Source organism: Hibiscus syriacus, unplaced genomic scaffold (assembly GCF_006381635.1).
Source record: "Hibiscus syriacus cultivar Baekdansim isolate YM2019G1 unplaced genomic scaffold, ASM638163v2 tig00004072_pilon, whole genome shotgun sequence".
NCBI lineage: Eukaryota > Viridiplantae > Streptophyta > Magnoliopsida > Malvales > Malvaceae > Hibiscus > Hibiscus syriacus.
Window position 1 is genome coordinate 448573 of NW_024061998.1, and position 72089 is coordinate 520661.

General features: G+C 34.6%; 6 protein-coding genes across 6 annotated transcripts; 4 read left to right on the plus strand and 2 right to left on the minus strand.

Annotated features, from left to right (window-relative positions):
• Positions 1-4817: 4817 nt before the first annotated feature.
• Positions 4818-10865, plus strand: LOC120189783 (cysteine-rich receptor-like protein kinase 29). Its single transcript, XM_039192975.1, has 2 exons — positions 4818-5065; positions 10403-10865. The coding sequence occupies exons 1-2, from the start codon at positions 4818-4820 to the stop codon at positions 10863-10865; spliced, it is 711 nt and encodes a 236-aa protein (XP_039048906.1).
• A 2342-nt stretch (positions 10866-13207) lies between these two features.
• Positions 13208-14179, plus strand: LOC120189793 (CTD small phosphatase-like protein 1). Its single transcript, XM_039192983.1, has one exon. The coding sequence runs from the start codon at positions 13208-13210 to the stop codon at positions 14177-14179; it is 972 nt and encodes a 323-aa protein (XP_039048914.1).
• A 4644-nt stretch (positions 14180-18823) lies between these two features.
• LOC120189801 (transcription repressor OFP5-like) lies at positions 18824-20063 on the plus strand. The gene has a single exon (XM_039192986.1). It carries the CDS (start codon positions 18825-18827, stop codon positions 20061-20063), a length of 1239 nt encoding a protein of 412 aa, XP_039048917.1. The 5' UTR covers position 18824.
• A 3191-nt stretch (positions 20064-23254) lies between these two features.
• Positions 23255-25526, minus strand: LOC120189147 (U-box domain-containing protein 17-like). Its single transcript, XM_039192483.1, has one exon. The coding sequence runs from the start codon at positions 25483-25485 to the stop codon at positions 23323-23325; it is 2163 nt and encodes a 720-aa protein (XP_039048414.1). The 5' UTR covers positions 25486-25526; the 3' UTR covers positions 23255-23322.
• Positions 25527-47469: 21943 nt separating this feature from the next.
• Positions 47470-51121, minus strand: LOC120189810. The gene is made up of 5 exons (XM_039192993.1): positions 50729-51121; positions 49980-50465; positions 48801-49805; positions 47803-48645; positions 47470-47565 (listed from the first exon to the last, which is right to left on the minus strand). The coding sequence occupies exons 1-5, from the start codon at positions 51119-51121 to the stop codon at positions 47470-47472; spliced, it is 2823 nt and encodes a 940-aa protein (XP_039048924.1).
• An 18652-nt stretch (positions 51122-69773) lies between these two features.
• LOC120189818 (protein transport protein Sec61 subunit alpha-like) lies at positions 69774-72078 on the plus strand. Its single transcript, XM_039192997.1, has 7 exons — positions 69774-70123; positions 70398-70622; positions 70713-71067; positions 71161-71174; positions 71209-71259; positions 71385-71520; positions 71824-72078. Exons 1-7 carry the CDS (start codon positions 69780-69782, stop codon positions 72076-72078), a joined length of 1380 nt encoding a protein of 459 aa, XP_039048928.1. The 5' UTR covers positions 69774-69779.
• Positions 72079-72089: the final 11 nt, after the last annotated feature.

The following is a 72089-nucleotide window of genomic DNA, read 5'->3' on the forward strand; positions in this document are numbered from 1 at the left end:
CATGTTCTAAAACTCATTCTATCACTTCATATCTCTTAATTTAACCCTTGACAAGTCAAATTAAACTTCAAAATCTATTAACTCCTTCTATTTCAAAAATTCACTTAAAAACTCATTTTTCTTAATTTCTCATAACTTGCTAATCTTTGAGTTTTTTCCTTAATCTTTCTTAACAACCCAAGAATTAAAACAAGCTTTAAAACGAAAGAATTAACCAACTGAAGACCCACTTACCTTATACAAGGCTTCACGATGGAGAAGAGGAAGAAAAAGACTGAAGAAGACTCTGGAGAAATTATCTCATTTCCCACGTTTTTATATCCCTTAAAAATAAAATAAAAATCTTCTCTTAGAAAAAACCATAATACCCTTGTTATTTTCAAACTTTACCATTAAATCCAACATCAACTTTCTTCAATTAAATCCATGAACTTTTAACTTATTTCGAAATCGAGCACATAGTTTTTAAAAGTTACAATTTAGTCACTGACCTTGATTTGGGATGTTACAGAGGGTAAGAGTCAAGTAAACGAGGGGGCGTAGACTTAAGATGTCATAAGTGTTGCAAAATTACCCGAGGGATGGATGAGCCCAAGATCGAGTTGTCCAGAGAAGAGGATGAACCTAGGATCGAAGAGGCGTTGAGAGTTGGCTCAATAAGGTTCATTTCTACCAAGGCGAGTAGAAGCTAAGTGCAAGAAGAGTTGTCCGTGTCCAAGGAGTTTGTCGAGCATGTTCGTGTAGAGAACATGGCTTCAGAGACCATTATAAGAGAAGGGTCAAAGCATAGGCTTGCCGAGGATGTTCAAGTGAGGAACAATCTTTCAAAGACTAGTGGACAAGAGTCGAAGGGAGCCAAGACGTTGAGGGACAAGGCAACCACATAGAAACTGCCCAATAACAAGTGGGTTTACAGGGCGGTGACTACAGACAAACTGAAGTTGTGTTCAACTTCAGTTGACATGCTAGAATAACAAAACTAGAAATACTACTACATTGATCAAGGTGTGAAGACAGATTAAAATCAGTCTTCAAGTGGGAGATTGTTGGAAAAGTCAGCATGGCAGGCTGCTGAATTCCAAATTAGGCGGCTGAAGAGAATTCAAAGTTGGCTGCAAATTGGGGCAGCTGCAAATTGGGGAGGCTGCAAATGTTCAAAGTAGGCAGCCAAAATTATTGATATTTTAGGCATGGTAAAATTATTTTTAGTCACTAGACTTTAGGGTATTTACAAGATTAGTCCTTAAGCTTCAACTATAAATACCCTAACCCATTTAGCTTCTAAATCATCCCCAAATCATTCTATCTCTCTCTCAAGTGTTTTTGTAAACACCTATAAATTTTCTCCCTTTAGTAAAAGATTTGCAGCAGTCCGGAGAAGTAGGCATAATTGGTTGAACTCTGTTATCAATTTCGGGTATTATTTTTCCGCTTTTATTTCGTATTCTCACTAATCTAGTTATAGGGAAATTACTCGTTTATTTCCCAACAAGATGCTATGAGTTCATGCTCCACGTGGTTCCAAAATGGGACGAGGGTAAAATCAGGAGAGTTCTTCCAGCTGAAGACGCCGACAAAGTCTTAAGTATCCTAATTGCCCCGTCCAGCTCTGACAAACTCATTTGGAGTCATCATACATATGGTTGCTTCTCAGCGAAATTGGGGTACAACTGGCTTCTCCTCCGGAAAGAGATCCCTAAGAATATGAAAAACTCTTACAAAGTTGTCGATTATGCCAAAAATCAAGATTTTTGGGTGGAGGGTTTGTCATGATGCCATCCCGATGAGAGAAAAACTTAAAAAAACTCATCTTTCCAAAAGAGCTTGCCCCTTATGTGGGGATGTCTTGGAAACGACGTTACACACACTGAAGGATTGCCCAAAGGCAAAAATAACCTGAGGCTCTCAGGCTTGAGAACCTGCATCATTGAGTGGCAGGGTGAATCCTGCAAAGCGTGGTTGGACTGGGCTACTACTCAGCTCGATCATTTCAAAATTGTAAATTAATTGTCCTCCTGTGGAACTTGTGGAATAGACAAAACAATTTATTTCACAATGGAGACACTCAGAATGACAAAGCAATGGTTATGGCAGCTTGGAATCTTTGCACTGAATATTTTGATATCAATGAGCATTGGACCCACAAACCAACAAGCAAGTTATGCTCCCGTTGTTGCAAGGGATTCTAATGGCTTGGTAGTGGGAGGGATGTGTAAGCAAATTTTATTCCCGTTCACTGTTGAGTCAGTGGAAGTGGAGGCGTTTACACAGGGGATTAAATTCGCCCTTGAGAATGGCTGGTACAACGCTATAATTGAAGGTGACGCGGTGATTGTTGTTAATAGACTCACCAATCATAGCGAAGATGTTTCAACCATCGGATTGCTACTCAACGAAACTATAAGGCTCCTAGCCTCAAACCATGAAATCAAAGTTTTCTATGTGAACCGAGAAGCTAACATGATGGCACATAGCCTTGTCCAATGGGCTTTGTCGAATTCCAATCCGCATTGATTTTATTATGATGAGCCGGATTGTATAAGAACAGATGTAATCTCTGACAATATTGGAATCTAATAAATTTCTTTTTTTTAAATGTTTCCCAAAAAAAAACTTTGAACTAGCTTCATATAAAAATGACTAATTAGCCCTGAAAACCATACGAAAGAGAAAATATGCAAATCCAAAAAGACTTTCGATGTAATTCTGCGATAAATGTACACCTAAAGCAAATAATGAGCTCAAACTACAAACTTAGAGCACCCTAATATATTGATGAAACGACCATCTATTTTAATGGAGCGTTAGGAATCCTACATATAAAACAAGCACAGCGCTAAAGGAAATATCACATGAGATTATTCCGACACGAATACTATACCACATCTGAAAATAAAATTTTCAAAGAACATATTTGTGTTCAAGATTCCTAAAGAATATCTCTGAACGCATAATCTCCAAAGCACTCTTCCTCTTAGGAATTAACAATCTTTCAGCATGAACTTTAAATAGATCTTATATAATTTGGAAAAATCAATCGATGATCAGGTATATCAATCAAATCTACCTCTTCTCAGAGATCGAGAACATCAACACTGGCCAACAATCGATCTATCACCAACTACGGCTCACCGCTCAACCAAAAGGGATGAATCTTCTACCACCGTCATAACCCACTTGGTCTCATCATAAATATTTGAAGTATCAAGTCTAGAGTTAAGCCGCTTTATGAAACTCCCTCAACACTGGGACAAAACTGTTTAACTTCGACAGAGATGGACATAAAATTTTATCTTAGGGTGAGAAACTAAATTATTAATGTAAAATAAAAAAATATTTAAAATATATGATTCTTTGAAATTATCTAGGGGTGCCTATCTCGGTCAATCCCTGTCTCCGGGAATACCACTCTACTAATCTACCAACAATTACCTCCAAAAGAATTTACTGGTGAGAATAAGTCCTCAACGGGACTTTTGATAAACCTAAGAGATTTTTACTGACAAATTATGTTAACTGACAATTAAATTTACACACTCTATCAACTTAAACATAGCAATCATGATGACGTATAACAAGTTATAGGTAACAAGTTACATGGATGATTGTATACGTTCAATATTGTTGATGTAATCAGTCGGTTACCAACTAATCAACGATAGTGATTCTTCGTTTATATCAAAAGGGATGAATCGTCATCGACCGATACATTCTCCGTTTATATCAAAAGGAATGAATCGTCATCAACCGATACAATCATCTATGTTTGATCAAAAATTATATATTACATCATCCAACATGTAATGTGTCCTTACGAATTTTCAAAATTTTATTTTGGAATTTTAGAATATATATAGCTTTGATAATTTGATATTTCAAAAATGTTTATTTTGTAACTTCGAAAATTTTATTTCAACTTTTAGCGTACGCTATATAAATCTGTTTACTTGTTGACCTGACTTGCTTTAGGTCAGCTCGTTTATTGGTTATAAGCGGACTCATACTCCATCCTACAATCCATCATTAATGATTCTTAAAATTAAAAAAAAATGCTATTATTTGACCCCAACTAAGTGACAATAAAATTCATTTACAAATTTCGTAGTAATAAACTATACAAATGATGCCTTGATTATCCAGTGGTATTTTGTTAAGTCATTTTACTATTAAAAGTTATAATATGATTCTTTAATTTCAAAGTATAATTTTGTTGAGTTTCTTGATTATTAAAAGTTATAAAATAGTCATTTACTATTTATATGTTTCAAACTCGTCTTTTCGTTAAAAATTGACTTTTTTTAGCTGAAAGTTAACATGTTGGCTGAGATATGATAGTTGTTTAAAGTTATATGATCATATTTTATCATTTCTCAGTTAGCAGGTTAACGTCCAGTTTAGGTTGTCGTTAAATTTTTAACAAAATGAGTTTGGAACATATGAATAGTCGGATGTCAATTTTGTAACTTTTAATAGTTGAAAGACTTAACAAAACAACATTCTATAATAGGGGTACATTGTGTAATTTTTAATTGTCAAGAGAATCGACAAAACAATACCCTATAACCGGTGACCATTTGCATACTTTAACCTTTAATTAAATTTCATTCAAGCGTACTTTTCATTTTTCCCCCTATAAAAATGTAAATTTAAGGCACGACCCGTATACAACATTATAGTTCCATTGGCCAAAAATAGTGAAGGTGGGCAATGGGGTCTTCAACATTTACTCTGTTTCTTTGTTCACTTCTTTTTTTCCTTTTCTATTGTTGTTCTTTCACAGCCTCCTGCTGTTGATGTTTATCTTGTACGCGAATGTAATGAAACCAGCGGAAATTACATCGCAAACAGCGCTTACGAAGCCAACCTCAATAGCATCATCTCTCGATTCTCAACTCTCACTGAATTCAGTTACGGCTTTTTCAATCTGTCGGCTGGTGAAAGCGGTTCAGACGAATTTCACTCAATCGCACTCTGCAGGGGTGACAAGAACCAAGCCAATTGCAACGCTTGCCTCAACTACACTGCAACCGAGCACAAGCGATCCTGTCCCTGTTGGGGAAATCAGGTTATTTTCCACACGAACGTAGTTTCAAAATTGACCTAAAATGTCAAGATCAAAACCACCAAAGGTTGCACAACGGATGAACCTGTCAAACTATTGAATATTGAACACAATGGAAAAACCGAATAAATAATAATAAAAGAGAGAACACACCAAAGTTACGAGGTTCGACGAGAATACCGTCTACTCCTTAGGCACCACACCGGATGATAACTTCACTATATCACCAATATTACAACAAATGGAATTCTTTAGAATTCCCAAAGTGGAAGAATGAAGAATACAAGAGAAAGAGAGAACTTGTTTTTTTGGGATGATTTCTAATGAAATACTTAGGTCTATTTATAGTTGAGTTTTAAGGACTAAACTTATAAATAACCTAATATTTTAGGGATCAAACATTAAAAATAAGTTGGCCACCTACCAAAGAATTTTCCAATGTGTACAAGTTAGCCACCAAATATGAAATTCTCATATTAAAAGTTTGGCCACCAGCCAAGATGAAATTTCCAATAAGTTAGCCACCAACCAAGATGAAATTTCCAACTTGCCAATTTAATTTCAAGTCAAATCTAACAAATCTCCAACTTGGCTTGAAATTATCAAGCCTACTCAACTTCTTCAACTCCCCAAATTTGTAGTGCCTCTAATTGCGCTCACAAGCGCCACACACCCGAAGGTGTTCATACTTTCATGATGTTAATCAAGTTCAAACAATGATTGAACTTGATTACTGTTACCACCTTGGTCATCATATATGCAGGATTTTCTGATGTCGTAATTTTCTGAAGTAGAATCTTTCCTTCTTCAAAGATCTCCCGCACAAAGTGATACCTCACGTCGATATGCTTAGTCCTTGAATAGTATACTTGATTTTTCGCTAAGTGAATAGCGCTCTGACTGTCACAATAGAGACTAATGTGACTTTGAATAACTCCCAAGTCTTCCATCAACCCATTAAGCCAAATTGCTTCCTTTACAGCCTCTGAAACTGCCATGTATTCTGCCTCTGTAGTAGACAAGGCCATCGTAGATTGCAATATAGACTTCCAACTTATTGGGGCTTTAGCAAGAGTAAAAAAAATACCCAGTAGTTGATCGACGCTTATCCAAATCACCAGTATAATCAGAATCAGCATATCCAACCACACACTTACCAAATGCTTCATCTTGTTCAAAAACTAAACCAACATCCACGGTTTGTTGGAGATACCGTATAATCCATTTCACAGCTTGCCAATGTCCTTCTCTAGGATCATGCATGTACCTGCTAACAACTCCAACTGCTTGTGAAATGTCAGGACGCATACACACCATTTCATACATCAAGCTCCCAACTGCATTAGTATATGGAACTTTTTCCGTATACTCTCGTTCTTCGTTAGTTTTAGGAGATAATTGAGAACTAAGTTTCAAATGAGAAGCCAGTGGGATACTTACATGTTTGATATTTTCATTCATGCCAAAACATTGTAATACCTTTCTCAGATACTGCTTCTGTGTTAAACAAAGCTTCCTTCCTTGTCTATCTCTGCTTATCTCCATAAAAAGAATCTTCTTGGCCTCACCTAGATCTTTTATCTCAAACTCTTGATTCAACTGAGCCTTTAATTTTTCTATCTTTTTTTGACTCTTCGAAGCGATCAACATATCGTCAATGTACAAGAGAATATAAATGAAAGATCCATCTTTGAGCTTTTGCAAATACTCACAATGATCATATTTACTTCTAGTGTACTTTTGCCTCCTCATAAAGCTATCAAATCGCTTACACCACTGCCTCGGAGATTGCTTCAATCTATATAGCGATTTATTCAGCTTACAAACTCATTTCTCACGACCACCATCTTTGTATCCTTCTGGCTGAGTCATATAGATCTCCTCTTCTAAATCACCATGCAAGAAAGCCGCCTTTACATCAAGTTGAGCTAGCTCCAAATTCAAATGTGCTACCAAGGCCAACATTATTCTAATGGAGGAATGCTTCACAACAGGGGAAAATACTTCATTGTAGTTGATTCCCTCCTTTTAAGCGTAGCCTTTAGCTACCAACCGTGCCTTGTAGCAAACATCTTTCTTGCTATGAGATCCACTTTCTTTGCAAATACCCACTTGCATCCAATTGCTCTTTTACCTTTCGGTAATTGTGTCAGTTTCCAAGTGTTGTTCTTTTAGAGAGATTGCATTTCTTCATCCATGTCACTTTTCCACTTATCATTTTCCAAGCTTTGTATTGCTTCTTGGTAAGTGATAGGGATATCATCATCAACAACTGGAAGAGCATAGGCCACCATATCAACAAATCGAGCAGGTCTACGAATTTCTTTCCTTGGCCTTGTAACTGCAAGTGGTTCTGGTGTCTCCAATGGTTCTTGGGTTTGAACATTTTCATCTTTTGATTCTTTTATTGGAGTTGAAGAATCAGCTGCATCAACTTCTGGGATCATCGTCTGCTGAAACTCCACCTGTTTTGGAGTATGCTCCACCTGCTGCGAAGTACTACTTGTCTGGACAGCTTCATTTGTTACCTTCTTTACTAGGGCAGATTCATCAAAGGTAACATCTCTGCTACAAATTATCTTCTTGGTGTCTAAACACCAAAGGCGGAATCCCTTCACTCCATGGGTGATTCCCATAAAGAGAGCCTTCTTTGCTCTCGGATCGATAATAAGCAGTGGATCCAAATACATGTAAGGAATCATAATCAGTAGCAGGTTTTCCAGACCATACCTCCAATGGTGTTTTTCCTCCTATCGCTGATGACGGCAGATGATTGATGAGATGGCCAGCATATGCCACAGCCTCAGCCCAAAATGCCTTGCCTAACCTAGCATTAGACAACATACATTGAACTTTCTCCAATAATGTTCAATTCATATGCTCTGCCACCCCATTCTGGTGTAGTGTATTTCTAACAGTGAAGTGTCAAACAATACCATATTCATGGCAAACGTCAAAGAATGGGTCACTTTTATATTCCCCTCCATTGTCCGTCCTAAGACGTTTGATTTTTCTACCAGTCTGGTTCTCGATCATATTTTTCCATTTTAGGAAAATTTGAAGCACTTCATCTTTAGACTTCATTGGATACACCCAAACTCTTCTGGAAAAGTAATCTACAAAAGTTGCAAAATAATTGTTTCCTCTCAAAGATGATGTCTTTGAAGGACCCCATACATCTGAGTGAATATAATCCACAATACCTTTTGTATTATGTATAGTGGTGTCAAACTTCAATCTCTTATGCTTTCCCAGAACACAATGCTCGCAAAAGTTCAATTTGCAAGCCTTTGCACCTTTCAACAATCCTTTCTTTGCCAGAATTTGCAAGGATTTTTCTCCAGTATGTCCCAACCGCATATGCCACAACTGGGTTGCGTCCAAATCATCATCTCTGGAAGTTGTTGCAACTGCTCCAATAATTGTACTACCTTGATAGTAATACAAATTATTTTCCCTGATGCCCTTCATCATCACAAGTACGCCATATGTGACTTTTAAAACTCCATCTCTCATAGTGACTACTGAGCCCTTGGATTCCAAGGCTCCCAACGAGATGAGATTTTTCTTCAAACTGGGCACGTATCGGACATCCATCAGAACTCTGGTTGATTCATCTTGATTCTTCAATCGAATTGAACATATCCCAACAGTTTTACAGTCATTGTCATTGCCCATATAAACAACTCCTGCATTTAGTTATACTAAATCGGAGAACCACTCCCGATTAGGGGACATATGATAGGTGCAACCCGAATCTAATATCCATTCATCTGAATGGAATGTTGTTGATGAAGCAACCAATGATATGTCAGAGTCATTTGCATCATGCTCTGCAACACATACATCTGGAGCAGCTTTTCCTTTCTTCTTCAGCTTCAGACAATCTTTCTTCCAATGGCCTTTCTCATGACAAAAGGCACATTCATCTTTTCCCAGTCTGGACTTCGACTTTGATCTCCCTCTCCACTTTGGCTTTTGACTTTTCGAGCGACCTCTTGCCAAAATGGCCTCCGCTGCTTCGTACTTGCTCTCCTTCTTGGTTTTCTTCCTGAGCTCATAACTATACAAAGCAGCAGTTACATCTTTAAGGGTAACATTATCCTTACCATGAAGTAACGTTGTCTCAAGGTGCTCAAATTCATCTGGAAGAGATGACAACAACATCAATGCCAAATCTTCATCTTTGAAGGTTTCATCCATGCCCAATAAGTCTGCCACTAGCTCATTGAACGCAGTGATGTGTTCATTCATACTGGTGCCTGGTTGATAATTAAATCTGAACAATCCTTTCTTCATGTGGAGACGATTTTAAGAGCTTTTCTTTAGAAACTTTTCCTCCAATGCTTTCCACATCTTACTTGCAGAAGTATCTTTCTTGTAGCCATACTTCTGCTCCCTAGAAAGACAAGATTGAATCGTGATGCACGCCAAACGATTGATTGTTCCCCATTCTTTCTCCTCCATTTATTCGGCTTTTCTTTCTCAATGGCGATATCTAGACCTTGTTGGAATAAAGCGTCTAACACCTCACCTTGCCACATGCCAAAATGACTGGATCCATCGAACAACTCTACCGAGAAATTTGCATTTGACATCATCCTCCTCACTGGTCCGGATGAAGAGCTTGATGTCTCAACTGATCCGTATTTTGGCATTTTAATTCTAACGAACAATATTCAATATCACGAACTATTTTTTTCAGCAACGGAACCACCAGGATAACCTCAACTGAAGCTCTGATGCCAATTATTGGGGAAATCGGGTTATTTCCCACACGAACGTAGTTTCAAAATTAACCTAAAATGTCAGATCAAAACCACCAAAGGTTGCACAGCGGATAAACCTGTCAAACTATTGAATATTGAAACACAATGGAAAATTCGAATAAAAACAATAAAGGAGAGAACACACCAAAGTTACGAGGTTCGACGAGAATATCGTATACTCCTCAGGCACCACACCGGATGATAACTTCACTATATCGCCAATATTACAACAAATGGAATTCTTTAGAATTCCCAAAGTGGGAGAATGAAGAATACAAGAGGAAGAGTGAACTTGTTTTTTTGGGATGATTTCTAATGAAATACTCAGGTCTATTTATAGTTGAGTTTTAAGGACTAAACTTATAAATAACCTAATATTTTAGGGATCAAACATGAAAAATAAGTTAGCCACCTACCAAAGAATTTTTCAATGTGTACAAGTTAGCCACCAAATATGAAATTCTCATATTCAAAGTTTGGCCACCAACCAAGATGAAATTTTCAATAAGTTGGCCACCAACCAATATGAAATTTCCAACTTGTCAACTTAATTTCAAGCCAAATCTAAAAGTCCCTTCAACAAGACCACCACAGCTTGGTCCGAGTTTTGTTTGGTGTGGTACGTCAACCGAGACCTGTACGGGCTGTTGGAGAACGATCCCCGCGCTTGCGCAAACAACACGAGGAATGCATCGAACCCTGATCAGTTCAATAGCGCTATAAGCGATCTATTGGATAACCTCAGGAACGAGGCTGCGGCTTCCGGTCCTCTTCGCAAGTATGCAGCCGGTAATGCATCGGCTGGTAACCAGGAAAGGGTGTATGCTACGGTGCAGTGCACACCTGAAATGTACCAGCTAAAGTGCGATACTTGCCTAACTTTCGCTCAGTCTGAGCTTCTGAAGTGTTGCAATGGAAGCATTGGATGCAGGGTTCTTAGACCAAACTGTGTGTTGAGGTTCGAGTCTAACCAATTCTATAATGAAACCGCGGTTCCTCCGCCGTCTCCTTTACCGTCTCCAACCCCGAATTGAGGAAAAATATCGATCCTGTCTCTGTTAACATCTTTCTCTAGTTTAAACGTTCTCTTTAATTCACTACTGAATTAGGGATTGTTTGTTTACAATACTGATCACTGCTCAAAATCCTTCGAAAACTTAGAAACAGTCATTTAGCGACAACAATATCCGTTGTTAAACATACCAAAAAATGGGGATTGCCTGTTAAGTTTATCTCATATTTATTATATGTAAGTTCATAAGAATGACACCATTCTAATACTAAACTTGTTTTTTTTTCTTTCAGGAAATTGGAATAAAGCAACTCGCAATGTAATCATTGTTATTGCTCTTCTTCTGTGTTGGATTAAAATCTGAATTTGTTGAATTTCAACACCAACTCATTATCATCTGGTTAAGTTTATTGCAAATGTATTTGAATAAATTGTTTCTTTAGTTACTGGTTGATTTGTAGAAGTAAAAGGTTCCAAATTGCTCGGGAACCATGAATTCTTTAATCAATGTGTTTAAGTCTCATCCCCTTGACATATCAAGAATTATTTTTCTGCATAACATTTCAGTTAGTGGATCAACTAGGTTATTCTCAACCATAAACAAAAGATCACACTATTGAGACAAGTGAACCAAAAGTTATATCTCAACTATAAGTGAAGAAATAAGTGCGTGAAAGAAGACCCTCAAACAGATGCCCCTTAAATTAATATGCGACAGTCATTAATGAGGGAGAGCTTCAAAGCTTTGATGAAGCAGTGAATGACGATCACATAAAAAATGGTTAAAAAATAGGCAATAAGAAATACAATTTTTATATGGGAACCAACCTTATGATCTTGTGGAATTACATGAAGGAAGATGTGCCTTGAGAAATAAACGAGTACTCAGACTCAAATATGATGAGAACCACAAACATGTCAAACCATAAGGCTATAATTGTTGTCAAATAATGCAGTCAGAGAAAGGAATTGATTTTGAAGAGATTTTTCAATTGTAGGTCATTTATCCAAGTTGATACGGCTGTTAATTTAGACTTGCAAGTTAACAACCTGATGTGACAACAATATTTCTCCATGAAAACCTAGAAAATGAAATTTAAATTGAGCAGTCCAAAGGGTTTATAATTTCAAGAGAGAAAAAAAAACTTAGTGTGGCTATTCATAAAAAGTCGTGATGGATTTAAACATACAACACAACAATGATACAAAAATTAAGTTTGATTCTTTTATTATTTACATTTAGATGATTCATATCAATCATTGTATCTTTGTGGAAAGGTACTATAGCGAAGACTTTATCATAATATTATTGTATGTAGATGATATGTTAATTGATGAGATGATAAAAAGAAAATTGATTCTCTAAAGAAAACGTTAAACAATTTTTCTTTCATGAATAAACCATTCGGAATAGAGATAGCTTCAAGAAATTATTATAGTTTTCTTAGAGTAACATATTGAGAAAAATTCTTGGGAGATTCAATGAAGACGACATTCTAAGCTAAGCATGTTGGTGTATTGACTTGTTTCAATTGTTAATGATTATCTTTTTTTTCAACTGAGTATATTATTTGATCCAATCAGATAACCTTAACTAGCAAAACTCATATTGTGTAAGGCCAGCTTGAGTCTTTCATTGTCCAACTTCAACATTCTTGGAATTGTGACCATTGCACAAAATTTGGAAGCGTAAAATTATTACTTAAACAAACTACAAAATTTCTATACTCCAGTCTTGTTAAGGCATAAAAAAGTAACCCTTTGCTGTCATCAGGGGTTGATGCACTAATCCCTTAGGAGTTAAGTGCATCTTCATTATTTAGGAAAAAAAAGTGAAATTTAGTATAATATGTTAAAGAAAAATAAAATAAAAAAATTTACACCCATTATTTTTAAAAAAAAAAATTAAAATTTTGAACCTCTATTTATAAATTTCTAGATCCTCCACCGGCTTTCATGCATTATTGTTGCCAGTACGGTGACAAGGTGACAACCTTACTGTCAATGTCTGAGACTAGTTTAGTATTATAGTTGGAAATTTTTACTTAAAAAAGGGATATTTTTAAAATATGATGTAAAAGATAGATTTAAATATTAAATAAATATTGTTTTGAAGAAAATAATTGACTAATTTGTTGGAAATCCAGCTTTTACTTCCGAGTTCCGACCTAACAGGAATCACTGTTGTACCGAACATTGCTTCAAAAGCTTTGTATCTCGTCCTCTCGAATCCCATCTCGTTGATTTTTAACGTTGCTAATTGTTTTTTGTGGTTTTGTCTGTAATTTTGTATGGTTTTGATTTTCTTCGTAATTCTCAGTAATTATTCTCGATCAGCTTCAGGTTAATATCGGCAGCCAGGAGATGACATTGAAGATGGGGAAAAAGGTGGAACCAAAGTCCATAACTCGCGGCGGCCATTACGGCCAGCATCACCAGCGGCGCCAGTTGCTTCCTCTCCACCTTGTTCATCATTGTAAGAGACCATCTACGTTGAAAACCAAATATTTCTCCGTCATTTCGTCCATAAAGAAGTCCATCCAAAAATGCCACCGTCGCCTGGTTGAGTTTTTCTCCAAACAGGAAGGCGCAAGGCGCCGAGGGCAAGGCTTCGTTATCCTTCAGAGGGAAGAAGCCGGCAGCGGCCGCTTCGAAACCCGACATAGACCTAGACTGCAACTCGAATTCGAGGCTGATTCCGATCTGACTAACGTTCTTGTATCAAGAAAAAGCAATAGGAACCGGTTGCCTCCATTAGTTTCCGACAACATGAAGACCATCGTTCTCGATTTAGACGAGACCCTGGTTCATTCAGTTCCAGGCCCACCACCAAAAATGTATGATTTCATGTTTAAACCAAACATTTTCGGTCTGGAAATGAACTTCTACGTATTGAAAAGGCCCGGGGTGGATGAATTCTTGGAAGCAATCAGTAAAAAATACGAGGTCGTGGTGTTCACCGCCGGCCTCGAGCCATACGCATCGTTGCTGCTAGATGTTTTAGACCCCAAGGGCCTTATATCTCACCGCTTATACAGAGATTCGTGCAAGCAAATAGGTCGGGGAAGATTCATCAAGGACTTGTCAACGATGGGCAGAGATCTTGGTAAAGTAGTGATTGTTGATGATAACCCTAAATCATATTCTTTGCAACCTGCAAATGGGATCCCCATAAAACGATTTGAATATGACATTGAGGACACGGAATTGAAGAAACTGACTCAGTTTTTCCAGAGGTATTGCGACGATTTTAAGGACATGAGAGATGCAGTTAAGCAGTATTATGGTGGTGATAAAACCACGCAGCCTCGAAGTTCATCAAAAACCACGCAATGAAGCATATAAAAAACATATATATAACATATACATCTTTTCTGTTTGGATAAGGGATTTTTTTTCTTTTCCAAACTTTGCTGAAAAATATTACAGATTCTTTTTTCATCTGTAATAATCAAAATGCCATGTACACACTTTGTTCCCCTATTTCTGACGATAAAGTGCCATGAACCATGGGTTCTTTTTCTTTTCTTTCAAACATATGTTCTTCATTTGATATATTTGATAAATACTTTCCCGAGGACCCCGAAATACCCTAAATTACCTGGAGAATTAAACTTTGGGTGAAGTATAAGAATTTTGAAAAATTCTAAGACGCTATTGATGAACATAATTAATTTAATTTATAAAATTTTAAAATTATAAAGTACTCAAAGTGTAATTATAAATTAATTAAAAATCAAAACGTAAATTATTTAAAATAAAATATTAATTACATTATTTTTTAATTTTATTTTAAATAATAGTTAGATCAAATATTAACCTATAAATTAAAAAATCCTAAATTCTTTTTTCTTGTTTTGACGCGACTGTAGCGGCGACAGTGGCAGCCTTGGTGGCAGTAGCAGCAGCAATGATAGTAGCGACGACGACAGCAGCAGCGATGAAGCAAAAAAGAATTTAGGGTTTTTAAATTTAGGAGTTAATATTTGATCTAATTATTATTAAAAATAATATTATAAAAAATAATGTGATTAATATTTTATTTTAAATAATTTACGTTTATATTTTTAATTAATTTATAATTATATATTGAGTACTTTATAATTTTAAAGTTTTATAAATTAAATTAATAGTACTTATAGTTAATGGTTCTCCTCGAATGTGACAGAATCATCCTAAGAATTTTATTTCAGTTTTTATCATTGACTTTTAAAAAGTTATGTTTAACCATTTACGTTATCAATTTATATTATAATTTTATCAATGAGACATTAATTTGATAATGTGGTATATTAATATAAATTTATTTTTAAACTGATCTATCTCCTCTAACACTTTTTCTTTGTATTTCTTTTATTGAAAGTCTGCTTTTTGTCTTTTTAAAATTTTATAAATTTTCCCCTAACATAAAATCTTACGGGATCACTTACCCTTGTTGAGGCTTGTGCTGAACTGCTGCTGATAACCTCATCTCTTCCTCCAAATTACGATGAAGACCCAACTTTGCTTTCAGATAACACTCGATAAGTATGGAATCCCAAAAAAGTGAAATGAAAGCTGCAAAGACAATCATCCAAACAAGAGAATTGGTTCCAGTTGAATAATCGGTAAAGAATCCTTCAACTTCTAAAACATTTATGGGGAAACAATGATAATCAAACTTCATAAACAAATATCAACAATTATTTTGCTATCTGCAATCACTTATCACAAGTTCAAACTCCTTGGGATGAGTAAATGCATATTGGATTTGAAAGCATTCAAATTTTTTCTCCTAAGATTTGCCAAATAATTACTTGATTTTGGCTCAACCACATGGTCTAAATCAAGTTATTCTTAGACCCAAACAAGCCCCGTTATAAACTCTTTTTTACCAATGTATCACCTCATCAGACCAAATGTTCATATATTACTTGTAAATCTTAATTTATATATTTTATTTTTATAAAATTATTTTTTATATTACTTTTAATTTAAAAATATTAGATCCTCTCATAATGTTTGTTTAGTTTTGAATTAAAATAATGTATATATTCAATTTTAAAACAAAAGGAAATACATAAACTCAATTCTATCTAAAAAATAAAAACATAAAGTTTAAGTTTTGAAATAGTACATGTACTTCTAACGTATTTAAACCAAATATAAATAGTAGTAATAAAATAAAACCTCAGCTGTTGAAAATCCCACCTTGCCTCCGGAATTATCTTTATGACCGTTACTCTAAACAAGTATTAAAAAACAGAGTAAATAACATGTTTACTCACTAAACTTTATTATTTCTCCTATTTTACTCAACGTACTTTTAGTTTTTTCAATTTGGTCACTGAACTTTAGACATTAATTTTTTTTTCACCATTAATCTTATAACGGCGTTATGATGTGGCGTTAAACCTCTATTCTTTACAGTCATTTTGACCAGTCAATGATCATTTTGACCTTCTATGTGGCAAGCAAATGAAGTGTTCTTGGGACAGCAAACCTACACCGCCTTGGACGAGTTCAAATCCACTCCCCCCACCTGCAAATGCACCTTTACTTTGTCTTTCAATATTTGTTCTCTTAGCTTGTTTGTGAAGTGCCAAAGCGAGACGAAAGTAGCATTTGGCCATTTGGGTTCCTAAATAAATACACAAGCTTGCAAGAAGAGTTCTTTACGGATTCCAACAATAAAAAGTGGGTAAGTCTTGAAGATGTAGAATCGGTGAAATTATAAACTTGACCATCGACGTGAAGCTCGGCCAGGAAGAATTAAACAAGAAGTAAGGATTCTTCGAGAGCAAAGGGTGATTGTCATCGGTGAATGGATATTGGAACCAATTTATCAAGGCAAAAATAATAACCTTTTGAACCATGTGGTTTCTGATTTGGGATTGGTAACAAGGAAGATATCGGTTTCCCGAGCTTGAAAGTGGTGTTGGTAAGTTAGCACGTCTTGGGTGATGAGCTTGAAGACGAAGAGGGTGTGAAAGAAGATAAGGAAGAAGATGCTCCTCATTTGGATTTTCAGGTAAGAAGTCATCTAAGAAGAAAAACATAGTTGCAATTGCAACCTCGGATGACGAGCTTGAAAATGAAGAGGGTGTAAAAGAAGAGTAGGTAGAAGATGTGCCTTCATTGTCTTTATCAGATGAGAAAAGAAAAAAATCAAAGTCTTCTAAGAAGATAGAAAATACCTTCAGTGCAGCATTGCTTGAGGAAGAGGATGAAGGAGACCTCCTTGTACCTGAATCCATCACTGCTGCTGTTGATGATAACGATGATGATTCCTCCAGCAACACCTACTCCCATTACTACCTCCTCTTGAGCAGTCCTTCCACTCGTATTCTTCTTATTCTTCTTCTTGAGTTCATGTTCTTTGAAGTTTCAACTTCCTATTCACTCTTGTTTTTAGTTTTATAATCACTAGTTTCAACATTACTGGTTCCAAAACTCGAGTTTTTAGTTTCCACCATGTCTGAAACTAACAGCCATGTCTGTTCAAAGCTAACAGCCATGTTAACGGGTATCAAGTCTTCCAACCTCTTGTTAAAGGCGAAACGAATAGGAAGAAACTCACAGCTTTGACCATGTTGCTTTTCCGAGTCTGTTCAAAGCTCCAATCATAGTATTAAATTGCAGTTGCGCTGTTCGTCACAGATGCGGTTGCAGTGCTGCGATTGTAGACACTGTAAACGTTACGTAACGCGTAACGACTGCTGCGAGTGTGATTTATTTATATATTTTACATTCATGTTTTAATATTTTAATATTAATTATTGTTTAACGATATATTCTTATAATCAATCTCTAATTATTATATAGAGATGCATCATAAGTTAAATGTTTGTTAATATTTAATATCTTTTTTTTTTAAGTTAAAATATTCAAATATTTTATCTATGTAATTTTATATTTCTGATAATTTGGATGTTCGTTGAGGCGTTGTTGCGGTTCTGCGACGTAATTTTCTGTCTATTGCGGTGTTATATAACGGTTTTAGACCGCAAAAGTCATGATGTATTTTCCTTATTGCATTGCGCTAATATTATGTTGCGGTGATCTCTAAAACCGGTACGCTGCATTGAGACCCAATGTAGTAGTATGATTCCAAAACTAGGTAAAATACCCATAGCTTTCTTCTGTCGGTAGAACCCCCATTATATATACTCTGCCTTTTGGAACCCCATCCTTGGGGTCCATTGCTGCTTCTTCGACCCCTAAGAATGGAAACAATAAACCACTTCCTTCCCAACCTAAAACATCAACCTTGCCTCAACATGCTCCTTGTAAAGAAATCACATGGTGGTCGGTGTTGGATGAACGAGAGCCATTAAAACACTTTGACTTGATCGATTAAGATGGTTGGTTTTGTATAATCCAAGTAACCCTGTGAATAAATTGGGGAAAAGCAAGGAACAATTTTGAATGCATTCCTCCTTGTAATAACTGATTGTTGTTATAAGAAAACAGCTGCCACTTGCTGTCTTATTTATGGTAAACTCAAAGACTTCTTAGCTGAGGATTGATTCAGGATATTAAATGAGAAAAGAGGTTGCAGTTGATGAAGTAAATTCATGCATCTATTTATATTCAATTTCTTGTTTACCGTAGTTGGTCTTATAACTTTGGCTTGCTTTAAGGTTGTTTTCTCATAAATGAAGATTTGTTCCCTCAGGTAGGGGACCCCTCCAAGAGGGAATAAATTTGTCATCAAGTATAAACATCATCAAGTGGATAAAAAAGGGTTTGCAAAGTGGTCACATGATTTAGGGCCATGGCGGGCCTTTCTTTTGATAAAGAAAACAGGCACTAAAACCAGTATGAAACCCACGTTCCTATTTAACAGTCTATCTGTCCCCTAACTGCTTGAACCTTCCATTATCAAGGGAAGTTCAGTCTTCTCATCACTTTCACCTTCTTTCTTCCTGCTAGTCCTTCACAAAATCAATTGCTTGTTCAAAGCAACAGGTTCCAGGGATTTTCTTCAGGGTGTTTTAACATGAAGTGGAGAAAAAACAAATCTTCATCTTCTTCCTCCTCCTCAACCCGGTCTCGCTTTCATTCGCTTTCTCGAATGCTCCCCACTGCATGGCTTTCATCGTTCAAGCGAATGAGTGTCGATTCGGAAGCCAAACCTGCAAAAGAGAAGAAAAAAGAGATTAATAATTCTCTGTCACTGAGCTCATCGAAGTTTGCCGCTGGTTGTGGTGGTGATGAGGCATTTTGGAGGTTGTCATTTGAAGAACATAGTACTGGTGGCAAGACTAGTAAAACGGTGTCGCGATCAGCTTTGTATGATTCGGATGATGAGCTCGATTTCATGCCCTCGAATTGTCGAGCCTGCGGATCAAATGCAATGAGGATGAAGGAGAAAGAGGAAGCTAAGACACTCAACAACATGGCTTACAATGTAATGAAGACGAGAGAGTTTCGTAGGGATATGCAGATTTTACCAGTACCAATAGATACAAAAGGAGAGAATGCGACATTACTCAAGACACGGAGGAGCAGGACGATAATGGTGAAAGACTCGAAATGGAATATGACAAATGGAAGAGATATGGCTATGGAGAAGAAAAGGTTGAATAGACAACATAAATCAGTGGAAAAGAACACCTTGGAAAAGGTGGATTATCAGAGAAAGCACCCATATCCCTCTACAATGAATCTAAGAGCCTCTAATCTAACAACAATCAATGAAGACTATGGATTTAAAGCTCATAAATTGGTGGATAATGCTGTGTTTTCTCCAGAAGAAGTTAGTTCAGAGGGGGGAAATTGGAAAGAAAAGAGAATCGGAAAGCTGAAACATAGAAAATCTGTTTACATGAGCAGAGAATTACCAAGGAGGAGAATTAAGCATAACAACAAGGTCCGGGTTTTTTCTCCGATAACAGCTTCGAAAATAAAAGCTCTTGAAGACATAAAGAAGGCCAAACTGAATATGAAGGCTGAAAAACAGAACACAAACACTAGGCAAAGAAGAGAGTTGGAGAGCTTTGCCATGGTGAAATGTTCCTTCGACCCAGAGAAGGATTTTAGGGACTCGATGATGGAGATGATCAGGGAGAATAGGATCAGTCAAGCAGAAGAACTAGAAGAGCTTTTGGCTTGTTACCTAACACTGAATTATGATGTGTACCATGATCTCATCATCAAAGTATTTCAGCAGGTATGGCTTGACATGGATCAAGCTAGTTCTGTAATGGACTTACGGAATGAGAAATGTTCCATTTGATTAGTAACTTTCTCAAATGAATATAACAAAAATTGTATAATTTGCATCAATTCACAATTTTAGTTTTGAATTCATAGTTTAAGACCTTTACATGCATACTTGTATCCATATCTCCATTAGAAGCAAAGTTCATAGATACACTAAAACCGGGGTTTCTCAAGAATATGTGAAGCAATAAAAAGATTGCCATGCCAATTAGTATAGCTACATAACACCTAAAATGACTAAAAGAATGGACTCATTTTCATTCTCAAGTCCTTCAATCTTGTCCCTGAAATTCTGCCTTTCTGATTCTGTTAATGGAGAAGCTCCTTGCCCTAGGAGATTCTGCATGGAATGACTATAAACCGGTTTGAGTCTGTGTATGTTTTTCAACATGTATGCCTATGACTTGCCCAATGGTTGATAGTTTCAAACTAACAAACGGAATAATCATAGCTTCTTTTTCTTTTCTTAATTTAGGCTTTGATTCGAATACCTGAGCTTTGTAACATCGTTGCCAGGTTCAAAAACTTCGAGTCACATGTCCTCACACTTTCTAACATAATAGATTTGTTGAGAGGAAGCACATACATGTTGAAAGTACTTCAGCTTTGTTATCTCAAGTGTTTATGCCGTTAAAGTACTGGACAAATGCAATGTTAAGCACATATATCTTCAGTCCAATAATTAAATTCTTTAAAGTTAATATGTTGCTTTCGTGAGTTGTTATTGGTAGATTTACGTGGTCGATGCATTTCTTTACAGTTGATGAGAAAACCCTCTTGGAGGGGTCCCCTACCTGATGGAACAAATCAACCTCAGCAAAACTAGAGTGGTCCATCAACTAACTAAATACCGAGCATGACACCATTACAAGAGATTGAATATATATAGATACACGTATTTACTTCATCAACTGCAGCCTCTTTTGTTACTGAATTTCCTCAGCTACAAAGTCGTTGAGTTTACCATGAGTAAGACAGCAAGTGGCAGCCTTTTCATATAACATCAATCAGTTATTACAAGGAGAAATGCATTCAAAATTGTTCCTTGCTTTTCCCCAATTTGTTCACGGGGTTGCTTGGATTTTACAAAACCAACCATCTTAATCGATTAAGTCAAAGTGTTTTTAATGGCTGTCGTTTATCCAACACCGAACGCCATGTGATTTCTTTACAAGGGGCATGTTGAGGCAAGGTTGATGTTTTAGGTTGGGAAGAGAGTGGTTTATTGTTTCCATTCTTAGGGGTCGAAGAAACAGCAATGGCCCCCACGAATGGGGTTCGAAAAGGCGGAGCATATATAACGGGGTTCCACCGACAGAAGAAAGCTATGGGTATTTTACCTAATTTTGGTTTTGGAATAACAAAACAAAAGTTGCACAACCTTGGTATTTATGAAGATGGTTTTAACTGCCACGTATATGTCATAATTGGAGCTTCGAACAGACTTGGAAAAGCAACATGGTAAAAGCTCTGAGCTTCTCCCCATTCCTTTCGCCGCTGGTCAAGCGGTAACACGTGTGGAGGTTTTTTCCTGATGCTTTCCTCGTGTTCTTAAAAAAAGAAACATCAATGTCCCATCAGTGCTGTCTCACCGGAGGAGTTGAATGTGCGTTTGAGCGCGTGCTATGAGGTCCTCGCCTCCATCACTTCCAAACCCCTTTTTCCATTGTTTTTTATTTTATTTTTTAATTATTAAATTGAATTAAATTTATTAAAACATTTAAAAAATATATAATAATGAGAGACTGTATCTGAGATTACAACTATATTTTAAAATCGAAAAATTAGAGAATACCGAATGGTGTTTTGATGTTAGTTATTTGTATTGTTGTGTAAATATTCAAACTATTTTAAAATAATATTTGAAAATAATAAAAATATTTAAAATTTGTAAAGAAATAAAAATTTAAAAATATATAGATAAATATATTCAAATATGTAAAAAAATTTAAAAAATCAATAAAAAAATAAAAAAAATGATGTCAACTTAATATCTATAATATTTATTAGCTTAATATAATTAAAAATTATAAGAGTAGAAAAATTTAAAAGCTTGAATAGTTTGAGTGCAAAAAAAATGTTAGAAAAGTTGCTTGAATAATAAGGTGAAAAAATTTACTTAGTAAAAGTTGTCAAGATTCGATAATTTTTAGAAAGTATATGACCTGTTTGATGTATTGACGATGTAGAGAGAAACATGATTTTCAACAAAATTCATTGTTAATCCTAATAACTCTCATCGAATACAAATTAAAAAATTAATTTCTATTACATTTTATGTAAGTATTTTTTCTCACTCTATTTTTAAGTAAAATTATCCATTGAATCAAAATGTATAATTAAACAACAAAAACATGAATTTCACTGTTTGAAAAAAGATAATGATACCGTGAAGAATGGCGTGACCATAATTCATTGGCCGCCCCTACTTAAACAACATCCAAAGTCAGCAATCAATAAGTTTGACCACTGAAATTATCAACGCAATTAGGTAGGTAAATTTTCACTCAACTTAAAGAAATTAATTTGATTCCAAAAATTCAAATTGAATTATAATATATAATTTGAATAAATTAATTTTTTTTAATAATCGATGAATTAATTTTCAAGTTTAAGTTTAATCTCTTTATTTTATATGGTATATGCATATCACGAGGGAAAATATGAAGAAATATATATATATATATATATATATATATATATCGTTATAAAAAATCGTTTAAATTTAAATCAAATAGTTTCATAATATTATAAATATTAACAATTAAATTTAAACAGAAACTCGAACAACTTGACTCGAATTTTATAAACTCAATTTGACACAAAAAATTCAAATAAAATTTAAGTTGTAAAATAGAATTCGTATTATTTTTAATTTGACTCGGCTGGTGTAGATCTACCGCTCGCCCCTAAACACGATTTGTGGGCTGGTCACTTGTGAGTATTATGAAAAAACATCGCACCGAATCAAATAGCTGAAAATTGAAACGACTTCAATTTTGGTATTAAATGAACAATGGGGCTCTGTTTTCTATTTTCTTCGTTTCATTTGTGATTAACAGACAACGATCCAAAGCAATTGGGTAAGGAAACAACCGCCGATTTTGCATTTCATATATTCTCAGTTCCATTCTCCCAACACAGGATCAGATATTCTCAGTTCTGTAATGGTTTTTTTTTTCCATATCGTCTGAATTTCAATGAAAGAATTTGTAAATATATTACCAACTAAATTGACAACATATTTATAAACCACATTGTGATGTATGCCTTTACAAAACCTGCACAGAGATGGACATAGGCACCGAGACATCGTCTGCGAATCGTGAATCCCTGTTCGAAGCTGCCGAGTTGCCTGCAAATGCATATCCAACACCCAGTCCACCGAAATGCAAGGATGCATTCTCGCACCTCTGAAATACTCTAGCAAGCGATGCAGCCTTTCTTCTTGCCCGCTTCGTGCCCGTGAACAACAGTGTCTGAAGCAAGCCGGCCAATGCTGGAGCCTTTAGCACTCTTTCGGTCGCAGCAGACCCGCCGCCGCGGCACAACTCGAGCAATGCTGCCACTGCATTCTCTTTACCTCTTGCGGTTCCGCACCTCATCATCGTTATTAACCCCGCCACTGCCATTTCTTCCTTCCCCACAGCTTCAGCCCCGATTGGTTGCCTGACGATCAAGGCCAATGCACCTGCAGCTTCCTCCGCAACCCCTTCATTCCCCAAAGCTCCTACTAGTGCTGTAACAGCTCCGGCTTCGATCATTCTTGCACAATTCTCCAAATGAGTTGACAGATTAAATAAAGCAGTTACAGCATCCTTCTTCCCTCTGGGAGTCCCCACTCTCAACAATCCTGATAAGGCTTCGATTGCCCCTCCCTGATCGGCTATTCTCTTCTTATAGTCATGCACTGCTGAGAGGCTGAACAGTGTTGCTGCCGCATTTTCCCTAGCCTCCGATGTGAGCCCCAGCTTCAAGACTTCGACAATCAAACCTAGACAACCATCCTCGCCCAAAATCCGGCTTTTGTTTTTATCATAAATGGATAAGTTCAGCATTGCAGTAACAGAATTCTCTTGAGCAACAGGGTTTGAAGACAACAGCAATTTACATAAGTGTGGTATTGCCCCGGCCTCTGCAATAAAAGCGCGGTTTTTCTTTCCTGTTTTAGCCAACAAGCGTATCTCACGAGCAGCAATAGCCTGAGCTCCCTGAGATCCATTGGCTAGATGTTGAACAAGAAGCGTTGTTGTTGCTCTATTGGCTTCGGTTGCAGCTCTGATTGGCAAAGCTTCAGCAAATGACTCCGTGGATCCATCTGCAGTCTCCACGGGATCATATGGGACATTATGAGCAGTACACCACTGCATGATCAAGCTCTTCAAAGATCGGTTAGGAACAAGGTGCGTATGGATGAGCATTTGCCCCGTCTTCGGACAAGTACAATGGCCTTCCTCCATCCACCTAACAATCGAGCTCCGATCATAAGTCTGCCCAGTTGAAATTATCACCGGATCGGTCAGCAAGTTCAAAGATATCGGACAACAGAAGTCCTTAGGGATAGTTATAAACGTATCGGCAATCTCCCGGGTAATCAACCCTTTTCTAGGTTTCTTCTGGTTGCCAAAAGGCAGCTTCACCTCATCTTCCTGAAAACCAAATAGCAAAAACCTACAATATCTGGTAATTGCAACAAATCCATTAAGCACACAAGCTGTAGGCTCAACATCTCCCTCATGATTCACAATCTGCTCTTCCAAAAACTCGATTTCGAACCTACAATTTTCCGCATCCCCAATTCCCAATCTTTCAACAAAAAACAATCTTAAATCCACATGATTAGGTATCCTCCCTTTCTCAAACTCATCAAGAAACGAAAAGAACCTAAGCCTTAAATTCTCATCACTTTTATCAACATACAATTTAGCCTTCCTAGCATGTTTCTGCAACATCTCAACGTGTTCCCTAACATCATCACTCAATCCAACATCATGTATTGGGAAAACATCCAAAAGGGTAGAAATTTCTTGATTAAGATCATGGAAATGGCCTGAAATCGAATGGTTTTGAAGCAAAAGCCACAACTTACTGGATTGAGCACAATAATCAAGCAGTATCTTTGACCTGTAGAGCAACAAATAGAGCTCCTTGAAGCACAAAATGGCTGTTGAAGGCAAGTTTGACGTGGACCCTGAACCTGAATCCCTCAGATACTCCAACAAAATAAGGAAAACTTCCATCTTTCGAATCAAAGATCGAGAATTCATCCGCTGAAAGAAGGAGACTTTGTTGGCAAAGCAAGAGATAAGCTCGGATGAAACGGCTGCTAGGGTTTGAACAAGAGCCACCTCGGTTAAGTCAACCGGAGCCAAGAAAGCCTCGAGAGACGGCGATCTTCTCCTCCTTAGAGAAGAGAATATAGCAGCTGAGGCCATGGTTGATAATTCCAAAGCTCTGCAAAAATGAAGAAGAATAAGAAGAAGACCAAAGGATGATTTTTCAGCCCTATTCAAGCTCTGGGTTGTTGGTAGAATCTTCAAAGGACGTTGTCAACAAAAGCTAGCCAAGATTTTATCATTAATTAAAAAAAAAGTCTTCTTTAAGAAATGTGATTCTTTGATTTGTGTGAAAAAAAAACTAAAAATCCAAATCCGCGTTTGGGAAGAGGAAGGGAAAAGGAGGTGAATTTTCTTTCAAGGACTTCACTTTTATATAATTTGTATAAAATATATCTAAAAAGAAAAAACCTTTCCCTTTTGCTTTTGGTTTTCTTTGTTTGTCAGAGAATTTCAATGCAGTTCCAGTGAAAATGACTTGAATGGCTTTGATTGTCCATCGTTTCTTCTACTGTACTGAGATGGTAGTGGTGGTTTAAATGCGTACAGCTATGGTTAAACCATCAAAGACGCCATCATTTTTCCATTTCGAGGAAAGTTTAATTTTTTCCTGGATTTGGAGATTTTTTTCTTTTACCATTTTGAGAAAATATATCCTAATGTTTTAATTTTATTTAATTTAGTTTTAATTAAGTTTATATATAATTTAAATTTTGATTTAGTCTAATTTTTAATTTATAAATTAAAATGTAATTACTCGAATTTAATTATTTTTATTTCTTTATAATTATTTTTAAATTTTTGTAATATTAAAAAGTATATTTAAATGGGTAAAATAATTTTAAAAGTTACTATTTGAATTTCTTTTACAAAATCAACTAATAGAATTTACAGAAATAGATTAAATTCGTTTCAAAATAATTCATTTTTCTATTTTAAATCACATCAACTTCATATTTTAATTTTATAACTACAATTAAAATCAATACATTTATATAATAATTGTAATTAAAACTAATATATTATGTGGAGTTAAGAACAACAATGAGTCTATTCAGATTTGGTCCATATGAATCAGACTCAAAAATTAAAGTTTCTACTCGACCCAACTCAAAGATTGAAACCTCTATCTGACTCGACTAGAGCTAATGTTTAGAATGATCCACTTGACCTGAAATTCGATAACTTTATAGGCTAAAACTTGCATTTGACCTAAATTGATCCGACCTAAATAAATAAACATAATAAATTATTTTTAGTAGATAAAAAAAACTATTGAAAGAATTAAGATAGAAATAGTTATTGTGGTAATTATCTTTAAATATATACAACATTATAATATATTGAATCAATTTTTTCGCTCTAAATTTAATTTGATTCAACTAAATATTATCCTAAAGAAACTAGACCCATCCGAAATTTAAAATTTTAAAATAAAAAATCAATCTAATCAAATTAAATCATATTAAAACTTATTAGATTCGAATAAAATTACATTCCTACGTGCAGTGTTGTCATATTTGAAATAAGTAATTTCTCACGGATTTTATATATATATATATATATATGTAGAATTTTAAAAATAGCTTCATCTTTATTTTTAGGTTTAAATCTAAAATAAAAGGGAATAAGTGGACAATTGGATTTACCTCCATTCAAGGGTTGACTTGAAACGAGCAGAGGGCCCACTCGACATGTGGGCGCGTGGACTTGTGGAAGTTTTATTAGAATAGAAAAAGTAAAGCTTTTTTTCTGTTTAATCTTTGTTTTGTAGCAGCCATGAGCCAAGTGCCAAGCTGGCAAAAGTTTAAAAGGCTTTCACTTTGACTAAATAAACGTTTCTCCCAAAAACTCAATTATAACAAGTTGACCATCGTCCGACACTGAAAAATAAAAGGGAGAAACGCATTTTTACTTCCTCAACTTTGTGATTTTTCTCATTTGAATACTAATCTTTTTGGTCTACATTCATATTTGAATTTGAAAACTCTCCTTATTTTCAATCATTTTAATAATATGAAATTATTTCATGTGAAGGATTCTTAAGGTGTCACATCATTAAAATAATAAACACTTTAAAATTTAGGGAAAATATAAACAAAAAATTAGTTTAAAAACTAAATTAAAATAAATTATATAATTAAAGGACTAAAAGTTACTTTATCCCGAAATAAAATGGGACATTAACAATAAGTTCAAAGTAAAGAACATATCTTTATTCGACAAAACTTTTTTTTTATAGAGTTCAAGGAAATCGTTTACTGAGGTTTTTTTACTATATATTCAATTAGATCCTTTAAACTTTTGATTTGACCTTATACCTAATCTTCAAATCATTTGAAACATGATTGTGCCAAAACTAAACCACTCCATTAATATATCAATGGATAAGTTTTGCGGTACAATCTAAAATCATATGTTAACAAGTACACTAATGGGCGCCGTAGAAAATATTATAAAAAATCAAACGTAAGGAATTAAAATTATAACGTATTAAAATATAAAGAAAAATTTAAAGATAATAGTTACTAAAATACTCATATAAAAGAAAAATAATTAAAACTAAAGATACGAAGAAAATTAAAACCTTCAAATGAGAATGACGACCGACATCAAAACCTAATAACCTTCATAAAAACTCATTGCTTCTGTCGAATGAGATGCTTGAACGGAAAGATAAAGGAGTACAGAGCGAACCAAATAATCTAACAGGTTGATTTGTTGCATAATCTTATTACATCGGCAAACAACCTTTTACTAAAAAAGGAGATCTGACTATACGTGACCACCGACTAATCAATCGAAATATAAATGTCGGGACGTGTTTTGTGCAATAACCAAAATGACTGCAGAGGTGTGCAAAAAATGTACCAACAATCATGAGGACCATGTCACAAGAGCAAATAAAAATTATGTCACAAGGAAAAATAATCTTATTCAAAATTAAAAATACTCCAGCAAAAAAGATAAAAGACATAATATAAAAAAAACAAGAGAACTAATAATCACCATCGGTCAACAACCAACAATAATATTATTGTCGCTTCCAGCTAAACAAAAATCAAAGAAAAAAAAAGAATTTACAAAAATATTAAAAGAAAACTAGATCTAGAAACACTTTTATTAGATGCTATTGGTTGTTATTTATTTCCACTAAAGTTGATGTTAGACGTAACTTAAAATATCATATTTTCATAATTTTTTATTATAATTAAAATGTTATCTTTTTATAGCATTTTCAATTGACAATCAAAATATTATTTTATTCATAATATTTATATTACAATAAAAATATTATAAAAAGTATAATATTTTAGGCATTCACTCTTTTAACTATTGATATCATATTTTACTATTAAGATCGTCACAAATTTAAGAATTTTACATTAAAAATTTATGAGGTGCAAGTTGGGGTAAAACTGGAAGGAAAAAGACAGATCCGGTCCACTAGGCTCTAACAGACGGTTGGTATTGGAATCCACGAAAAGCAAGTTGAGTCGTTGTTTTAGGCGGAACGTAGCGTCTATTTCAGTTTCTGGTTTGGTTTTGTTTGATTCAGGGCTCCATAGGTTCTTAGGACATTGCAATTTGCCCCCACAACTACTTTTACCAATAAGACACACACCTCGGTACGCCTCAACCCGTCATTTAGGATAGTAAATGATATCACGAGTTTGATGCTATCAAATTTTAGCTAATATTTAAATTGAATAAACTTGATTCAAGTTTAAACTCAGTTCAGGTTTTTTAACAAGTCGAGTCGAGTATTTGATACACAACTTAAAAAGTTTGTGAGCAACTAGAATCGAGTTCGAATTTGAGCTTCGATTAGATTAAGCCTATGGGTGTTTATGAGACTTTTAATGTTACTTTAGATTAGCGATTATACTACTAGGCTTTGTAAGCTCAGTGTTCAGATGTTTCTATTAGTAGGTTGTTATCGCGAGTCGTTTGAGGAGCATCGTCGTAACAGGATTTCCAACATTTCCTCGCAGAGCACTGATTGGTTACTTGTAGTGGCCATGTGTATTTATAAAACCCTTACTTGTTTATTGAATTTGTAAACTTTGAGTTGTATTATTTGAATTAAATTATATGTCACAGAGCTATGATTTTATAAAAGAATTTTTATGCTTTTATATATTTATTTTGATACCACATAGTACGTTTTTAAATGAGAATAACATGTTTTGAAAATTATGAGTTGCCACAATATTCTAATGTGACACTTTAAGCCCAATTAAATTTAGGATATTATATTTACCTAGTACTTTAGCAAACACCCTAATTGAAGAAATAATTTCTGAAACACCTTACGTGGGTAATTTTTTCATCACAATAACTAAACAATTTTTTCAAATATAATTATAATTATTATATTTTTAAGATTATAATCAAAATGAATTAGTATAATATATAAATTCATATATTATAATTATAATTAATTATTATGCTTTATAAATAAATATCTTAAATAAAATATACTTAAATTTAAACTAATATAGTTTAAGTGACTAACTAAAAATCCATACTTCCAACGATAGTAGTGGCAGAATTCAACGATATTTGTGTTGGTGGGGGGAGACATTTTAAAATTTTGAGCAATATAATAATATTGATAATACATATGACATTTTTTTTTTGAGAAAATAGATAATTATAGAGATGAATTTGATATAAACTTGCATTTAAGTATGTTCATTAAATTTCATCTCTTTGATTAATTGAATATTCTTATATTAACTTACGAATATGAGATCACATTCTATAAATAAAAGATTAATGTTTTCAGCCTCAATAACCAAAGAAATAGAAGGAGATTGACTACAACTATAATGCTCAAGTCTTGAAGTTTTCGACCACATACTAGTGTCTATATTATCAATATTTTTTTTAAATAAGAATCTAATTTTTTTGTTTCTTCATGATTTCACACAATCTATGACGTATTGCCATGAAAATATATTAATTTAATTGAATAATAAATTCACATAATATACAAATTTAATCAATAAATTTTTAAAAGTTATATTTATTGGATTAAAATTCATAATTATGAGCATATACTTATAATGTATATTGTTATCATAAAATATGGATAAATTAAGTAGAAGTATCATGGAAATAAAAATGTAGATACTATTAAAATTGTATTTATAATTTGATGAGGGACAGAGTTAGTACATATAATGACTAATTCAATCAACTATATAAAGGGTTATGATCCCAAAAAAATAGATATCTCGTATTTTTCTCTTTTCCCGTCAGAAGAGTTAATACCAAAAGGAATTATATATTATTGGAAGATCACAACCAAAGAAATATTCGAAGATCTCTACCTTCTAGATAATCTCCAACAATTGATTTAGATATACTTCCACAAATCTAGTATTTATGTTTATTCTTAATGGTTTCGTATGATTAGATATTGATTGTTTGATTTCATATTAATTTATAATTTAATTCTTACAAGTGGTATCATCGTCTGTCATGTTAAATCATTAAGATATATCATATCTAGAAATTATTGCGACCTTACTGTTGCCATAAGGCTACCGTTTTTTTTTAATTTCTGAATTCAATATATATATATATATATATATATATATATATGAATCAGAAAAATGGGTTAAGACTTTTCGTGTTGCAAACGATCGCCTAGGGTTTTAATTTGTTCATTATTATATCGAAACATGGTTTTCAATTTATCACTCTTAATTTGTCGTTTTTTTAATTATATGGGTTTAGGGTTTATACAGGATTTTACCAGAATAGGTTTTAAAGGTTTATGAATTATATTTTTGAAATCTATTTGGTTTCATTGTTATTTGTTGAATTGAAGTTGTAATCATGAAATTTACAGCATGCTGAATTGTGGGCGAATTAATCATTGATTTTCTTCTTTCGAAATCGCACACATGTTTTTTAAAATAACATGTGGAACGTATATTAATATTCGGTTTGATTAAAATTTTACTTTTAATCAATGGTTGGTAAAGAAATTATTCAGGAATAAATAAATTTATTTGAAATATCAAGATTCTTATGTAAATATCAAGAAATCAATGATTAAAATAACATGTGGAACGTATATTAATATTCGGTTTGATTAAACTTTTACTTTTAATCAATGGTTAGTAAAGAAATTATTCCGGTATTTTAATGAATTCGTTGAAATAAAATGTTGTCAAAGTGACATTTTTTGTGTAGATTAATTTATTTGAAATATCAAGATTCTTATGTGTTATTATAATTAATGCGTTTATTAATTCACCCAAAGGAAAGTTAATATTTGGCCAGATTTCAAGCAACACCTGTGGTAATAAACATGTGACAATTATAATGTATTTTTATGTGAGCATTACAATAGTCCAAAGATTAATCTTTTGTTCGACATAGTTTACTGTCAATGGTTGATTCTACAACAAGAGTATCGTTTGCTGTTAGAATTACTGTCTAAAGACTTGATATTAATGTAGTGTTTGGTATCTTGTGATGAGAATTAGTCATTATTTTGAATTTATTGTTTGCTTATGTGAGCTTGTTGCTTATTTTGTTCAGCTAGTTCTTCTGTTGTCAAAGTTTCTGCTAATATCAATTATATTCTTATGCTTAATGGGACAAATTTCAAGGAATGAAAAAGGCACTTACTTATAGTGCTTGGTTGTATGGACATAGACCTTGCATTAAGGTAAGAACAACCTACACCTCTCACTGTGGAAAGCAACCCTGATGCTAAAAGGGATTTTGAGAGGTGGGATCGTTCAAATTGCATGAGCCTGATGATCATGAAACACAACACTCCGGAAGCCTTTAGGGGCACAGAATCTAAAGAGATTAATAAGGCTAAGGTTTTCATTGACGAAATTGAAAAACGTTTTGCTAAAACGATATGGTTAAGACAACATCACTTTTGACTTCTTTGATGTCTATAGAATATAAGGGTCAAGGAAATGTGAGGGAGTACATTATGGCAATGTTTCATATTGTTTCAAAACTTAAGGCACTTAAGATCGAGCTTTCTAAAGATCTACTCGTTCTTATTATTTTGGTATCGCTTCTTGCGCGATTTAACCAATTTAAAATCAGTTACAACTGTCAGAAGGAGAAAGACTCTAAATGTGCTCATGTCTCATTGTGTGCAAGAGGAAGAAAGGTTGAAGAAAGATAAAATTAAAAGTGCTCATTTGGCATGTGCCTCTAAATATAAGGGCAAGAAAAAGAAATATCAGAATGAAGCTATTAAGTGTCCAACTAAAAAAAACAAAAACAAGATAAAGAAAATTGTTTCTTTTGTAATAAGTCTGGACACGTGAAGAAATATTGTACCAAATATCACACTTGGCGTGCAACGAAAGGTATGATTCTTACTTTGGTCTATTCTGAGGTCAGTTTAACTTTAGTACCTAGAAACACTTGGTGGATAGATTTTGGTGCTACTACTCACATAAGTGTTTCTATGCAGGTTTGTCTAAACTACCAAAAGTCAAATGATGGTGAAAGATACATTTTCATGGGCGATGGAAAATCGGTAGAGGTGGAAGCAATTGGAAATTTTATATTGTTATTAGGAACTGATTATTAATTGGATTCAAAAGACACTTTCGTTGTACCGTCTTTTAGGCGAAATTTGGTTTATGTTTCTTTATTGGGCAAATCTGGATATTCATTTGGAAACAATCAGTTTACTTTGTCTTTAAATACAAATATTGTTGGAACTGATTATTTAAATACGTATGAAAACATTTATTTACTGGATACAATTGCATCGTATAATGAAACCTAGCACGTGGAATCATGTAGTACTAAACGAAAATTAAATAAGGAAAATTCAGTATCATTATGGCATAAGGGTCTCAGTCACATCTCAAAAGATATAACTGAGTGCTTGGTGTCTAATGGTATTTTGGGGTCTCTTGATTTTACAGACTTTAATGTGTGTGTTGACTGTATCAAGGGAAAACAAACCAAAACTAAGAGATTATGTGCCAACAGATCTACAGATGTATTAGAATTAATTCATATGGATATTTATGGGCCATTCCCTAATGTAATACCCTGAATATCAAGTCAGTGATTAAATTGAAAGAATTTGAAATTTGAGGAATTAAATTAAAGAAATGGTAAAGTATAAGAAATGGTTTAGAAATTGTGTTTAAGACCAATTAGTGAAAATGGAAGAATAAAAGGGCATTTTGGTCCTTTAGAGGGAAATTGATTTAAAATTCATATTTAATCAGGGTATTAAAGAAAGGGGAAAGTTGAAAATAAACTAAGTCATCTTCTCTTATTCTTCTTCCCCGTTGTTCGTGCTCTCATCCATAGCCAAAATTAAGACTTCCTTTAGCTAGTTTTTCCTTTAGTTTTTGGTTTGGTCTTGACACCTTAAGTGATGTGAAAGCTTAAGGAATGTTTAAAGATGATTAAAACTAAGAGATTGATGATTTATTTGAGATTAAAAAAAATGGGTTTTTGAATGATATGTTGAAATATGAGTTTTTATTGGAGTTTGCTAGTATATTTGACTTCTCAAATATATAAATAAGAGATTAGAAGCATTGGATGTGATTAAAAACATGTATGAAAAAGTAGTATGATTCTTCGTTTAAGATGTTCTTTAGAGAATTTAGATGTTATAGGAAGCTAAATGGAGGAAAGTTAGTTGGGTTAAGTGATGTTAAGCTTAAGGGTATTGTTTGTGGTAAAAGTAAGAGATTTAATCGAAAATTTGGTAAAAATTAGGCTGAAAAATAGAAAATATGGGTAAGGGTATCGGTATTGGAAGAACAATACTAATACTATAGGTTTAAATTTGAAGAATTATGATGAACAATATCGATACTTGTGCAATTAGTATCTATACTATTGTGGGTATTGATACTAAGAGGAAGGTATCGATACCATGGATTTCAGAATATAGAAATGGTATCGATACTGAAAGGCAGTATCGATACTATAGTATAGAAGTATCGATACCATGGTAGGGGTACCTAAACTACTGAGCTTGGAAAATTTAAGATATCAGGAATTTTAATAGAAATTGAATATAATAGTACTCTTGAGTATTATTAAAAGTATAAATGTTAGAGAGTTTACTAACATTGGTATAATATGTGTACTTAATGGATGCTTGTGTAGATCATAACCAAGCTCCCGAGTCAAGCAATAAAAAGAGAGAGGATAAGGTTGTCGAGTAGTTGGACGTCATTACAGCATACTAGAGAGGTATATCAGGTGAGTGCATTTATTGTAATTATATGGGATGAGGAAAACTCACAATGAGTCAACCTCTAATGTTTTGATTTAATGTATGTTTTACAATATTTGATATATTTTATAATGTGTATGGAAATGATATTATGAATAAGTTTATAGCATGAATTGCTCTATAATGAAAGTTAAATGCATAATGGTGCATTTTTGGCAGAAAGGTGCCACTAATGCAAGTTAAATGCATAATAGTGCATTTTGGCAGAAATGTGCCACTAATGAAAGTTAAATGTATAACGGTGTATTTCGGCATAAAAGGTACCACTCATGGTTTAACTAAAAAGGTTTTAAATGATTCTCATGAAGTATACGAATTATCTCAGATTTTGATAGTCATGACATGCTAATGTATGAATTGTAATTCATTTACAGTATTATGCCTCACTAAGTAAATACTTAACGTGTGTTGATTTCACGCGTAGGTAAAAACAAAGACTAGTCGAGTAAGGGGTGCAACAACAGCTATCATAAATCTAAGGTTGACCCTTCAGTAACAGTAGGACAATCATTTTTATTTTGAAAATTAGCTGGCATGTTATCGAATTTAATAAAAAAATGCTCTGTAATGTATTTAAAGTGATAAATTTTAGCAATATGTTTCAACGAATGTTTTATTATTGTACTAAAATGTTTTGTTTTATTTTTGAAACAAAATTTTATGGGTGTTACAAATGAGTGAATGTTTTTAAAAGTCATGTGACACCTATGACTTGTGCATGAAAACATATACGGGAAATGGGTGCTACACCTATGGCATCCTGGAATGGTCAAACATACTTCATAACATTTATAGAATACTACTCACATTATGAGTACCTATATCTCATTCATGAGAAATCTTAGTCTTTGGACATGTTCAAAGCTTATAAAGTTGAAGTTGAGAATAAACACAGAAAAATAATTAAGAAAATAAAATTTGATTGTAGTGGTGAGTACTACGGTAGATATGATAGCTCAGGTGAACAACGTCCAAGACCATTTACTAAATTCCTAAAGGAATGTGGTATTATCCCACAATACACCATACCAATATTACCTAATATGAATGGTGTAGCTGAGAGATGTAATAGAACTCTTAAGGATATGGTAAGGAGTATGATTGCTCATTCTACATTATCAGAGTCTCTCTGGGGAGACGTATTAAAGATAACAATTTATATTCTGAATAGAGTACCCACTAAAGAAGTTGTAAAAATTCCTTATGAGCTTTGGATAGCTCAAAAGCCTAGTTTAAAGCACTTTCACATTTGGGGATGTCCAGCTAAGGCAAGGCCTTATAGTCCACATGAGAATAAATTGGACTCCAAAATAGTGAGCAACTACTTTATTGGCTATTCTGAGCGATCTAGGGGCTATAAGTTTTATGATCCCACAATTAAGAAAATTTTTGAGACTAGAAATGCTATATTTTTTTAAGATGTTGAGTTTGATGGGAGAAATAAGGTTAAAGACATTGCTTTTGAGGAAGAATTGAATTCTAATTCAGTTCTTACTATCACTTTTGATGGCGTTCATGTTTCTATACCTATTAATCAAGAAGTGAATCCATAATATCAACAAGATACTGTTGAACAAATCCCTATTCAAGATGAGGTAATTATTCCATAAGAATAAACTCAACAACCCCAAGAGCAAGTGTTATTAAGGAGATCCACGTTAAAAAGAAGTCATGTTATTCCAGATGACTATATTGTATTTCTTCAAGAAAATAAGAATGATAACAATATGATGAAAGATGATCCAATCAACTTTCATCAAGCCATGAACAATATTAACTCTCAAAAGTGGATTGATGTCATGCAAGAAGTGTATAAATCAATGCAAGACAATAAAGTTTGGGAACTTGTCTCATTACCTGAAGGTGCAAAACCAATTGATTGCAAATGGATATTTAAAACTAAGAGGGATACAAATGGTAATGTGGAGAGGTATAAGACACCTCTTGTAGCTAAATGATATACTCAAAAGGAAGACATTGACTTTACAGAGACTTTCTCTCCAGTTTCATTGAAATACTCTTTTAGGATAATCATGACACTTATTGCTCACTTTGATCTTGGGTTACACCAGAAGGATGTTAAGACTGCATTTCTAAGTGGCAACATTGAAGAAACAATTTATATGGTGCAACCGAAAAACTTTGAGTTAGGAGATCCAAAGGATATAGTTTGTAAATTAACTAAATCCATATATGGACTCAAACAAGCTTCTCGTCAATGGTACCACAAGTTTCAGCAAGCAGTTATCTCATTCGATTTTGGGATGAATATGGTTGATAATTGTGTATATCATAAGTTCGGTGAGAGCAAACATATATTTTTGGTTTTTTATGTCAATGACATTTTTCTTGCCATAAATGATGTAGGTTTGCTACATGAAACGAAGAGATTTTTTATCTAAGCATTTTGAAATAAAAGATTTTGGTCATGCTTCTTTTGTCTTAGGATTCCAGATACATCGAGATCGATCTGAGGGTATTCTTGGATTGTCATAAAAGAATTATATCGATAAAGTATTTAAAATGTTTGGCATGCAAAATAGTAAACCGACTGACACCCTTGTTGCTAAAGGAGACAAATTTAGTCTTTCTCAATATTCTAAAATTAACCTTGAAATTCAAGAAATGCAAAAGATTCTCTACGCATCAGTTATTGGGAATCTAATGTATGCTCAAGTATGCACGTATCCGGATATTGCGTACATTGTTGGGATATTAGGCAGATACTCAAACAACCCTAGTGTGAACCATTGGATAGCAACCAAGAGGGTTATGAAGTATCTTCAGAGAACAAAAGATTACATGCTTACTTATAGGAGATTAGATCATTTTGAGGTCATCGAATATTCTAATTCTGATTTCTTTGAATGCCTAGATGGTAAAAAATTCACTTCATGATATATTTACATATTAGTTGGATGAGCTATATCCTAGAAAACTGTCAAACAAACACTTGTAGTTTTTTCCATTATGGCAGCAGAGTTTATAGCATGCTATGAGGCATCAAACCATGGAATATGACTACAGAAATTTATCACTAGGTTATATATTTTGGATTGTGACAATAAGTCAATAGTCTTATATTTCAACAACAATATGAGCTTATCTAAGTAAAAGCATATTGACATAAAGTTCCTAGTTGTGAAAGAGAGAGTGCATAATAGACAAATATACAATGAACACATTGAAACAAACTTCATGATAGCGGATCCACTCACAAAAGGTTTAGCACCTAAGGTCTTTCATGAGCACATTGCTATATGGGTGTTTTATCAGTTGATGATATCATTGTTTGAGTGGGAGTTTTGTTTGCTTATGTTTGTTTTTCGTGCATTTATGTATTTGGTTATTTTCTTATTAGAAATAAAGGATTCAATTTATTCACTCTTTTTTTTTTGTTTAGAGACTGACCCCACTTATGTTTAAAGAGGACTAGTTGGAAATAGACATGTGCGGTTCACATTGCATGTAATTTCCATGCTACATTCTATGGTTGATCTATTTTATTTGACTGTATTTATATACGTGTCCATTGATGGGTCTAGTCATGATAAATATGGCAAAGGTCGCTTTAATCATATATGGATATAGTTGATGGACGAGATTGTTATAGAATACTTATTGTATGATAACAAGTTTTGAGTTCATAAGGTTATACATTTATCAGGAAACATATGTTGCCCAAGTGGGAGATTATTGGATTAAAATCCATAATTATGGGCATATATTTATAATTTATATTGTTATCATACAATATGAAAAAAAATTAAGTGACCAATTATGTTATAAAGTCATAAGGTATTATAAGTATCATGGAAATAAAAGTCTAGATACTAGTAAAGTTGTATTTATAATTAGATGAGGGCAGAGTTATAAGTACAAACAAAAACTGATTCAATCAACTATATAAAGGGTTATGGTCCCCCAAGAAATAGATATCTCGTATTTTTCTCTTATCCTCGTTAGAGAGTTAACACTAAAGGGAATTATATCTTCTTGGAAGATCACAACCAAAGAAATATTTGAAGATATCAACCTTCTAGGTAATCTCCAACAATGGATTCAGGTACGCTTTCACAAATCTAGTATTTATTTTTGTTCTTAATGGTTTAGCATGATTAGATCCTGGTTGCTTGATTTCATATTAATTTATGGTTTGGTTCTTACAATATTTATACTTATATAATCAAGATATTTACAAGCATTTTAATTGATATATATATATATATATATATATATATATATATATATATATATATATATAAAATAAATTCATAAACTCACACAATAAAAATATATAGTAAAAGTGTAGTACTAAATTGTGGTCGCGGTATCGTGGTTGATGGTGTTGCGTATATTACGATGCGATTTATTTTCTAAAACTAACTATGATTTTATGTTGCATATGCAATTTATGATGTCACAGTTTGTAACAATCCATAAAATTTAAAGAAAAAAAATTAATTAATTAATTAGTAATTGGGCGAAATTTGGTGACTAAATTAAAAGTTTTAAAAGTTTGAAGGCCATATTAGAAGTGAAGGAAATTTAGGGATCAAGCCCTTAATTACTCCTTTTAGTGTCGGCAGGAAATTTGATATATACGTATGAATGGTTTTCTGTTTTCAAAACAGAAAACAATTGTGAAATTCCTCCTCCCACACTCTACTTCAAAGCCCGATTCTGACGTCGTCCGACCTCCGATCGTCAAATTGAAACCACCATCATGTTCATCTTCGACCCGTGATCAAAACCCAGTAAACCAATTATAGCGAAACGCTTCCAAACGACGTGAATTTTGAGTCAAAGTCTTGATGTTTTTTAGCACCACCGCCGGGAAAATCTTAAATTCATCTCCGATCGTTGATCGGTTTTCGTCACCTCCCGCACCATCGTGTTCCTTTTGTCGTTTCGAGTCTAACGGTGTCCTCTTTGTCTCTGTAGGCGGCGACGCTTGAGGGAGGTGAAGCGGTCAAAGTTCCGATCGAGTTGAAATCGAGCTCTCTACCGTTCAAAAATTTGAACCGAGGTTGATAAGTAACTCAAAATCGCTTAAAAGAATTTTTGGAATTTTTTTTTTTCAGGAATTTTTGGATACCGGAGGACGGCTCACGCGCCCCCACACGCCGCCCTTGCGCGTGGGGAAGATTCGAAATAGGGGTTGATATAGTTGACCGGCTTGACCGGTCCAAACCGGTTTGACCGTTCCGAACCGGTCTGACCCGACCCGGCCCGCTGACTGACCCGACCCGTTGACCTGACCTGACCCAGTGACTTTTTGGGAATTATTTTGAAAAATGTGACATTTTGGGAATTATTTGTAACACGGTGATATTTTGGTAATTATTTAAAAAAAAGGTTATATTTTTGTAATTTTTGAATGTACACTATTGAACCCCTTTGACCATAACTTTGACCGGCTTTAAACGGCCATTAAACGACCTTTGATTTTGTTCGAGTATACCTATTCTGACAGTTTTCGATGTGCCAAATCCGTTTCCGAAGTATGTTTTGCCAAATTCGAACCCGAAGGACTCCAAATCATCAGTCAAACCCGTTGACTTTGAATTTGACCAAGAATTTTAATTTTTGAAAAGTCATACTTTATGTTGTTCGACGCCCTGATTCCGATTCCGCACTCTGTTTGGTCAAATTCATACTCAAAAGCCTTCAAATAGATAGTCAAACCCGAAAAATACTTATGTACAAAAGAGTTTAAGCTTTGAATGGTTGAGTAAGACTTGAGACTGATAAATTATTAATGTTTGAAGGTACAAGAGACTCTCATGTCCGTTCGACAGCTCGACCCAGCTCCTCTAGATCAGTTAAGCCGCGTGTGCCAGTATTCACCCGTAAGACCCGTAAATTTTATGATTTCAGAAATTAATTTTGTTACCCATTAGTAATATAGTGTTATTATGGATTAAGTTCGAAAACAGTAGCAGAGCATGGCGAAGCCAACAATCACTAGATCTACTATTTGAACCTATTGTCGAGGTGTGTTCCCTATGTACTACTTGATTGTTTTATATGTTTTGAAATATGGTATATTGAAATCTATGGTATAATGTTTTATTAATCCACCTATTTACTGGTGATGGTTTATGGAATATGACTAATATATGATTATTGGTTTTCATTGGTATATGATAATATTGATTATGGAATTATGGAAATTATGCTTACTGCATAAATAGTATTTTTGAAATACTGATTTTGGGTTGGATTGCATTACGGAGGTACAACTTTGATCAAGCTGGTAAACCTTATGGACCTAATGTGACTCTTTGGTAGGCCCACGGGCCTCAAGATGTTTCATTAGGTTGGCTCCCTTTACTGTGTGCTTAGGGTAAGCCCTACGGACTTATGGACTTAAGGATACAGGCCTCAAAGCCTATCTTTAGGTTGGCTTCCTTTCTGTTGTGTGCTTAAGGTAAGCCCTATGGACACGTTATGGGGAATTGCGGATGGTGTACAGGAGAAGGGTTTTAAATTACGAGTTTCAAAAGTTAAACTTCATTATGGTTTGATGATGAATTTCTGAACTATTACTCATTTACTGTACCTACTATGATTTTATTGTACTATTGTGACACACTGAGCCTAGCTCAATTTTCGAAAATATTTTCCCCTTTCAGATAATGTTGGTTAGATACTCGGATCAAGCACTTGGAGGATCAACATATCTCTTGAAGTATATCGTATTGTAATGTTTTATCTTTTAAGTTGACTCTATTATGGTAACATGGGTCTTATTTTAAAAGTATTGGATTTTATAATGAGTACTCATTTTGCTAATTTATATTGGTTTATTGAAATTTGGATTTTTAAGACATGTTTTAATTAACTTGTTAATTTTTCTCATAATTATGAGTTGTTTTTTTATAGTATAATTTTTTATAATTTCATAAATGTCATTTATAAATATGATTTTACGTTGATAACATAACGGTTTCGGAAAAATGTCTTTAAGAATCATGTATGTGATCCACTAGACTTAGTCGAAACGCATAGGCCGGGTCTAGGGGGTTACACAGTTATATACATTTTAAAAATATATATCGTAATGTTATGATGCGACCATAACATCACGATATGTGGAGTAATGGTCGCATAGTAAGGAGTAACGGTCGCATCGTAACGTTACGATGCGACCGTTACACTGCATTGTAGCCTAAACCACAATATAAATTGAATTAAAAAATATTTTTTAAAAATTATCATCAATTTAAATGAAATAATTTATAATTTAATTGAAATCATCAACTCAAAGAAAATGAATAAAAAATGGAAAGACACATAGACTTTTATATTTTAAAATAAAAAAGACGAAGGAAAATGAATGTTAATTATTTATAAATTCTAAAGCAATATACATATTTTTAGGAATATAGGAAAATATATGAAGATTCTTGACCACTAGACCAATTAATATATCTACGAAGCAATCAATAATTTATTACACATGCTTCTTTAGGGTGGCAAAATAAATATTTTAATATATATTATATGTATATAGATATACATTTTATTTTGGCAAAATGGCATTAAGGCCCTCATACTTAAAAAATAATGTGGCCATCGTATTTTTTTCTTTCATTATGGTCCTCCAATTCAGAAAATAAACTCAATGTGACCCTTTGACCAACGTTTTCTATCGTTGACCATTACGGTGATGACGTGACAGTTCACAGTATTGACATGACAGTTTACAATATTGATGTGACAGTCTACTATAGCGATAACATGACAAAGAGGCTAAATTAATTTTTGATTTTGTTCAAGGGTCAAAATGATTTTTTTAAAAGTTCAAGAGATTGTTGAATTTTTTAAAAAAGTAAAAATTATTTTAAATTTTAAGTATAAAATTTTTCAAATATTTGAAAATTTAAATATAAAAAATACTAAAAATAAAATTATATATATATATATATATATAAAAATAATAAAACTATTATAAAAATTTAAACTTTTTGGAATATATATCATAGATCATAAAATGATAACTTATAAATTATTAAAAAATTTAAAAAAATATTTTTAGAAAGATATATTATACATAATATATATGTAATATTTATGCATATCTAGGCATGCAAATGAATTAAACGTTCAACGAACCGTTCGGTGGGGAAGTGTGTTTATGTTCATTTATTTATTAAATGAATGAACATGAACAATATTTTATGTTCGTTTAATTAAATGAACGAACATGAACAAATGGCTCGTTTGTTAATTTATGTTCGCAAACGTTCGATAATCTGTTCGTTTATATTCGTTCGTTTATGTTCGTTCATTTATGTTCATTTATGTTTGTTCGTTTATGTTTGTTTGTTTATATTCAACTCAATCTCTAGACCCGTTTGAAATATTAGGACCTAATACATTTTAACCTTAAATCGATTAATATTTTAAAACCTAAATAATTTTAAACCCAAATAGATATACTCAAACCAATTAAAGAAAATATAAATCCTAAAAGTATTTGGAAAAAAAAATCTTATCAAATATCAACCCAATTAATTTTATGTTTGTTCGTTTATGTTCGTTTATGTTCGTTCATTTGTGTTCATTTACGTTCATTTATTTATGTTCGTTTATCATTTTACCAAACGAACGAACGAACAAGCTAAATTTATTAATGTACGAACACGAAAAAGAAATTTCGTTCATTTAGTTGTTCACGTTCGTTCGTTTGTTCGGTTAAAATTAAACAAACGAACATGAATATACCCATGTTCGTGTTCGTTCGGTTCGTTTGTAGCCTATGCATATCATCAACACTTAGACAAAATATTCTTATTGAGTTAATAAAGGCTTACAAAATTTAAATTATTCAATACTTATAAATTTTGGATTAGTCGAAACTTACTTTGTTTTCTAGTTATCTTTATGTCGAAACTTATCATATAATTATCTTTTAAATTAATTAAGACTTAAAAAAGATAATTAGAAAACATAATAAATTTCAATTAATTCAAAAATTAAATAAAATATTTAAAAATATAACTATGTAAAATATATTGAATTATTCAATACAAAATAGAATAATGTGTCAAAAATCGGTGTGAATACGCGTTCTAAACTCAACAAAGTCAATTCGGGAATACCAATTCACATTGATATTAATCATTTTTGTTGATAAATAATAATCATTTAAAGAAAATAAAAAATCAGACAAATTGCATTTTAAAAAATAAAGTTTAACAAGTTCTATATATTTTTTTGAAAAGAATAACAAAATCGTTCCATCTAATTAATCTCTTAAAATTTACATTCGATCATTTTTGTCTGGAAATGCTTCTCCAAATGAACTTTTCCAACGCAAAAGCACCACATTCACAGCTTATTAATTTGAGTCAATAATTACTTTTCAATCGTAAATTTTTAGCTCAAAATGGGACGCTTGAGATTTCTTTTACGTTTTAAACGAATTTTTGAGTTAAAAACATTTCTATAAACATTACCAAACAGTAAGTGATTTGAAAAACTTTAATAATTAAGCCTTGATGATTTTTATTTATTATTGTCTATCGTCACATTATAATTTTACCAAATAGCATTTATAAATATTTAGAAAATTTTATTTTTTAATAATAAAAAAAAATCTAAAAATGACTACATCATCGGAAAATCAGATTTTATAAAAAAAAACCATTTGAATACATTCAAACATTAAACATTAAACATTAAACATTTTTTGGGATTCAACATTAAACACTATTTAATATCAAATAAAATAAAAATTAATCGAGAAAATCAGTTTCATTGGTCGGATACAAATTTTAAAATTTGGGGTATTGTAATTTTTTTTTATTAAACTAAGGTGATTATAAAATAATATATGTTTTAAATACTCTCAATTATTTGACAATAAATGCTCAATCACCCTGCTGCAGTTGTTGATGCTCGAACCTATGACCTCTAAAAACAACATTGATTTATTTAACCACTAAAGTAAGTTAGTTCATGCAAGATATTACAATCTTAAAAGTTTAAGTACCATATATGTAGTTATCCTATTTTTATATAATTTTATTTAAGTTTTGTTAACAAATATAGATTATTACACATGAAAGATATGCTTCAACTACCTATATGAACACAGGCATACCAAAATATAAACATTAGAGATATAAATATTAAATGCCCCAAAATTTAAACCTCAAATAAATAAATATGTTAAAATTGTATGTTGAGTAATCTAATTTATACACATGTAAACAAATATATTTAGCTTAGAAATTGGCACGTATGATGGGTTCGTATATGGGTATAATAGTGACTAACCCTAATGGTAAAACATGTTTATTAAATTGACTTCTTGATTCTTATATATGGCTGCTGGCTGCTGGCTGTTGGCTGTTGGCTGCAATTGTTACCTTTGTGGCTTTGACCTTTGCCCTTGGTTTCACCTAATACTCAGCCTTATTTATTAAAACATGTGCTTTGCATGAGCCACCTATTAACCTTGCCTCTATTCCACCTCATGCATTTATCACCTCTTGATTTTTTAAAAAAATTAATTTTGGTGTTTTTTGAACTACAATTTAATCGTTTAGTATAAAAGTAATTTGAATTTATTTATTTATATGCTAATTTAGTTTAAATTTCTTTGAATATTTTTAATCAAGTCCTTTTTTAAAATCTTTAAAAATTATCCTCAAGTGTCAAATCTTTTTTTTAATAATTTAAACTTGTAAAAGTTTCAAAATTTTAAATAAATCACTTATTTCAAAAATTTTAAAAAAATTAATTTCTTTGAATATTTTGTTGTTAATTACATGGCTAGACGTGTTGGAGAAGTACAAAGTTCAATTTGTCAAGGAGAACGATGATTTTGATTAAAGTTAGAGGAGAAATATTTCCAAAAACCAAGATTTGGGTGTTTTCGTTTTCAAACATGCATGTGAACCCCTTTGGTGCTTTTTATTTGGTCGGTTGGGCAAGAGACGGACGTTATATTTTATAGGGAGGATTAATTTATAAACTTTTAAGAAGTTAAAAATTAAAAATATATTTAAATTATATGAAAAAATTAAAAATCTTAAAGATATGATTGTCATGTCTAGAGACGGATGCAAAAATTTATGTTAAAGAGTGTAAACTTACAAAGTTACATTAATAAAATTTGAAGGGATGTAGAATTAAAAAATCAATAAAAAATACATAAAAAAGAATTGGATATTTGGCACCATCCCCTTAAACCATCACTGATGTTTTTTTTATTGGTACAAAAAAGTTCAAGATCAAGGGTGACTCTTTCAATCCAAGGTCAGGGCATTCCGAAGACCTAATTGAGATTTACATATAAATTTATAGATTGTCCACCAATAGTGACGATGGTAGGATTCGAATTTAAACTTATAAACTCAAATTTTGAATCTCAACCATTTGTTTCAACACTGATGTTGCCAACCCCTCAAGCCATCCTAGGTTGAAATATGTAATTAAATCAAACAAAAAGGTTGAGTTTTAGGTTCACTTATTGTACCCATAATTGGGTTTTCTTTGTGAGTCATATGGGTAAGCCCAACATCTGGTCCACCACTACTACTCCTGACATGACATTGTTTAGCAGTTGCATGTTAGAATTTAGGCCCATGTTTTGAATTGATGACCTGCATGGTGGTTTGTGTGGGAATTGCCTTTGTATTGTATGTGTGATAATGGGACGTGTAATTGGTAGTTTTTGGTTGGTAATTATCCCTATAAATATAAACTAATATAAGGTTTCTGAGTAAAAATATTAATTTTATTTCAGAGATCATAAATATATATCATCCAGTAAGATTTTCCAATGTTTATAACACTTTTCATATCAACTAACATAAGGTTTCTAAGTATACAAAATTATTCTATTTCGAAGATAATGAATTACATATATATTATCCAGTGAATTTTCGAATGTTTAAAAGATTTTGACACCTTTTTGTGTCTCATCGACTTAAATTTGATGTGCTGACAATGTCGTAATAACATTTAGTTTTTGGTATTTTGATTCAAATGATGATTCGGGACATTTATTTTTGATATATTTATGTTTTTAAGAGCATGATTTATGTATAATTTTTTTTCCAAATTAATTATGTCATATTTCTTGAAATCACTTTTAAACATTTCTAAGAATATTTTTATTACAATGTTATGTGCATAATCGTTAGATTTTATCAAAACGAAACTTTTAAAATTGATTACATTGTAAATAATTTAGTATTTTTTAATTATTGTTGCTTCAATATTTTGTATGTGTCTGAAGTAAATGACTGTATGTGGACTATTTAGTAATTAGTTATATATATATATATATATATATATATATATATATATATATTTGAAAGATGTTACTTTGTATTAATAGGAGAGTACAAAGTATACCACCTCAAGGACCTCATTAAAAAACCTCCCTAATCCTAAATGGAGGAAAAAGAGTGTACCTTGGGATGGAGAGTAAAAATACACGAAAACGCTTGCAACATCTCAACCAAACCCCTTCTTAACAACCTCCAAACCAGTTCCTCCGCCAGTATCACAGCAAAACCAGCAGACAGAAACAAACACAGACCAACGAAGAGAATTGGATAATCTGGCTTAGCAACACAAATCGAGATAAAAGGAAAACAATAGACTGGAGCACTACGCAGAATAGATAGCTAAAAAAACTATTAAATGCTAGCAGATCAATAATCAATGGCAACTCCCACAAAGAACTAACTAACGAACAAAAACAGGAAAAGGCAGACTCCATTATCAGAGGTGGAGAGAGCTCCACTCTGCGCAGCTAACCCACTTCAGCAATCAAAAACTATTTTCTCTCAACAACTTCCAATCAACATTGAATCGGGACAACGAACGAAATCTTGAATGCTCGGTATCAACCATGGCCAAAGCGCATTGGCCCAAACACCTATCTGCACCATAACAGAATGGAACAACGTTTCAGCCGAAAAAGACTAACCATGAAATCTGTTATTATTCCGACACAACCATATTTTCCATATAATGCCAAAGAAACCAATATTCCATAGAGCCCGAAATTTCTTTTTAATTTTCTGAGAAATCCAGACTTGCAGCAAGTCTTTGGCATTCGAAGGAAAAACCAAACAAATGTGCCACATGGAACACCAACGTTGCCAAATCTGCCATACCACCTCGCATTGTATCATGATATGATTAATAGTTTCTGGACAACGGTGACAGAAAGAACAAAAAGAATTATCAGAAAGAGGAACACCTCGCTTTATCAATTCGGAAATAACTGGTAGCCTTTGATGCACTGCTTTCCAAACGAAACCTGACACTTTTGGAGGCACGAATTTACACCAGACAGCTCTCCAGATTGGGTCTTCCAATTTGCCAGCTGATGCCTCCTTAAGACAAAATAATTTCGGAGAGTAACGACCATCGGCAGAGCCTGCCCAAATCAAATTGTCTAAAGCAGGAGCTGAACTAATTGCTTTATTTAGTACCTCCATGAAGTTCAACCAAAGAGCATTTTCCCATTCGAAGAGGCCTCTCCTAAGCTCAATCTTCCATTCCCATACTTCGTTCACCCAACTCCCAAACTCGGATATGTTTCCGGACTTTTTTAGAGCCAAACCAAAGATTCTAGGGAAGGAAGCTTTAAGCGAATTCATTTCAGACCAGCGATCATTCCAAAAATCGATTTTCTCTCCATTACCCATTTTGCAAGAAAAATCAGCACTCATATTCCCCTCGTGCGAGGCCACCGGGTTCACGATATTCCTCCAAACCCAAGAAGAATTTCGGACATTAACCTCTTTAGGAATGATCGAATCAAGGCTGTAATTGTACTTAGCAACTATGATTTTTTTCCAAAGACAATCGCCATCCTTGCTAAACCGCCAAAACCACTTATTTAGCAAGGCTCGGTTTCTAGTTTGAACATCAAAGATTCCCACTCCCCCATGAGATTTCGGCCCACAAACTGATTTCCATTTTAACCAATGGATTGCTCTCTCAGAATTACCCTTCCAGACAAAAGAGGCAATGAGTTTATCTATAGAGACATAGGGAATACCGACATAAAATATACAGGTAAATTAGATAATACAGATCTGATCAGCGTAAGCCTGCCCGTAAAGGATAAAAATTTAGATTTCCAGCTCTGTAATCGAGCCTGTACCTTGTCCAAAACTGGTTGCCACAGAGACTTCAAATTCTTTTTGTGACCTAAAGGAAGACCCAAGTAAGTCGTAGGAAGAGAATCCCAACCGCAATTAATTGAATTCGCCCAATAACTTATCCTGCTATCATCTACATTGATACCAAAAATCTTTGATTTCGACATATTTAATTTCAAGCCAGCCGCTAACTCAAAAATTTTTAGAACACGTTTGAAATTCTTTAAACTCTGCTCGTTAGCAGCCGAAAAAATCAGCAGATCGTATGCGATTTGGATATGAGTAATTTCTGTGTTTCCAAACCCTACTCCAACATTACCGCACAACCCAATATCAGTCACTTTCTTAAGCATGCCACTAAGGGCCTCTCCAACAACATTGAAAAGAAATGGCGATAACGAACAACCCTGCCTGAGTCCTCGCTTAATAGAAAACCTGACCGAGGGATAACCATTAACAAGAACAACAATAGATGAAGTCGAAATACAGAATTGGACCCACTTTCTCCATCTTTTTCCAAACCCCATCTTTTTAAGAATAAGGTTTAGAAAGTTCCAGTCAACAGAGTCGTACGCCTTTCTAAAATCAGCCTTAAAAAGTAACGCTTTTTTCTTCTTTTTAGATAGGTCATCAATGACTTCGTTTGCTATCAAGACGCAATCGGCAATCTGTTTACCCGAAGTAAAAGCGAACTGGTTTTCCCCTACCACCTCTTTGATACAAATACCCATTCTCTTTGCCATAACCCGAGATACTATTTTATACAAACTCCCTACCAGCGAGATTGGTCTAAAGTCCTCCGGAGAAACGGCCTCACCTGTCTTCGGGATAAGGGCTATGAAGGAGTTATTGAAGGATGGATCCTCGATTCTACCCCAGTAAAAATCAGACATAAACATCATGACATCTTCCTTAATGACCAGCCAGAATTTCTTAAAAAAATTCAAGTTGAAACCGTCTGGTCCCGGCGCTCGCGAACCATCAGAAGAATTAATGACGAACCATACCTCTTATTCAGAAAATGGACTTTCAAGAAGCCTTCTAGAAACAACACTCAATTTCTTTATCGGAATCTCCCATTTTTTGACTGAAATTGTCTTCACATCATTGTAAAAACCCCGAAAGTAGGAAATAAAGGCTTGTTGAATCTTAACTTGATGTTTTAAAACACAATTATTAACCTTCAGTTTGGAAATCTGGTTTCGTCTCGCTCTCGAAGAAGCAGTTAAATGGAAAAACTTCGTGTTTCTGTCACATTCTTTGAACCATTTGAGTCTAGATTTTTGAAGCCACTCTCGTTCTTCTTTCCTCAACAGTGCCCACAACCGAGCCTTCATAGCCACTAGATCGTTCTGAGCAGAAGATGAGCTGGGGTTCAAAATACATATCTTTTCTAGATCATCAATATAATTCCCAATCTTCTCCACCGAATCAGTATTGCTATCACGGATTGATCTTTCCCTTTCTTTTGTCACGGCCTTTGTAAGCGACAGAGAATGCAGAATGCCTTTACCTCTATTAGTCATCCACACGCCCTTAATTCTTTCGACAAGAACAGGATCCTCAGCCCAATGGTTGAACCATTTAAAAGGCCTAACAACCTTTTTTCCCTTCCTTATTTTTAAAACTACCGGATTATGATCTGAAACACTTCTTGGAAGAGTGAACTACACCAACCCCGGGAAAACGCAGGCAATATCAGTAGATATCAGAAACCTATCCAATCTACTTGCTGCCGTACTCGATCCACTCCTAAACCATGTGAATAAACTGCCGATGACTGGGACATCTATCAGATCCCACCGTGAAATAAAATCCTCAAAAAATCGCCTCGCACTAGGAAGGTCAGAGGACCCGATTCTTTCAGAGACAACCCTTACAACATTAAAATCCCCCCTACAACAACTAGGCAATTGAGGTTAGAGATAACCCAACTAAGTTGCTCAAAAAAATCTGATCTGTCATAATGAATATTTGGACCATAAACGTTCACAAAACCAAACTCTAAATTATTAAACACCAATCTGCCTTTCACAGCCACAACTCTCCTTAGAATAACCTTACTGGTCATCTGAAATACATTACGATCCCATAGAGTAATGAGACCTCCTGAAGCTCCCACAGCAGGCGAAAAAATCAAATCCCTTCTAATAAAACCCCTTAACAACCGGTCAACAATTACAGAAATCTCACTCACTTTGGATTCCTGGAAGAATGCTACACCAGGCTTATTTGACTCTAAAACCCGACTGATGGCTCTTAATTTAACATTTTTCCCCAATCCTCTAATATTCCAGCTAAAAACTGAGAAACTCAAATCCATATAGTAACTGACACACAGAAGACTGAACGAAACTCAGACCCTATTCAGAGCTTACCCGATTATTCGATCTGCTCTAATCTTTGAATTACCTCCTCCTTCGACGCTGTGAAAACAACACCCAAAGCCTCCCCAACACAATAAGTAGCCATCGCTTCATTGATGGAACCCCCCGGATCGGCTTGAGCTTCCCTCGCAGAACAATCACGATCCACCGAACCCCTTCTAACTGCATGAATTGGTTTTCGCCTTTTCGAACTCTTCTTCTTTCTTTTTGATACATTACTTTTATCAGGACTACTAGGAGAAGTCCTATTCATCCCATCCTCTGCTCTGGATGAGAAAACAAATCCGTGTGAATTAGGAATAACCTTCAGAGGCTTCGAAGATTGATTCATTGCCACCCCATGGAGAATTACTGGAAGACCCTCACCCTCTAATCTGATTGAGGACACCTCCTCGATGGGAATATCCAAAAACCTTTAGCAATGAGATAAAGACTGGGTCTGCCAGTCTTGCCCCACTTCTCTATTCAGAGCCACAAGCCCAACGCTTTCGTCTGCACTCAATATCATTGGCCCAATATTTTCCAAGACCGGGACCTCTGCAGATTCTCAACCCCCACACCACTCCTGTCCACCTCGACTTCCACTAGCCTTCCACTACCTGCTCCCATACCGTTGGAATTAACGCTTCTCTGGCAGTGTGAAGCATGGGAGGCAGCAATACTAACATCAGCCTCGGGCCCAATGCTGTCGGCATGTGCATCTTCTACCAAAGTTTCGTTACCCACCTCCACAGCATCTGAAACCCACGCGCCAGCCTCCGGCATCGATCCATCTATGAACACTCGAGGCACATCCTGAACTTCAGTAGAAATTTTGATGGAATAAAAGCTCCCATTGGAAACAATGGAGACTTTGTCAGGAATGTCCGAAGCATAATGAACTTCCAGCAAGATCTTAGCTACGTCAAACCTTGCCCGCTTACTGGTGTTTTCTTCAATCAATAACACTTTACCCCACATACTTCCCAACTCACTGAAAAATTTATCACTCCACATTGTTAATGGAACATCCGTCAAATGGATCCAGACTTTACTTTTAACTTTGTGCTCATAACCCTCCAACAGTTCGAGCTCGTCAAACCACCGAGAGACCCATTCCTCTCTATTAGACCAACACGCCTTTAGATCAGATTCATATTTGAATTGAATGACAACCAGTAAATCATGCCAAAAGCTTACTTTAACATCTAACCCTTCTGCATTGAAAGCTGTCTGAATGATATCTTCATTGAACATATTTTTAATTTTCCCCACTAGACAAAAGTTCCTCCACAAAACTTCATTCTTTGCAATGCAGATTAACCTTTTGTAGTCACCATACTTGTGAACGGACCTCGGCGTTTTTCCATCATCGATCTTAACGTGAACCACTTTTTCCAGACCTGAATGTTTTGAAAGCTGAATAGAAGCACCGTTGTTCTCTGACCTTCCTTCAACATAATGAGACCCTCCGACTAAATCCTTATAAGATCTGGAGTCCCTTAACGAAGGCATCCAAGATTTGTTAAAGTTTCTAACAGCCTCTGACCTCTGAATCTTAGGTGTTCTCTTGTTATCGGGAAAAACTCTAATCTTAAACCCGTCCATGATCCTACCATCTGCTCTACGAACCGCTGTGTCAGCTTCATATTTTCTTCCGAACCTAACGAACGCAAAAGTTGAGTCAGCTTCTAGTCTTCTTCTGTTTCGATACGCTATAAAAACGTCAATCACGTCTCCATAGGACTGAAATGCCTCCTTAAGAGTTCTTGAACTAATCCTTTTGCTCACATTGTTTACGAACACAGAATGCCATTTTCGACTTCCCTTCTTCGCTTCCATTTCACCCCTGTTCTAGATTTTCTCAGACCCAGTTTCTTTGCTTTGAATCGATCTACATATGAAATCTAAATTATATATATTTTTATTCGTATAGAAATTATATACTTATTGCACAATATATATAGTAATAATTTTCTAACAGATTTAGCAATAAAACTTAGAATATATGTATATGGATTCAAATATTAACCATATTTTCCGAAAAAAAATTGATTTGATTAAAGATTAAAGAAAAAATTTCAATTAATTAGGTTAAAAATAATTTAGTTCGTTCAATTACTGAATTAACTGTTTCAACCTTCTTAGTTATCAGATGGTGTCGTGGCAAAATAAAAATCAAGCAAATATATCCATTTTTCTAAAAATTAATTTTGAATTCCAATTTATATTTTGGTTATAAAATACACCATTTTCTCATTCGGCTGCAACTCAGCACATGATTTTATTTTGTATCTTACGGAAATTAAATCTAGGGTAAACTACATAGTTAATCACTTTTGTTTCATTTTTTTAACGTATGGTCACTCAATTGAAAAAGTTTATTCACAATCACTTTCATTGTATTTTAATTAAAACATGGTCCCTAAAACGTTTACTTCCGTTAGTTTGATGATGTGACACTTTAGTAAAAGGGTTTAACTTTATATAAAATGCTAATTAGGGACCATTTTATAAATTTAAAGTAATTTAAGGACAAAATTCTAATTTACCCTTTTTCTAGAATGTTATCTTCCCCAACCCCATCTTCTTATGGCATACACTTCCATGGCTTCCCAACCACATGGCTTTCCACCAAGCTCCTGTCGCCACTAGCAACGCTCCTAACTTTCCACCCATCATATGAAAGCTGGGAGAACATGACATCTCGAATCCTGACCTCAAATTCTTCTTTCACTTCCTCATACTTAACATCCAATATACTCCCAGCAAGCTCCCTGCTTGAAACTGGCGGCAACCCGACCTGATTAAGAAAAGCTCTAAACTTTGGATTTTCAAGACTCGAAAATGAAACCGACTCACAACACTCATAAATCTAATCAGCTAACAAATCAACTGCACACTCAATCTGGCATTTGCTTAATGTTAGCCCAGGTGATGTTTTGGGAGTTTTTAGCTTCTTTACACTATCTTCCAACATAGCCAAAGCACCTAAATCCTCTCTAGTCTCTACCTCCAGATAATGTTGCGGAAGACGGCTATCGGATAGAGCAAAATCGCAACTGATAATTTGAGAAAATAAAAATGAAAATAAAAGAGACACAAAATTTACGTGGAAAACCCCTAAATAATATAGGGTAAAAACCACGGGTAACGGTAGAAGAATTTCACTATGAGAAAATAGGAATTACAACCTCTCTTGATCTACCAAGGAGAAAACAATGATAATTCTCTCTTGATAAAAAAGAGAAAAACAACTCTCAAGAAACTCTCTAAATTCTTTAGTATTAGAAGAAAGCTAGAATGCTTTGGGATGGTTTTGAAGCTAAATGGGATAGAGTATTTATAGTTGAAGTTTGAGGACTAATCTTATAAATAACCTAAAGTTTAGTGACTAAATGTAATTATCCCCTTTAGCAAATATTCAACAAAATTGGCTAATAATAATTTTTTTTCAAAGCCACCGGTTGCTAACTAGCAGCCCATGTGGTTTTTGATTTTTTTCAACAATCTCCCACTTGAAGATTTGATTGAAACAATTATATCTTCACACCATTCTTTCTACCTTGTACCATCATGTTGCTTACGTTTCTGACAGGCCACAAGAGGATCGACACCAAGTAAATTTATCAGTATTGATCGCATTCGTCATGAAATCTGTTATGTTGTCTTTGGTATGGATCTTCTGCATATCTACCGTCCCTTCTTCCACCTTTTCACGAATGAAATGATATTGAACTCGTATGTGTTTTATCCTTGAATGAAATGCTGGATTATTTGCTAGATGCAAGGCGCTTTGACAATCACAAAACAGAGATACATACTTTTGATTGTGCCCAAGCTCCTCCAATAGCATCTTCAACCAAATTGCTTCTTTACTAGCTTGTGTAGCTGCTACATATTCTGCCTCTGTTGTGGATGTAGCCACAACTGACTACAATTTTGAAACCCAGCTTACAGCTCCACCAGCAATTTTGAACACATATCCTGTAGTAGATTTGCTTTTATCCAAATCCACTGCATAGTCAGAATCTACATACCCATTGATTAGTAAGTTTGATCCTCCGTAATATAATGCAATATTTGAGGTCCCTTTGATGTATCTAGGATCCTTTTTACAGTATTCCAATGCTCTTTGCCTGGATTCACCATGTACCGACTAACCACTCCCACTGCTTGTGCAATGTTTGGTCTTGTGCATATCATAGCGAACATTAAACTTCCCACTGCCGATGCATACGGTACTTGAGACATATCCATCCTCTCTTCTTCACTGTTAGGACTCATACTGGAGGATAATTTAAAGTTAATAGGAAGAGGGGTAGAAATTGACTTACAATCTTGCATGTTGAATCTTGACAATATCTTCTTCAAGTAATTCTTTTGTGAAAGCCAAATCTTCCTATTACTTCTGTCTCAGTGAATTTGCATCCCTAGAATCTTGTTTGTTGATCCCCAAGTCCTTCATTTCAAATTCCCTAGTCAGTTGTTCCTTCAATTCTTCAATATGATCTTTGTTGGGTCCTGCAACCAACATGTCATCCACATACAACAGCAATATAACAAAATCGTTATCACCAGAACTCTTGAAATAAGCACAAGGGTCTGCATTAAGTCTGTTGTATCCAAGGAACATAATGAAAGAATCAAATCTCTTATACCAACACCTCGACGCCTGCTTTAGACCGTATAGAGATTTGTTCAACCTGCAAACCAAGTTCTTCTTTTCGTCTTCTTCAAAACCTTCAGGCTGGAGCATGTAAATCTCTTCTTCAATATTTCCATGAAGAAAAGTTGTTTTAACATCTAGCTGCTCTAGATGTAAGTTTAATATAGCACACATTGCCAAAATTACTTGAACTGTTGTTAGTCGAACCATAAGAGAAAATATTTCATTGAAATCAATACCTTCTTTTTGAGCATATCCTTTTACCACCAGTCTTGCACGATACCTCTCCACTTGATCGTCACCATTTCGCTTGATTTTGAAGACCCGTTTGTTACCAATTGGCTTCCTTCCTTGTGGTAGTGGTACAAAGTCCCATGTATTATTTTTATGAAGGGCTTCTATTTCTTCTTGCATCGCTATCATCCATAATGAAGCATCTGAGCTGTTTATTGCCTCCTGGTATGTTGATGGCTCACCGTCCTCTGTTAAAAGGCAGTATGCAATATTTCCTTCTATAACATAATCTGAGTGCCAATTGAGACGTCTTCTCACACGATTTGATTGACGAGTTGTTGGAGCTTCAGAACTCTCTGATTCTTGTTCATCATGTGCTGGTTCTGCTTCTGAAGAATCTCCTTGTTCAACCTCCTTTTTCACATGTATTTGTGTAGTCTCTGACTTTTCAGCGCTATCATCATCTTCTTTTCTTTGTAGTTTATCTTCTACAAATATAACATCTCTGCTGATGATCACTTTGCGGGCAGTGGGATCCCACAAGTGATACCCCTTGACTCCATCAGAATACCCCAAGAATTTGCATTTCCTGGATTTTGAATCCAGCTTTGAGATTTCTTGGGAGTTGTTGTAACACCTCTAACTCATATTCGACCCGAATACAAGTCTGAGATGTCACATTGACTTTTCAAACTTTGATTCTTAAAGAAAAATAGAGAAATTTAAAATTTCATTAAAACAAAATACTTAAATTGACATAAAAGAGACCACTTAATACAAAATCGATCAGAGCATTCGTAATTAACCACTTATTACATACTAACACTCTATACACAATAAAATACCTACTTTGTCAATTACTTCTGATCTGATTTCTTAGTAATATTGTTGTATGTGCCACTTCTATTCTGAATCTTCTTATTTCTTAGTACCTACGTATAAATCACTTACACGCTAAGTCATAGACTTAGTGAGGCAATAAATGAATATGCAACAATATCTTCATGAATATGCATTCTTACCATTTCCTTCATGACATTTCAATATGCATGTATCTATTACACAATAACATATATAATCATATCATGCATGTACAAAACTTACCTTCTTGTACCACTTTTCACTTTACTTGTATTTTAATTACCCATGTATATTATTGAGAATAGTGGTATGTGAGTACATTGAGGTTGTGCACTAATGATGTCACCACAGCTCATATCAATTCCCCCATGGGGCACCGAACCTTGGTTCAGTATTCGTCCCGAAGGACTGTTATATATGTCCCGTAGGACCACTACATCCCGAAGGACTATTATACCCTCGACTCTTGGTATGCTAATTACGCCTGTAGCTCTCATATCGTATACTATGGGCATTATTCTTATATTTCATATGTTCATGTACTCGTGTCATTTCTCTTGTGATCATGTAGCTCATGTCACTTACTTCATGTCATGTTCTCATATCACATATCATATCACATGTGTATTTGAATCTATTCATATATATACATCATTTATCCAATCACATGAACATATATATGCCTTATGCATGTATTACAATAATTATCATGTATGCATGTTCACAACTATTGTACTATGAAAATCAATATAGGGATTAAACTTATCACAAGTCTTATTCTATTATACTATACATATAGTATGCACTCACCTTAGCTTTGCTTTGATTCGATTCTAATCATTTGATCATTCAGGAATAAGCTTACTTTTAGTATCTACATAATCACACATGGATCTATATCAGTATTATAGCTAATATACTCTAACGGTTCACTCTTTAGATTAAGATAAATGTCAATTTCCTCTTTTAATGAAGGTATGCATCGATGCACTACTTGTGCATCGGTGCATAAAATGCATTCGATGTTTTATTATTAATGGAATGCATCGATGCACTAATTGCATTCAATGTTTTTATTTTAAAAGAGTGCATCGATACACCTTCAAACAATTTCTGGGTTTTAACCTTGATGAATCGATGCACTATGAATATTCATCGATGCACTCTGCCCAGAATCCACTTTTTGAACCCGAAAATTCATTCATTTTGGATTAAATCCTTCATGTTTAATCCCCTTTTTCATTCTTAACTCTAGTACACATCCTTAAACCAATTTATACTCATTTATTTCATCTTAAACCTCCAAATCCTATCATTCATATGTAATTCAAGAATTACATCAATAATTCAACATGTTTGAATTCCACTTTTAACACTTCGTATATCTTAACTAGATTGATGACAAGTCAAATTTAACTTTCAATTCTAGTTATGAACTCTATTCCAAGATTTCATTTAAGAACTTCAAATCTTAAATCTCTCATAATTCTATCATCCTTTGATGTTAAGATAACTTAAGCTTTCCTTAAGCTTAGTTATCATCTAATAATAAAAAATCAATCTTAAATTTAATAAGAAACTCAATAATCAGAAATCTTACCTTTGCTTTGGTTCACACGCACAAGGAAGAAAGAAGAAGAAGAGAACTCTGGAAGCCTTGGGTGTTTTCTCCCCTTCCACCCACGTGTATCCTTATATATATATGCTTATCCTTTCTTTAATTATTTTTCCTTGCAATTACTCTATTATCCTTCCATTCCTTATTCCTTTCAATTCCATCCTACACAATAATTTACATGTAAATCTTTATACTATTAATTTATTTTATTTTAACCACCAAATTCTGAGACTTTACAATTTAGTCACTAACCCGGTATTGAGGATGTTACAACTCTCCACCCCATAAGAAAATTCGTCCTCGAATTTTCATTATGCAAAGAGATAGGGGTACTTAATCCTCATGTCCTCTTCACGTTCCCATGTTGCTTCCTCTACTTTGTGATTCCTCCACAAGACTTTAACCAATGGAATAGTCTTGTTCCTTAGTTGCTTGACTTCATAAGCTAATATTTGAACAGGTTCTTCCTCATAAGTTAAATCTGGTCGAACTTCAATTTCTTCATGAGTCACAATGAGGGATAGATCAGATCGATATTTCCTAAACATTGAGACATGAAAGACATTGTGTATCTTTTTCATTTTAGGTTGCAAAATTAGCTGATATGCTACTGGTTCTACTCTCTTAGTAATCTCGTAAGGTCAAATGAATCGAGGACTCAACTTTCCTTTCCATATAAACCTCAATACTTTCTTCCACGGAGACACTTTTAAGAACATTTTATTTCCGACTTGAAATTCAATCTCTTTCCTTTTTAAATCAGCATACGATTTTTTCTATCAGCTGCAGCTTTCAGATTATTCTGAATTACTTGAACTTTTTCTTCTGTATTCTAAATCAACTCAGGACTAATAACTTCACGATCCTTAAGTTCATACCAGTTCAAGGGCGTACAACATCTTCTTCCGTATAGAGCTTCATAGGGAGCCATTTTGATGCTTGACTGATAACTATTGTTGTACGCAAATTCAGCAAGTGGTAAATACCTTTCCCACGATCCTTTGAATTCAATGACACAAACTCTTAGCATATCCTCCAGAATTTGAATAGTTCGCTCGGATTGATCATCGGTTTGAGGATGAAATACTGTACTGAAGTTCAACCGAGTTCCCAATGCTCCATGTAATGACTTCCAAAATCGTGATGTGAATCTAGGATCTCGATCAGAAACTATAGAAATAGGTATACCATGCAAACGTATAATCTCTCTAATATACAATTCCACATACTTATCCATGGAGAAATCAGTTTGTACCGGAATAAAATGGGCTGACTTAGTCAATCTATCTACGATCATCCAGATTGAATCCTTATTGTTCGGAGTTAAAGGCAACCCTGTCACAAAATCCATCGTTATGTTTTCTTATTTCCATTGAGGAATTGAAATTGGTTGTAACAATCCTGACGGAACCTGATGCTCAGCTTTGACTTGTTGACAAGTCAAACACTTTGATACAAATTTTGTAATGTCTTTCTTCATTCCCGACCACCAATATCGACTCTTGAGATCCATATACATTTTGTTCCCTCTCGGATGCATTGTCAATGGACTACAATGAGCTTCCATTAACAAATCATTCTTTAATTCATCATCATCTAGAATTACCAATCTTTCTCGATAATACAAGTTCTCATCAGACTTAATCTCATAATCCGTACCCTCTCCATTCCTTATCTGTTGTATCTTCTTTAAACACTTTCATCTTTAGCTTGCAATTCTTTAATTCGATCTAGCCATGCTGGCTTGATAGTCAGTTCTGCACAGATTGCACCATCTTCTCTTAACGATAATCTAGCATCAAGAGCTCGCAAAGCTACAAACGTCTTTCTACTCAAGGCATCAGCTACCACATTTGCTTTCCGGGATAGAAATCAATCACAACATCATAATCCTTGAGAAATTCCACCCATCTTCTTTGTCTTAAATTCAACTCTTTCTAAGTCATCAAGTATTTTAAGCTCTTGTGATCCGTATACAAGTAGCACTTTTCACCATACAAGTAGTGACGCCAGATCTTTAAAGCAAACACTACTGCCGCCATCTCTAGGTCGTGTGTTGGATAATTCTTCTCGTGCGATTTTGGTTGTCTCGAAGCATAGGCCACCACCTTGCCTTCTTGCATTAATACGCATCCCAAACCACTATTAGACGCATCACTATACACTATAAAGTTCTTACCAGACTCAGGTTAAACTAAAATTGGAGCTTCTGTAAGAATTTTCTTTAACTTTTCAAAACTCTCTTGACATTCATGAGTCCAAACAAATTTTACTTCCTTTTTCAACAGTTTAGTTAGGGGTAATGCTATGATCGCAAAGTTTTTAACGAACCTTCGATAATAACCAGCTAACCCCAGAAAACTTCTAACTTCTGATACATTCTTTGGAACTTCCCACTCCAGAATAGCTTTAATCTTTTGGGGATCCACTCAAACTCCTTCTGTAGAAATTACATGTCCAAGGAATGTCACTTCATTTAACCAATATTCACATTTAGAAAATTTAGCATAAAACTTCTTGTCTCGTAAAATCTGTAAAACAATCTGTAAGTGTGAATTATGCTCTTCTTCTGACTTTGAATATATTAAAATATCATCAATAAACACCATAACAAACTGATCCAAATAAGGTTGGAATATCATGTTCATTAGATCCATAAAAGCAGCTGGTGCATTCATAACTCCAAACTACATCACGATAAACTCATAGTGACCATATCTTGTTCTAAACGCCGTTTTGAAATATCTTTCTCTTGAATTTTTAATTGATGATAACCCGAACATAGATTAACTTTTGAGAACACTGAAGCTTCCTTTAATTGATCAAATAAATCGTCAATTCGGGGAAGTGGATACTTATTCTTGATGGTCACTTTATTGACATGTCTGTAATCGATACAAAGACGCATTGATCCATATTTCTTTTTAACAAATAAAATTGGAGCTCCCCAAGGTGATACACTTGGTCTAATAAACCCTTTGTCTAGTAACTCCTGTAATTGAATCTTTAATTCTTGCAAATCTTTTGGAGCCATCCTGTATGGTGTCATTGCAATGGGCGTTGTTCCTGGTATTATCTCAATCTGAAATTCTACCTCTCTGTCCGGAGGTAAACCTGACAACTCTGCAGGAAATACATCGAGAAATTTTCTGACTATAGGAATTCCTTCAATCCCTTTCTCATTGGTTTTAACATCCAACTCATTAGCAATAAACCATTGACATCCTTGTAACAATAACTTCTTCGCCGACATTACTGAAATTACATTTGCCAACGGATTCTATCCTTCACTAAATACTACCACATCTACCCCTTCTGGACTTCTCAGCGTTACTCTTTTCAATCTACAATCGACATTAGCATAATAACGATATAACCAATCCATTCTCAGTATCACTTCAAATTCGTCGAAAGGTAATTCCATCAAATTAGCAGGGAATTCAATTCCTTGAATTCGTATGGGACATCCTCGACTCACCATATTTACCCGAGCACTGTGTCGTAACGGATTCGTCACTATCACCTCATTGCTAGTAGTTTCTAAAGGAATGTTCAATTCTCCCACTAACTTACTTGTAATGTATGAATATGTAGACCCCGTATCAATCACTACAATAATACCTTTGTCAAATAATAGAAAGGTACCTGTTATAATATCTGGGTCATCACAATCATCATTGGTCTTGAGGTTGTACACTCGAGCAGTGGAGTGTATCTCCTGTTAAGCAGAGGATTCCGATTGGCTTCTTCCTCTACCTCTATCTCTTCCTCTCTGGCCTGCAGAAATAGATCTCTCTGGCTGTGTAGATTCACTGGTTAACATTGGACAATCCCGAACAAAATGCCCAGTGTCCCCACATCTAAAGTAGACTCCAGAAATCATCCGATATATCCCTGAATGATTCTTTCCACAATATGGGCATTGTCTGGCTTGACTCTGATTAGATCTCCCAGCTCCAGATCCCACTGACTGAGTTTGTCTACCTCTCATCTGATTTGATCCTCTAGCGGAGGATGCTACTGACTCTGATCTAACTTGGGGTTGAAAACCAGTATCTCTTCTCCTTTTTGATGGTGCGGAACTCGAAGAAGCACCTGTTCTTTTAACTGTCTGAGCTCTCGAATTTTCAAACCTCTCGTTCTGAGCTCTTTCCAGAGCCCTGGCACGGTTGATTACCTCTTGAAAGGAGGATAAATTCAAGACAATTAACATTTCCTTTAGCCGAGGACGTAATCCCTCTACAAACCACTCACAAGTATCCTTCTCCGTAGGAACTAGCTCGGTAACAAAGCGGCTCAACTTATTGAATTCACACTCGTACTCATATACAGTGTGATTCCATTGCTTCAGATTCATGAACTCTTGCTTCATTTGACGAACAAATTGATCTCCGATGTACTTATGCTTGAATTCTTCTAAAAACAATGACCAAGTTACTTGGGCATTAGACATCTTCATTGTAACATTGGTCCACCAGATCCTTGCTTGTCTTTTCAACAAGGAAATTACTCCATCCAGCTTCTTAGCATCGGAACAATGAAGTCCCGTAAGCATGACCTTCACGTCATTAAGCCAAATGTCTGCAGTAACAGGACCTTCATCGGCTTTCCCTCTAAACTCTGGAGCTCTTAATCCTTTCAACTCTTTCGCAACATTCATTTTTGGAGTTGAAGTAACAAGAGGTTGGAAATGCTTCAATACCGCGTCTAACGTTCTAAAGAATATATCTTGATCATTTACAGGTATTCCAGAGGATGTCTGTTCTTCACTCTACCTGGCCAGGACAGGTGAATTACTGCTTTTAGCGGGTCTATCATCTCCCGCTTCATTCCTAGAACTACCTCGTCCGGACATCTATAAAAATACAACCATATAATTTCTATTAGCAAAACAACATACTTACTATTCCATCATATCAGAAGTTTCCACTATTTTATTGGTATGTATACATTATCAAACACTCTATACTCCGGTTTATGCCGAGAATCGACTAAACCGTAGCTCTGATACCATTAAATGTAACACCCCTAACTCATATTCGACCCGAATACAAGTCCGAGATATCACATTGACTTTTCAAACTTTGATTCTTAAAGAAAAATAGAGAAATTTAAAACTTTCATTAAAACAAAATACTTTAATTGACATAAAAGAGACCACTTAATACAAAATCGATCAGTGCATTCGTAATTAACCACTTATTACATACCAACACTCTATACACAACAAAATACCTACTTTGTCAATTACTTCTGATCTGATTTCTTAGTAATGTTGCTGTCCGTGCCACTTCTATTCTGAATCTTTTTATTTCTTGGTACCTATGTGTAAATCACTTACACGCTAAGTCATAAACTTAGTGAGGTAATAAATGAATATGCAACAATATCTTCATGAATATGCATTCTTACCATTTTCTTTATGACATTTCAATATGCATGTATCTATTACACAATAACATATATAATCATATCATGCATGTATGAAACTTACCTTCTTGTTCCACTTTCACTTTACTTTGTATTTCAATTGCCCATGTATATTATTGAGAATAGAGGTATGTGAGTACATTGAGGTTGTGAACTAATGCTGTCACCACAGCTCGTATCAATTCCCTCATGGGGCACCGAACCTTAGTTCAGTATTCATCCCAAAGGACTGTTATATATGTCCCATAGGACCATTACATCCCGAAGGACTATTATACCCTCGACTCTTGGCATGCCAATTACACCTGTAGCTCTCATATCGTATACTATGGGTATTATTCTTATATTTCATATGTTCATGTACTCATGTAATTTCTCTTGTGATCATGTAGCTCATGCCATGTTCTCATATCACATATCATATCACATGTGTATTTGAATCTATTCATATACATCATTTATCCAATCACATGAACATATATATGCCTTATGCATGTATTACAATAATTATCATGTATGCATGTTCACAACTATTGTACTATGAAAATTAATATAGGGATTAGACTTATCACAAGTCTTATTCCATTATACTATACATATAGTATGCACTCACCTTAGCTTTGCTTTGATTCGATTCTAATCGTTCCGGAATAAGCTTACTTTTAGTATCTACATAATCACAAATGGATCTATATCAGTATTATAGCTAATATACTCTAACGGTTCACTCTTTAGATTAAGATAAATGTCAATTTCCTCTTTTAATGAAGGTATGCATCGATGCACTACTTGTGCATCGGTGCATAAAATGCATTCGATGTTTTATTATTAATGGAATGCATCGATGCATGCCTTATGCATCGATGCACTAATTGCATTCGATGTTTTTATTTTAAAAGAGTGCATCGATGCACTACCCGTGCATCGATACACCTTCAAACAATTTCTGGGTTTTAACCTTGATGAATCGATGCACTATGAATATGCATCGATGCACTCTGCCCAGAATCCTCTTTTTGAACCCGAAAATTCATTCATTTTGGATTAAATCCTTCATGTTTAATCCCCTTTTTCATTCTTAACTCTAGTACACATCCTTAAACCAATTTATACTCATTTATTTCATCTTAAACCTCTAAATCCTATCATTCATATGTAATTCAAGAATTACATCAATAATTCAACATGTTTGAATTCCACTTTTAACACTTCGTATATCTTAACTAGATTGATGACAAGTCAAATTTAACTTTCAATTCTAGTTATGAACTTTATTCCAAGATTTCATTTAAGAACTTCAAATCTTAAATCTCTCCTAACTCTATCATCCTTTGATGTTAAGATAACTTAAGCTTTCCTTAAGCTTAGTTATCATCTAATAATCAAAAACCAATCTTAAATTTAACAAGAAACTCAATAATCATAAATCTTACCTTTGCTTTGGTTCACACGCATAAGGAAGAAAGAAGAAGAAGAGAACTCTGGAAGCCTTGGGTGTTTTCTCTCATTCCACCCACGTGTATCCTTATATATATATACTTATCCTTTCTTTAATTATTTTTCCTTGCAATTATCTATTGTCCTTCCATTTCTTATTCATTTCAATTCCATCATTCACAATAATTTACATGTAAATTTTTATACTATTCATTCATTTTATTTTAACCACCAAATTTTGAGACTTTACAATTTAGTCACTAACCCGGTATTGAGGATGTTACAGTTGTACATCACGTACACAATACTTCCAAATACATGGAGGTTTGAATAATCAGTTGGTTTACCAGTCTACATCTCCTTTGGTGTCTTCATCTCTATTGCAGTTGATGGAGCTCGATTCACCAAATAACAGGCGGTATTGACTGCTTCTGCCCAGAATGATTTTTCTAGGCCTGCATCCCTCAACATTGCTCTTTTTCTTTCTAACAAGGTTCTGTTTATCCACTCTGTCACTCCATTTTGTTGAGGAGTGTTCGCCATTGTGAACTGTCTTTTGATGCATTATTTCCTGCAAAAGTCATCAAATTCTTCGCTTGTGTATTCTCCTCCATTATCTGTTCTGAAACACTTGATCTTATTTCCAAAATCAAGTTCCACCCGTGCTTTGAAGTTTTTGAAAGTGAAAAACACATCTGACTTTTTCTTAATAGGGTACACCCAATATCTCCTGGAGTAATCATCAATAAATGAGACAAAATATTTTGCTCTGCCTAGGGATGTAACTGGTGCTTTCCATACATCAGAGTGAACCAATTCTAGAACACTTTTGCCTCTAGAATTTGATGTGTTGAATTTCAACCGGTGCTGTTTACTTGTTATGCAATGCTCACACAAAGTAAGTGATACCTTTGTTAAGCCTGGAAGTAATTTTTTCTCTACAAGGACTTTCATTCCTTGTTCTGACATCTGTCCAAGTTTCTGATGCCATAACATTGCAGAATCTGAACTACATGAGGCAACAAAGGCTTCTGCTTCTAGCAAAGTCTCTCCCTTCAACATGTACAAGTTTGCAGCTATCTTTTCGCCTTTCAGCACCACAAGCGCTCCACGAAACACCTTCATGATTCATTTCCGTGTTTCAATCTTTCTTGCATTATTATCCAACAATCCGTAGGATAATAAATTTTTCTTCAGGCATTTCACGTGCCGCACATCTCGAACAACTTTAATTGTTCCATCATACATCTTCAATTTGATGGTTCTCATGCCAATGATCTCTAAGGTATGATCATTGCAACTATACACATATCCTCTTGAGACAGATTCATAATGATGGAACCATTCTCTTCTTGAGGTCATGTGATATGTTGCTCCCGAATCAATGAGCCATATATCTGCATATCTCTTTATGCCTTCCACGGTGGTTGACACTTCACAACATAGAGCATCTCCATCATCTGAAGTATTTGCGGTATTACCTTATGGATTGGAGTTTTTATTTAGACTCCAACAATTCTTCTTCAAGTGACCATTCTTTCCACAGCTGTAGTATTTTAAATTCTTCTTGCTTATCGACTTCGATCTATCATGTTTGTGACTGCTACTTTGGCCACATTCTGTTGATCTCCCTCTCATCGTTGTCAACGCTTCTGCTTGTTGCAGATTTACTTGTCTGTCTTTCTTGTTCTTGCGCCGATTTTCTTCTTGGAGAACAGCAGCTGCAACGTCATCGAAGACTAGACTGGTGACATTATTGTTTGTCAAGTTGATGATGAGTTGATCATACGAATCAGGTAGACTTTGAAGTAGAAGTTCAGCACGTTCTTGTTCTCTTATTGTACATCTTAAGGATGTAAGCTGAGAAAATAACGTGTTCGGTGTGTTTAAGTGCTCTATCACTGAAGTAGATTCTGACATACGGAGAGTGTACAATTTCCTCTTAAGAAAAATTTTATTGTGCAGCGATGTGACCTCGTACAATTTGGTGAGATGATCCCATATCTCCTTAGCTATCTTCTTCTCCTCGATGCTTGACAATACTTCATCTACTAATGCTAGATGAAAGTTTGCCATAGCATTCCCGTCCATTTTGATCCATTTGTTGTCATCTGTGAAATTCACTGGTCTTTCACTGATAGCTGCTAGACAACCGTCTTTCTTCAGGATGGCCTTCATCTTCAATTTCCACAATGAGAAATTTCTCCCATTGAATTTTTCAATATCAAATTTCGTTGTCATAGCTTCTTTTACGGATAGCTCCCACTATTTCACTATCGTGAATAGTTCTCTGGAACCTTCAAAGAATGAGTAATAACTTCTTACTTTCTTATGTTGGAGGATCCACCTTTTGGTGGCAACCACAAAGACAATAAGCAAATATTACACACTCTAATCTGGCTCTGATACCAATTATTGCAGAAGACGGCTATCAGATAGAACAAAATCGCAACTGATAATTTGAAAAAATAAAAATGAAGATAAAAGAGACACAAAATTTACTTGGAAAACCCCTAAATAATATAGGGTAAAAATCACGGGCAACGGTAGAATAATTTCACTATGAGAAAAAAAGAATTACAACCTCTCTTAATCTACCAAGGAGAAAACAATGATAATTCTCTCTTGATAAAAAGGAGAAAAATAACTCTCAAGAAACTCTCTAAATTCTCTAGTATTGGAAGAAAACTAGAAAGCTTTGGGATGGTTTTGAAGCTAAATGGGATAGAGTATTTATAGTTGAAGCTTGAGGACTAATCTTGTAAGTACCCTAAAGTTTAATGACTAAATGTAATTATCCCCTTTAGCAAATATTCAACAAAATTGGCTAATAATATTTTTTTTTCAAAGCCACAGGCTGCTAACTAGCAGCCCATGTGGTTTTTGATTTTTTCAACAGATAATACCAAATGAGTTGATTTTATGGCGCAAAACTTCTATCACTAGCCGTCACAATTGCCCCAGGCGACGACGAGTAAGCTAACTCCCCAAATGATCTTGAAGGCTCAACAATAGCCAACAGAGTAGCCTGATAAGAGCAATCCGGAATAGAACCGGATGCGACAAGGTCCTGGTTTGTGGCAGTTACCGTGACCGAAGAAGAACGTCGTTTTCTATCACAACGGTTCCAGCTACTACCGTTGTCGAAGATGGCGAAACAAAAGAAATGGGTTAAGCAAAAGCGTTAAACTTGGGACATGTTCCCCTCTTTAGATGTTCTGGAGTTGTTCGTGAAGGATTAGACGCTGAGAAAACACCGTCGCACAAAGAGCATCAGAGTTTTACAACTTTGGGGAGTCCAGTATCGACGTTACGAACGAGCATGAGTTCGAGTTGTGGCCAATACTTTGAACGAGTAAGTGGGAAGCTAGGAGAAGAAGATAACTTTTATAAAAAAGGGGGTAAATGAGAACTTTATTCCTAAATTTCTTGAATTTATAAAATGATCCCTATTAATGTGTCACGTCAAATAATTGTTAAAGGTTTAACAGTTATTTATGTTAAGTGATCATGTCTTAATTAAAATAAAACAAAATTGATAGAGTATTAATTAAAATAAAATAAAAGTGATCACATATTAATTTTTTTAGATCGAATGATTATAATTTAAAAAAATGAAACAAAAATGATTTGTTTCTGGAGAATATTTTTTACTGGAAAATGATTTGTTAAATATCTGCTGGTTGGATGATACCGGGTCTGGATTTGCGTGCTTTTTTGTGTGAAAGAAAAGTAAGCTTTTTAAAGGCGGATTTACCAGATTTAATTGACGGAGTTGTAGATCTGCTTCCATTTTCGTTGATCTATTTATCAGCGGAAGTTCATTTCGGTTCTTTCTACATTAGCTAATTTGAACCGATCGTTTTCATAAATCTCCTAAGCATGCACCCTTGACTATCAACATTATTTGAAATCACGCTTTTCCACCCTTTCGAACTTGTGTTGATATGTAGTAGGCAATGATTAATGATTGAACGAATTTTACCTGTAATTAAATTAGATTAAATTTATTCATTATTGTTGACTTTGATATCAAATTATGGTGTTTTTCTTTAATGATCATATCCCTTTCCACGTAATCATTGCTCTAATTAATTTTAAAAGAAGAAGAAATCATTGTTCCGATTGTGGAACACAGATGAGTTATTTAGAGATTGAGATCAAGTTGGATAGTAATTAGGATAAGAATCATTAAATTTGTGTTCTAATTTAGTGCTGAACCTTGGGAAAATGTTTCTATCCTCTCAGTAAATTCATGGCATTAGCTTTTTCTTGCAATCTCTTAAATTCAATATATTTGTGGCAAGTTCCTTTACTGACAACCCATTTCTGAATTATTGGTGTAATTCAGTTCTGAATTGACAATATGGGAGGAGTGTTCAGAGTGCTACATCTGGTTCGACCATTTCTTTCGTTTCTGCCTGAGGTTCAGAGTGCTGACAGGAAAATTCCCTTCAGAGAGAAGGTCATCTACACTGTGATCTCCCTCTTCATCTTTCTGGTGTGCAGCCAGCTTCCACTTTATGGAATACATTCCACGACCGGTGCTGATCCTTTCTATTGGATGCGTATTATACTTGCGTCAAACCGTGGAACTGTCATGGAACTTGGAATCACCCCCATTGTGACACCTGGATTGGTGATGCAACTCCTGGCTGGTTCGAAGATCATTGAGGTGGACAATAGTGTTCGTGAGGATCGTGCACTCTTGTAAGTGTTTTCCACATTATCGTCTATTTTAGCGTTTTGACATGGTTACTCGATTCATGGAACTTCTTTTTACTAGAAAACATTTTCATTTCTATATTTGATTTATTCGGCAGTTAGTTTCACTTATAAAATGCAACAATACTTGTGCCATTGTTGCTTTTTGTTCAGTACTGATTTGTACGTGCTTGTGATATCTAAGACCATATCTTTATATATCCTTTATGATCTTTATGTGCATATTATAATCTTTTGTGCTTTAATGTGTACTTCGCAGAAATGGGGCTCAAAAGTTGTTGGGCATCCTGATTGCTGTGGGTCAAGCAGTGGCATATGTATTGTCTATGTATGGCAGTGTCGGTCAGCTTGGTGTCGGGAATGCTATTCTTATTATTATTCAACTTTGCTTTGCTGGAATCATTGTGATCTGCCTGGATGAACTTCTCCAGAAGGGATATGGTTTGGGCTCTGGTATGTCACTCTTCATAGCCACCAATATCTGGTATTTATCGCTTTGTTTTAACCATTTTTTTGACTTAATTCAAATGCATATCAGCATGACAATATCCTAAGTGCCATTCTGCTTGTGCAGTGAAAACATAATAAGGAAAGCCTTTAGCCCTACAACCATCAACAGTGGCCGTGGGGCTGAATTTGAAGGTGCTGTCATTGCTATGTTCCATCAAATGATAACCAGGACGGACAAAGTTAGAGCACTTCCCGAGGCTTTCTATCGGCAGAATCTTCCAAATGTTACAAATTTACTAGCTACAGTATTGATCTTCCTTATTGTCATCTACTTCCAAGGTTTCCGTGTTGTTTTGCCTTTAAGATCAAAAAATGCTCGTGGACAACAGGGGTCATATCCAATTAAGTTATTCTACACTTCCAACATGCTTATCATCCTTCAATCTGCTTTTGTTTCAAATCTTTATTTCATCTCCCAGGTACCTCCTTTACACCATATGAATTGTAAAAATGATAGCCTTTCATCTTACTTTTATTATCGAACTTCGCCAACGCTGTTTACTCTGCAACAGTTGCTGTACAGGAAGTGTTGGGCAAGTGGAAGGAATCTGAATATTCAGGTGGTCAGTTTATTCCGGTGGTTTAGCATGCTATGTTACTGCACCTGCGAGGTTAGAATCAATCTTGTTTCTCTTGCATCTCTTTTAACACATTCAGTGTGCCAATGCATCACATTCCTGATGTCTGCATTTTCATTTGTTTGGTTTTTTTCTTTCTTTCTGGTTATAGCTTACAGCTTGGCAGACATGGCAGCAAATTCCTTCCATGCTCTTTTTTATCTGGTGTTCATGCTTTCGGACTGTTTTTTGTTTTCAAAAACTTGGATTGAAGTTTCTGGTTCTTCAGCCAAAGATGTGACTGAGCAGCTCAAGGTAACCTAACTGCTGAGTAGCGTAATCGTGTTTGCATCATGCATGATAATGGACATTGTTGATCATGAATTCCCTTGCTTAGCATGTGATGGAAGGATGCCAATGCTTAATTGCTCTGTTGGTTTCACATTTCCTTGTTACCTCTTTCTTCTATTCCTTCTTTAAACCGAGAACTTGATAGAAAGAATTTTAGAAAGTCAGAACTTAAAAAGTTTTCGGGATCGAGTTTTCGAAGTTCAGAACTCGAGAAGCTCTATGTGATGTATCTTATAGTGTTTCTATGTTTTGTGGTTCTGTTTACAGGAACAGCAAATGGTGATGCCCGGACACAGAGATTCGAATCTGCAGAAGGAACTGAACCGCTACATACCGACAGCAGCTGCCTTTGGTGGAATGTGCATCGTTGCATTGACCGAATTAGCTGATTTCATGGGAGCCATTGGTTCAGGGACTGGGATATTGCTTGCTGTAACCATCATATATCAGTACTTTGAGACATTTGAGAAGGAGAGAGCCAGCGAACTGGGCTTCTTTGGCCTCGAAGCTCTATCAATATGATTCAATGTCCC

Excerpts from the sequence above, each read along its gene's own strand:
- LOC120189783 (XM_039192975.1), top strand. The coding sequence starts at position 4,818 with ATGAAACCAGCGGAAATTACATCGCAAACAGCGCTTACGAAGCCAACC. Across the intron at positions 5,066-10,402 it reads GTCCCTGTTGGGGAAATCAG|TCCCTTCAACAAGACCACCA; the intron begins GTTATTTTCCAC and ends CAAATCTAAAAG.
- LOC120189793 (XM_039192983.1), top strand. The coding sequence starts at position 13,208 with ATGACATTGAAGATGGGGAAAAAGGTGGAACCAAAGTCCATAACTCGC.
- LOC120189801 (XM_039192986.1), top strand. The coding sequence starts at position 18,825 with ATGAAGTGGAGAAAAAACAAATCTTCATCTTCTTCCTCCTCCTCAACC.
- LOC120189147 (XM_039192483.1), bottom strand. The coding sequence starts at position 25,485 with ATGGCCTCAGCTGCTATATTCTCTTCTCTAAGGAGGAGAAGATCGCCG.
- LOC120189810 (XM_039192993.1), bottom strand. The coding sequence starts at position 51,121 with ATGGATTTGAGTTTCTCAGTTTTTAGCTGGAATATTAGAGGATTGGGG. Across the intron at positions 50,466-50,728 it reads TTTTTGAGCAACTTAGTTGG|TTCACTCTTCCAAGAAGTGT; the intron begins GTTATCTCTAAC and ends GGGTTGGTGTAG. Across the intron at positions 47,566-47,802 it reads TCATGATACAATGCGAGGTG|ATAGGTGTTTGGGCCAATGC; the intron begins GTATGGCAGATT and ends GTTATGGTGCAG.
- LOC120189818 (XM_039192997.1), top strand. The coding sequence starts at position 69,780 with ATGGGAGGAGTGTTCAGAGTGCTACATCTGGTTCGACCATTTCTTTCG. Across the intron at positions 70,124-70,397 it reads CGTGAGGATCGTGCACTCTT|AAATGGGGCTCAAAAGTTGT; the intron begins GTAAGTGTTTTC and ends TGTACTTCGCAG. Across the intron at positions 71,260-71,384 it reads TATGTTACTGCACCTGCGAG|CTTGGCAGACATGGCAGCAA; the intron begins GTTAGAATCAAT and ends TATAGCTTACAG.